Below are 72,089 nucleotides of genomic sequence, written 5' to 3'. Positions count from 1 at the left end.
TCCCCCACATTAGGTGCAGTACAGTTCCCCCACATTAGGTGCAGTTTAGTTCCCCCCACATTAGGTGCAGTACAGTTCCCCCACATTAGGTGCAGTATAGTTCCCCCACATTAGGTGCAGTTTAGTTCCCCCCACATTAGGTGCAGTACAGTTCCCCCACATTAGGTGCAGTATAGTTCCCCCCCACATTAGGTGCAGTATAGTTCCCCCCACATTAGGTGCAGTACAGTTCCCCCACATTAGGTGCAGTATAGTTCCCCCACATTAGGTGCAGTATAGTTCCCCCACATTAGGTGCAGTATAGTTCCCCCACATTAGGTGCAGTATAGTTCCCCCCACATTAGGTGCAGTATAGTTCCCCCACATTAGGTGCAGTATAGTTCCCCCACATTAGGCGCAGTATAGTTCCCCCACATTAGGCGCAGTATAGTTCCCCCACATTAGGTGCAGTACAGTTCCCCCACATTAGGTGCAGTACAGTTCCCCCACATTAGGTGCAGTACAGTTCCCCCACATTTGGTGCACTACAGTTCCCCCACATTAGGTGCAGTATAGTTCCCCCACTTTAGGTGCATTATAGTTCCCCCACATTAGGTGCAATACAGTTCCCCCACATTAGGTGCAGTATAGTTCCCCCCACATTAGGTGCAGTATAGTTCCCCCACATTAGGTGCAGTATAGTTCCCCCACATTAGGTGCAGTATAGTTCCCCCACATTAGGTGCAATACAGTTCCCCCACATTAGGTGCAGTACAGTTCCCCCACATTTGGTGCACTACAGTTTCCCCACATTAGGTGCAGTACAGTTCCCCCACATTAGGTGCAGTACAGTTCCCCCACATTAGGTGCAGTATAGTTCCCCCACTTTAGGTGCAGTATAGTTCCCCCACATTAGGTGCAATACAGTTCCCCCACATTTGGTGCACTACAGTTTCCCCACATTAGGTGCAGTACAGTTCCCCCCACATTAGGTGCAGTATAGTTCCCCACATTAGGTGCAGTATAGTTCCCCACATTAGGTGCAGTATAGTTCCCCCACATTAGGTGCAGTATAGTTCCCCCACATTAGGTGCAGTACAGTTCCCCCACATTAGGTGCAGTATAGTTCCCCCACATTAGGTGCAGTTTAGTTCCCCACATTAGGTGCAGTATAGTTCCCCCACATTAGGTGCAGTATAGTTCCCCCCACATTAGGTGCAGTATAGTTCCCCACATTAGGTGCAGTATAGTGCCCCCACATTAGGTGCAGTATAGTTCCCCCACATTAGGTGCAGTACAGTTCCCCCACATTAGGTGCAGTATAGTTCCCCCACATTAGGTGCAGTTTAGTTCCCCCCACATTAGGTGCAGTACAGTTCCCCCACATTAGGTGCAGTATAGTTCTCCCACATTAGGTGCAGTATAGTTCTCCCACATTAGGTGCAGTACAGTTCCCCCACATTAGGTGCAGTACAGTTCCCCCACATTAGGTGCAGTACAGTTCCCCCACATTAGGTGCAGTACAGTTCCCCCACATTAGGTGCAGTACAGTTCCCCCACATTAGGTGCAGTATAGTTCCCCCACATTAGGTGCAGTATAGTTCCCCCACATTAGGTGCAGTACAGTTCCCCCACATTAGGTGCAGTATAGTTCCCCCACATTAGGTGCAGTTTAGTTCCCCCCACATTAGGTGCAGTACAGTTCCCCCACATTAGGTGCAGTATAGTTCCCCCACATTAGGTGCAGTTTAGTTCCCCCACATTAGGTGCAGTATAGTTCCCCCCCACATTAGGTGCAGTATAGTTCCCCCCACATTAGGTGCAGTACAGTTCCCCCACATTAGGTGCAGTATAGTTCCCCCCACATTAGGTGCAGTATAGTTCCCCCACATTAGGTGTAGTACAGTTCCCCCACATTAGGTGCAGTACAGTTCCCCCACATTAGGTGCAGTACAGTTCCCCCACATTAGGTGCAGTACAGTTCCCCCACATTAGGTGCAGTATAGTTCCCCCACATTAGGTGCAGTATAGTTCCCCCACATTAGGTGCAGTATAGTTCCCCCACATTAGGTGCAGTTTAGTTCCCCCCACATTAGGTGCAGTACAGTTCCCCCACATTAGGTGCAGTATAGTTCCCCCACATTAGGTGCAGTTTAGTTCCCCCCACATTAGGTGCAGTACAGTTCCCCCACATTAGGTGCAGTACAGTTCCCCCCCACATTAGGTGCAGTATAGTTCCCCCCACATTAGGTGCAGTACAGTTCCCCCACATTAGGTGCAGTATAGTTCCCCCACATTAGGTGCAGTATAGTTCCCCCACATTAGGTGCAGTATAGTTCCCCCACATTAGGTGCAGTATAGTTCCCCCACATTAGGTGCAGTATAGTTCCCCCACATTAGGTGCAGTATAGTTCCCCACATTAGGTGCAGTATAGTTCCCCCACATTAGGTGCAGTATAGTTCCCCCACATTAGGTGCAGTACAGTTCCCCCACATTAGGTGCAGTATAGTTCCCCCACATTAGGTGCAGTTTAGTTCTCCTCACATTAGGTGCAGTATAGTTCCCCCACATTAGGTGCAGTATAGTTCCCCCACATTAGGTGCAGTATAGTTCCCCCCACATTAGGTGCAGTATAGTTCCCCACATTAGGTGCAGTATAGTTCCCCCACATTAGGTGCAGTATAGTTCCCCCACATTAGGTGCAGTACAGTTCCCCCACATTAGGTGCAGTATAGTTCCCCCACATTAGGTGCAGTTTAGTTCCCCCCACATTAGGTGCAGTACAGTTCCCCCACATTAGGTGCAGTATAGTTCTCCCACATTAGGTGCAGTATAGTTCTCCCACATTAGGTGCAGTACAGTTCCCCCACATTAGGTGCAGTACAGTTCCCCCACATTAGGTGCAGTACAGTTCCCCCACATTAGGTGCAGTACAGTTCCCCCACATTAGGTGCAGTACAGTTCCCCCACATTAGGTGCAGTATAGTTCCCCCCACATTAGGTGCAGTATAGTTCCCCCACATTAGGTGCAGTACAGTTCCCCCACATTAGGTGCAGTATAGTTCCCCCACATTAGGTGCAGTTTAGTTCCCCCCACATTAGGTGCAGTACAGTTCCCCCACATTAGGTGCAGTATAGTTCCCCCACATTAGGTGCAGTTTAGTTCCCCCACATTAGGTGCAGTATAGTTCCCCCCCACATTAGGTGCAGTATAGTTCCCCCCACATTAGGTGCAGTACAGTTCCCCCACATTAGGTGCAGTATAGTTCCCCCCACATTAGGTGCAGTATAGTTCCCCCACATTAGGTGCAGTACAGTTCCCCCACATTAGGTGCAGTACAGTTCCCCCACATTAGGTGCAGTACAGTTCCCCCACATTAGGTGCAGTACAGTTCCCCCACATTAGGTGCAGTATAGTTCCCCCACATTAGGTGCAGTATAGTTCCCCCACATTAGGTGCAGTACAGTTCCCCCCACATTAGGTGCAGTACAGTTCCCCCACATTAGGTGCAGTTTAGTTCCCCCCACATTAGGTGCAGTACAGTTCCCCCACATTAGGTGCAGTATAGTTCCCCCACATTAGGTGCAGTTTAGTTCCCCCCACATTAGGTGCAGTACAGTTCCCCCACATTAGGTGCAGTATAGTTCCCCCCCACATTAGGTGCAGTATAGTTCCCCCCACATTAGGTGCAGTACAGTTCCCCCACATTAGGTGCAGTATAGTTCCCCCACATTAGGTGCAGTATAGTTCCCCCACATTAGGTGCAGTATAGTTCCCCCACATTAGGTGCAGTATAGTTCCCCCCACATTAGGTGCAGTATAGTTCCCCCACATTAGGTGCAGTATAGTTCCCCCACATTAGGCGCAGTATAGTTCCCCCACATTAGGCGCAGTATAGTTCCCCCACATTAGGTGCAGTACAGTTCCCCCACATTAGGTGCAGTACAGTTCCCCCACATTAGGTGCAGTACAGTTCCCCCACATTTGGTGCACTACAGTTCCCCCACATTAGGTGCAGTATAGTTCCCCCACTTTAGGTGCATTATAGTTCCCCCACATTAGGTGCAATACAGTTCCCCCACATTAGGTGCAGTATAGTTCCCCCCACATTAGGTGCAGTATAGTTCCCCCACATTAGGTGCAGTATAGTTCCCCCACATTAGGTGCAGTATAGTTCCCCCACATTAGGTGCAATACAGTTCCCCCACATTAGGTGCAGTACAGTTCCCCCACATTTGGTGCACTACAGTTTCCCCACATTAGGTGCAGTACAGTTCCCCCACATTAGGTGCAGTACAGTTCCCCCACATTAGGTGCAGTATAGTTCCCCCACTTTAGGTGCAGTATAGTTCCCCCACATTAGGTGCAATACAGTTCCCCCACATTTGGTGCACTACAGTTTCCCCACATTAGGTGCAGTACAGTTCCCCCCACATTAGGTGCAGTATAGTTCCCCACATTAGGTGCAGTATAGTTCCCCACATTAGGTGCAGTATAGTTCCCCCACATTAGGTGCAGTATAGTTCCCCCACATTAGGTGCAGTACAGTTCCCCCACATTAGGTGCAGTATAGTTCCCCCACATTAGGTGCAGTTTAGTTCCCCACATTAGGTGCAGTATAGTTCCCCCACATTAGGTGCAGTATAGTTCCCCCCACATTAGGTGCAGTATAGTTCCCCACATTAGGTGCAGTATAGTGCCCCCACATTAGGTGCAGTATAGTTCCCCCACATTAGGTGCAGTACAGTTCCCCCACATTAGGTGCAGTATAGTTCCCCCCACATTAGGTGCAGTTTAGTTCCCCCCACATTAGGTGCAGTACAGTTCCCCCACATTAGGTGCAGTATAGTTCTCCCACATTAGGTGCAGTATAGTTCTCCCACATTAGGTGCAGTACAGTTCCCCCACATTAGGTGCAGTACAGTTCCCCCACATTAGGTGCAGTACAGTTCCCCCACATTAGGTGCAGTACAGTTCCCCCACATTAGGTGCAGTACAGTTCCCCCACATTAGGTGCAGTATAGTTCCCCCACATTAGGTGCAGTATAGTTCCCCCACATTAGGTGCAGTACAGTTCCCCCACATTAGGTGCAGTATAGTTCCCCCACATTAGGTGCAGTTTAGTTCCCCCACATTAGGTGCAGTACAGTTCCCCCACATTAGGTGCAGTATAGTTCCCCCACATTAGGTGCAGTTTAGTTCCCCCACATTAGGTGCAGTATAGTTCCCCCCACATTAGGTGCAGTATAGTTCCCCCCACATTAGGTGCAGTACAGTTCCCCCACATTAGGTGCAGTATAGTTCCCCCCACATTAGGTGCAGTATAGTTCCCCCACATTAGGTGTAGTACAGTTCCCCCACATTAGGTGCAGTACAGTTCCCCCACATTAGGTGCAGTACAGTTCCCCCACATTAGGTGCAGTACAGTTCCCCCACATTAGGTGCAGTATAGTTCCCCCACATTAGGTGCAGTATAGTTCCCCCACATTAGGTGCAGTATAGTTCCCCCACATTAGGTGCAGTTTAGTTCCCCCCACATTAGGTGCAGTACAGTTCCCCCACATTAGGTGCAGTATAGTTCCCCCACATTAGGTGCAGTTTAGTTCCCCCCACATTAGGTGCAGTACAGTTCCCCCACATTAGGTGCAGTACAGTTCCCCCCCACATTAGGTGCAGTATAGTTCCCCCCACATTAGGTGCAGTACAGTTCCCCCACATTAGGTGCAGTATAGTTCCCCCACATTAGGTGCAGTATAGTTCCCCCACATTAGGTGCAGTATAGTTCCCCCCACATTAGGTGCAGTATAGTTCCCCCACATTAGGTGCAGTATAGTTCCCCCACATTAGGCGCAGTATAGTTCCACCACATTAGGTGCAGTACAGTTCCCCCACATTAGGTGCAGTACAGTTCCCCCACATTAGGTGCAGTACAGTTCCCCCACATTTGGTGCACTACAGTTCCCCCACATTAGGTGCAGTATAGTTCCCCCACTTTAGGTGCATTATAGTTCCCCCACATTAGGTGCAATACAGTTCCCCCACATTAGGTGCAGTATAGTTCCCCCCACATTAGGTGCAGTATAGTTCCCCCACATTAGGTGCAGTATAGTTCCCCCACATTAGGTGCAGTATAGTTCCCCCACATTAGGTGCAATACAGTTCCCCCACATTAGGTGCAGTACAGTTCCCCCACATTTGGTGCACTACAGTTTCCCCACATTAGGTGCAGTACAGTTCCCCCACATTAGGTGCAGTACAGTTCCCCCACATTAGGTGCAGTATAGTTCCCCCACTTTAGGTGCAGTATAGTTCCCCCACATTAGGTGCAATACAGTTCCCCCACATTTGGTGCACTACAGTTTCCCCACATTAGGTGCAGTACAGTTCCCCCCACATTAGGTGCAGTATAGTTCCCCACATTAGGTGCAGTATAGTTCCCCACATTAGGTGCAGTATAGTTCCCCCACATTAGGTGCAGTATAGTTCCCCCACATTAGGTGCAGTACAGTTCCCCCACATTAGGTGCAGTATAGTTCCCCCACATTAGGTGCAGTTTAGTTCCCCACATTAGGTGCAGTATAGTTCCCCCACATTAGGTGCAGTATAGTTCCCCCCACATTAGGTGCAGTATAGTTCCCCACATTAGGTGCAGTATAGTTCCCCCACATTAGGTGCAGTATAGTTCCCCCACATTAGGTGCAGTACAGTTCCCCCACATTAGGTGCAGTATAGTTCCCCCACATTAGGTGCAGTTTAGTTCCCCCCACATTAGGTGCAGTACAGTTCCCCCACATTAGGTGCAGTATAGTTCTCCCACATTAGGTGCAGTATAGTTCTCCCACATTAGGTGCAGTACAGTTCCCCCACATTAGGTGCAGTACAGTTCCCCCACATTAGGTGCAGTACAGTTCCCCCACATTAGGTGCAGTACAGTTCCCCCACATTAGGTGCAGTACAGTTCCCCCACATTAGGTGCAGTATAGTTCCCCCACATTAGGTGCAGTATAGTTCCCCCACATTAGGTGCAGTACAGTTCCCCCACATTAGGTGCAGTATAGTTCCCCCACATTAGGTGCAGTTTAGTTCCCCCCACATTAGGTGCAGTACAGTTCCCCCACATTAGGTGCAGTATAGTTCCCCCACATTAGGTGCAGTTTAGTTCCCCCACATTAGGTGCAGTATAGTTCCCCCCCACATTAGGTGCAGTATAGTTCCCCCCACATTAGGTGCAGTACAGTTCCCCCACATTAGGTGCAGTATAGTTCCCCCCACATAAGGTGCAGTATAGTTCCCCCACATTAGGTGCAGTACAGTTCCCCCACATTAGGTGCAGTACAGTTCCCCCACATTAGGTGCAGTACAGTTCCCCCACATTAGGTGCAGTACAGTTCCCCCACATTAGGTGCAGTATAGTTCCCCCACATTAGGTGCAGTATAGTTCCCCCACATTAGGTGCAGTATAGTTCCCCCACATTAGGTGCAGTTTAGTTCCCCCCACATTAGGTGCAGTACAGTTCCCCCACATTAGGTGCAGTATAGTTCCCCCACATTAGGTGCAGTTTAGTTCCCCCCACATTAGGTGCAGTACAGTTCCCCCACATTAGGTGCAGTATAGTTCCCCCCACATTAGGTGCAGTATAGTTCCCCCCACATTAGGTGCAGTACAGTTCCCCCACATTAGGTGCAGTATAGTTCCCCCACATTAGGTGCAGTATAGTTCCCCCACATTAGGTGCAGTATAGTTCCCCCCACATTAGGTGCAGTATAGTTCCCCCACATTAGGTGCAGTATAGTTCCCCCACATTAGGCGCAGTATAGTTCCCCCACATTAGGCGCAGTATAGTTCCACCACATTAGGTGCAGTACAGTTCCCCCACATTAGGTGCAGTACAGTTCCCCCACATTTGGTGCACTACAGTTCCCCCACATTAGGTGCAGTATAGTTCCCCCACTTTAGGTGCATTATAGTTCCCCCACATTAGGTGCAATACAGTTCCCCCACATTAGGTGCAGTATAGTTCCCCCCACATTAGGTGCAGTATAGTTCCCCCACATTAGGTGCAGTATAGTTCCCCCACATTAGGTGCAGTATAGTTCCCCCACATTAGGTGCAATACAGTTCCCCCACATTTGGTGCACTACAGTTTCCCCACATTAGGTGCAGTACAGTTCCCCCACATTAGGTGCAGTACAGTTCCCCCACATTAGGTGCAGTATAGTTCCCCCACTTTAGGTGCAGTATAGTTCCCCCACATTAGGTGCAATACAGTTCCCCCACATTTGGTGCACTACAGTTCCCCCACATTTGGTGCACTACAGTTTCCCCACATTAGGTGCAGTACAGTTCCCCCCACATTAGGTGCAGTATAGTTCCCCACATTAGGTGCAGTACAGTTCCCCCACATTTGGTGCACTACAGTTTCCCCACATTAGGTGCAGTACAGTTCCCCCCACATTAGGTGCAGTACAGTTCCCCACATTAGGTGCAGTACAGTTCCCCCACATTAGGTGCAGTACAGTTCCCCCACATTAGGTGCAGTATAGTTCCCCCACATTAGGTGCAGTATAGTTCCCCCACATTAGGTGCAGTATAGTTCCCCCACATTAGGTGCAGTATAGTTCCCCCACATTAGGTGCAGTATAGTTCCCCCACATTAGGTGCAGTATAGTTCCCCCACATTAGGTGCAGTATAGTTCCCCCACATTAGGTGCAGTATAGTTCCCCCACATTAGGTGCAGTACAGTTCCCCCACATTAGGTGCAGTACAGTTCCCCCACATTAGGTGCAGTTCAGTTCTCCCACATTAGGTGCACTACAGTTCCCCCACATTAGGTGCACTACAGTTCCCCCACATTAGGTGCACTACAGTTCCCCCACATTAGGTGCACTACAGTTCCCCCACATTAGGTGCACTACAGTTCCCCCACATTAGGTGCACTACAGTTCCCCCACATTAGGTGCACTACAGTTCCCCCACATTAGGTGCACTACAGTTCCCCCACATTAGGTGCACTACAGTTCCCCCACATTAGGTGCACTACAGTTCCCCCACATTAGGTGCAGTATAGTTACCCTCACATTAGGTGCAGTACAGTTCCCCCACATTAGGTGCAGTACAGTCCCCCCACATTAGGTGCAGTACAGTCCCCCTACATTAGGTGCAGTACAGTTCCCCCACATTAGGTGCAGTACAGTTCCCCCACATTAGGTGCAGTATAGTTCCCCCACATTAGGTGCACTATAGTTCCCCCACATTAGGTGCACTATAGTTCCCCCACATTAGGTGCAGTACAGTTCCCCCACATTAGGTGCAGTACAGTTCCCCCACATTAGGTGCAGTACAGTTCCCCCACATTAGGTGCAGTATAGTTCCCCCCACATTAGGTGCAGTATAGTTCCCCCACATTAGGTGTAGTACAGTTCCCCCACATTAGGTGCAGTACAGTTCCCCCACATTAGGTGCAGTACAGTTCCCCCACATTAGGTGCAGTACAGTTCCCCCACATTAGGTGCAGTATAGTTCCCCCACATTAGGTGCAGTATAGTTCCCCCACATTAGGTGCAGTACAGTTCCCCCACATTAGGTGCAGTATAGTTCCCCCACATTAGGTGCAGTTTAGTTCCCCCCACATTAGGTGCAGTACAGTTCCCCCACATTAGGTGCAGTATAGTTCCCCCACATTAGGTGCAGTTTAGTTCCCCCCACATTAGGTGCAGTACAGTTCCCCCACATTAGGTGCAGTATAGTTCCCCCCCACATTAGGTGCAGTATAGTTCCCCCCACATTAGGTGCAGTACAGTTCCCCCACATTAGGTGCAGTATAGTTCCCCCACATTAGGTGCAGTATAGTTCCCCCACATTAGGTGCAGTATAGTTCCCCCACATTAGGTGCAGTATAGTTCCCCCCACATTAGGTGCAGTATAGTTCCCCCACATTAGGTGCAGTATAGTTCCCCCACATTAGGCGCAGTATAGTTCCCCCACATTAGGCGCAGTATAGTTCCCCCACATTAGGTGCAGTACAGTTCCCCCACATTAGGTGCAGTACAGTTCCCCCACATTAGGTGCAGTACAGTTCCCCCACATTTGGTGCACTACAGTTCCCCCACATTAGGTGCAGTATAGTTCCCCCACTTTAGGTGCATTATAGTTCCCCCACATTAGGTGCAATACAGTTCCCCCACATTAGGTGCAGTATAGTTCCCCCCACATTAGGTGCAGTATAGTTCCCCCACATTAGGTGCAGTATAGTTCCCCCACATTAGGTGCAGTATAGTTCCCCCACATTAGGTGCAATACAGTTCCCCCACATTAGGTGCAGTACAGTTCCCCCACATTTGGTGCACTACAGTTTCCCCACATTAGGTGCAGTACAGTTCCCCCACATTAGGTGCAGTACAGTTCCCCCACATTAGGTGCAGTATAGTTCCCCCACTTTAGGTGCAGTATAGTTCCCCCACATTAGGTGCAATACAGTTCCCCCACATTTGGTGCACTACAGTTTCCCCACATTAGGTGCAGTACAGTTCCCCCCACATTAGGTGCAGTATAGTTCCCCACATTAGGTGCAGTACAGTTCCCCCACATTTGGTGCACTACAGTTTCCCCACATTAGGTGCAGTACAGTTCCCCCCACATTAGGTGCAGTATAGTTCCCCACATTAGGTGCAGTACAGTTCCCCCACATTAGGTGCAGTACAGTTCCCCCACATTAGGTGCAGTATAGTTCCCCCACATTAGGTGCAGTATAGTTCCCCCACATTAGGTGCAGTATAGTTCCCCCACATTAGGTGCAGTATAGTTCCCCCACATTAGGTGCAGTATAGTTCCCCCACATTAGGTGCAGTATAGTTCCCCCACATTAGGTGCAGTATAGTTCCCCCACATTAGGTGCAGTATAGTTCCCCCACATTAGGTGCAGTACAGTTCCCCCACATTAGGTGCAGTACAGTTCCCCCACATTAGGTGCAGTACAGTTCCCCCACATTAGGTGCAGTTCAGTTCTCCCACATTAGGTGCACTACAGTTCCCCCACATTAGGTGCACTACAGTTCCCCCACATTAGGTGCACTACAGTTCCCCCACATTAGGTGCACTACAGTTCCCCCACATTAGGTGCACTACAGTTCCCCCACATTAGGTGCACTACAGTTCCCCCACATTAGGTGCACTACAGTTCCCCCACATTAGGTGCACTACAGTTCCCCCACATTAGGTGCAGTATAGTTACCCTCACATTAGGTGCAGTACAGTTCCCCCACATTAGGTGCAGTACAGTCCCCCCACATTAGGTGCAGTACAGTCCCCCTACATTAGGTGCAGTACAGTTCCCCCACATTAGGTGCAGTACAGTTCCCCCACATTAGGTGCAGTATAGTTCCCCCACATTAGGTGCACTATAGTTCCCCCACATTAGGTGCACTATAGTTCCCCCACATTAGGTGCAGTACAGTTCCCCCACATTAGGTGCAGTACAGTTCCCCCACATTAGGTGCAGTATAGTTCCCCCACATTAGGTGCAGTATAGTTCCCCCACATTAGGTGCAGTATAGTTCCCCCACATTAGGTGCAGTATAGTTCCCCCACATTAGGTGCAGTATAGTTCCCCCACATTAGGTGCAGTACAGTTCCCCCACATTAGGTGCAGTACAGTTCCCCCACATTAGGTGCAGTATAGTTCCCCCCACATTAGGTGCAGTATAGTTCCCCCACATTAGGTGCAGTATAGTTCCCCCACAGACATAAAGCCTTCAATCATATACTGTGTATGCCTGTGTACTGCCCCACTTCAGTGTTCCGACCACTGCTCCTCCGGTCCGGGATCACAATCTACTGTTTGGCCTACAGGTCCCGGGACCGGAGGAGCGGTGGTTGGAACACTGAAGATGACATGAGGAGGAGGTTTGTTACAGTGTGTCACCCCAGTAGTAAGGAGATTACATGAGGAGGAGGTTTGTTACAGTGTGTCACCCCAGTAGTAAGGAGATTACATGAGGAGGAGGTTATTTAGTGTGTCACCCCAGTAGTAAGGAGATTACATGAGGAGGAGGTTTGTTACAGTGTGTCACCCCAGTAGTAAGGAGATTACATGAGGAGGAGGTTTGTTACAGTGTGTCACCCCAGTAGTAAGGAGATTACATGAGGAGGAGGTTTGTTACAGTGTGTCACCCCAGTAGTAAGGAGACTACATGGGGAGGAGGTTTGTTACAGTGTGTCACCCCAGTAGTAAGGAGATTACATGAGGAGGAGGTGGTTTGTTACAGTGTGTCACCCCAGTAGTAAGGAGATTACATGAAGAGGAGGTTTGTTACAGTGTGTCACCCCAGTAGTAAGATGATTACATGAGGAGGAGGTTTGTTACAGTGTGTCACCCCAGTAGTAAGGAGATTACATGAGGAGGAGGTTTGGTACAGTGTGTCACCCCAGTAGTAAGATGATTACATGAGGAGGAGGTTTGTTACAGTGTGTCACCCCAGTAGTAAGGAGATTACATGAAGAGGAGGTTTGTTACAGTGTGTCACCCCAGTAGTAAGATGATTACATGAGGAGGAGGTTTGTTACAGTGTGTCACCCCAGTAGTAAGGAGATTACATGAGGAGGAGGTTTGGTACAGTGTGTCGCCCCAGTTGTAAGGCGGGGCGGGGTCAAGGGGCAGCAAAATTAGCTTTCGCCTAGGGTCGTTAATACCCTGGCACCAGCCCTGTAGTAGATTGCCTAAGCCGGGGCCTTCCGGTTCTGGTCCAGTGGTTCCTTAACACACAAATTTTTTTCCAGATAACTCAACGATGGGAGACGCCGGAGATCGATCACATGGCGACAACGTTTGATACCAAAATAAACTGATTCCGCTCCTTCTGCAAGAAAGACAGTCCTGTGGGGGGTAGACACTCTGTCCATCCCACGGGGGTCCCGACTGGCTACATATACCAATCTCCATGATACTCAGGGTATGGATGACAATCCGGCAGGACCAGATCTCGGGAATCACCATCATCCCATTCAGGCCAAAGAGAATCGGGAATCGAGGGACCTTCTGGTGACTTCCCCTAATCGAGAACCTAGTGTATCAGGACCCAGGTTTCTGCCTAGATCTGAGTAGTCCGACAGCCTGGAGATTGACAGGTCCCTAAGAGAAGCTAGAGCGCCCCATGTGGCAGTCTTGAGTACTGTCATAAAAAAAATAAGGCAAAAAGCTCCGCCCCCTCCACGTTGTCTCTCCAGAAGTCTTGGCCAAGGTGCACAGGGCTCAGCTGCCGTAAGCGCGATGATAACAGTCAAAAGATTTTCTTCGTAGAGGAGAAAACCAGCAGGACCGGAGTGATGATTTTCTGCTCTACGAGGAAAATCTTTCTACAGTACATTTGCGCACTCCAGGGCGGAGTCAACAAACAAAGCTTATATTAGAATATATTGGATTTTCCATCAATGTTGTGCAGCCGCCGATCCTCCTATTTCTGCCTCGACCTTTCAGACTAAGGCTATGTTCACACGGCAGAATGTCCGCAGCAGCAGAGTCCCATTGACTTTGACTGTTTACGCCGATCTAATGAGGAGGTTCCAAGAGAATCAGACTGAGCATCCTGAGACCAGTCCCTGAGTGGGACCTATCTGTAGTTATTAGGAGTTATCCTTCCCTTAAGAACTGTGAATCTGTGGAACATTCTACCTAAGGAACTGGCCACAGCAGAGAAAGGTGAAGGATTTACTACAGGCTTAGATACATTCACTACAGGCTTAGATACATTTTAAGAACAAAATAACATTAATGTGCATGTAGAAATACTCTTCTCTTTATCCACCCATGCCCCCTCCCCTTCATCCTCTCATACCCCTCCATCCACCCATACCCCTCCCCTTCCTCCTCTCATACCCCTCCATCCACCCATACCCCTCCCCTTCCTCCTCTCATACCCTTCCATTCACCCATACCCCTCCCCTTCATCCTCTCATACCCCTTCATCCTCCCATACCCCTTTATCTGCTCATACTTCATCCACCCTTACACCTCCCCTCCATCCACCCATACTCCTTCCCTCAATCCGCCCATACCCCTTCCCATTCAGTCTCCCGTACCTCTTTATCCACCCATACCCCTCCCCTTCCGCCCGTACCACTCCCCTCCATCCGCCTGTACCCCTTCCCATTCATTCCCCGTACCCCTTTATCTGCCCTTACCCCTCCCCTTTATCCGCCCTTACCCTTCCCCTCCATCTGCTCATACCTCATCCGCCCATACCCTTACACCTCCCCTCCATCCACCCATACTCCTTCCCTGCATCCAGTCGTACCCCTCCTCTTCATCCACCAGTACCCCTTCCCTGAATCCACCCATACTCCTCCTCTGCATCCACCTATACCCCTCCCCTTCATCAACCCCTATTCCTCACCCTCATCCACCTATACCCCTCCCCTTCTTTCACCCATACCCTTACACCTCCCCTCCATCTGCTCATACCCCTCCTCTTCATCCACCCATACCCCTCCCCTAAATCTGCTCATACCTCTCTCCTTTATCCACCCATACTCCTTCCCTGCATCCGCCCGTACCCCTTCCCTGATACCACCCATACCCCTCCTCTTCATCCACCCGTACCCCTCCCCTTCATCCACCTATACCCTCTCCATCCTCCATTTAAGACATCTGTGGCCCCTCACTTCTCCAGCCATCCCCACCCTCTACAGCAGCAGAAACCATCCAATAATACTGCTGCCGTACTGCTACTAATACTTTGCCTGCTGTTGCCCCAGCTGGGACTCCGCGCGTTGTCCGGAATGGGACCCAGCCTCGCTCAGTGAAAAGCGTGTTTCGTCTACTGCTATCCAGCACGCGCTAAATTCCTTTCAATGGAGCGCGTGCCTTCTACAGAACCGGGCCTGTTCAAGAGATCATGGGGGGGTTCCAGCGATTGGCCCCCCGTGATCAGCTACTTCTTATTATAATTTCATTTGGGCTGCAGTACCCCTTTAAGGCTCAGTTCTCATTGCCGTTGGACATTGCATTTCCGTTCTAACGATGGGAGTTTAGCGGGGGGGGGGGGGGGGTTTATTTTTTATTGTCTAAACTCCAGTAAACTCCAGAATCCTCATAAGCCCCCTATTTAAGTCAATGGGGCCTGTTAGAGTCCGTTGAGCTCCAACCCGTTTTGGGCCATTTGGCGAGGAAAAAAAAAGCCAAACAGACCTGGAACGGGGCGGAAGACAACGGCAATATGAACTTAGGATAAGGGACAGAACCAGGATTAAAACCACAGAAGAAAAATTACTTTATTTGTTATAGTTTTTTTTATTCAATTCTATCATCTTTATCTTTTTACATGGTACAAATCAAGATAAAAATAAAAAAATCACAAAAAAGTGTCCTCGCTTTTACATTCTGTCCATTTAGATCAGTGGTCTTAAACTGAGGCCCTGAGTCCACCGATCTAGATAGTGAGTCAGTCTTTGGATAAATTATTAGGGTCATACAGAACGGATCTGTAGCGTATTTTACACTGCGGATCCACCGATGACCGACCCTAGAGTGAGCCCCTTGGCTGTGCCCGTGTGTCTGCTCATAGCAGAGATCCGCTGCTACGAGCAGACACAAAGAGATCTGCACGACTGCACATGCGCACAGTTTATTACAGTCGCGCAGATCCGCGTAGCAGCGGATTGCACAGGCAGGGGGCTCACTCTAGGGTGGGTCATCGGCGGATCCGCAAAAAAAAAAAAAATACGCTGAAGATCCGTTACGTGTGACCCCCAACCTTTCGAAGCAAAGTTCATAGTGACTATTCTGTTTCACTTCTTCAGAAGTAAATAAGGACCTTCTTTTCTCAATAATTCGAGTGATCAGCAGATCCAGACTAAATGGCCGACTGTATTAAAGGGGTACTCCGGCGCTAAGACATCTTATCCCCTATGCAAAGGAACGGAGATAAGATGGCTGATCGCAGGGGTGCTGCCGCTGGGGACCCCCGTGATCTTGCACGCAGCACCCTGTTACAATCAGTCCCCGGAGCGTCTTCGCTCCGGGTCTGATGACTGGCAATCACGGGGCCGGAGCATTGTGGCATCACACTCCGCCCCCTCATTGCAAGCCTATGGGAGGGGGCGTGACAGCTGTCACTCCCCCTCCCATAGGCTTGTATTGAGGGGGTGGAGAGTGACGTCACACGGGGGCGGAGCCGTGGCGTCACAACGCTCCAACCCGTGATCGCCAGTCATCAGACCCGGAGCGAACGCGCGCTGGGGACTGATGGTAATGGTGTGCTGCGTGCAAGATCACAGGGGTCCCCAGCGGCGGCATAGGGGATAAGATCCTTTGGATAGGGGATAAGATGTCTTAGCGCCGGAGTACCCCTTTAATATTTGTTTTTCCTCTTATAACAAGTATTTTTTCTTTTCTACGTTGATTATTTGATAAGGTCCATAGTTCGTTTTCCTTAAAGGGGTATTCCAGAAAAACTTTTTTTTAATATATCAACTGGCTCCAGAAAGTTAAACAGATTTGTAAATTACTTCTATTAAAAAATCTTAATCCTTTCAGTACTTATGAGCTTCTGAAGTTAAGGTTGTTCTTTTCTGTCTAAGTGCTCTCTGATGTCACGTGTCTCGGGAAACGCCCAGTTTAGAAGCAAATCCCCATAGCAAACCTCTTCTAAACTGGGCGTTTCCCGAGACACGTGTCATCAGAGAGCACTTAGACAGAAAAGAACAACCTTAACTTCAGAAGCTCATAAGTACTGAAAGGATTAAGATTTTTTTAATAGAAGTAATTTACAGATCTGTTTAACTTTCTGAAGCCTGTTGATATATAAAAAAAATTTTTTTTCCTGGAATACCCCTTGAACACAATATTAACGTAAAAAAGGTCTTCTGCTGTGTGACTTCTCTGATGACTCCTTAGTTTGACACAAGTAACTTGGAACGTGACTAGGACTTGTTTCCCGTGTGAGTTCTGGCGTGTCTAACAAGCTTTGATTTACTTGGGAACCATTCCCCACATTCTGAACATGGATACGGCTTCTCTCCTGTGTGAGTTCTCAGGTGCATAACAAGCTTGGATTTACTTGAGAAACATTTCCCACATTCTGAACATGAATGTGGCTTCTCTCCTGAGTGAAATCTCTCATGTTTAACAAGACTAGATTTATCTGAGAAACATTTTGCACATTTTGGACATGAGTACGGCTTTTCTCCTGTGTGAGTTCTCTCATGTACAACAAGATGCCATTTACTTCTAAAACATTTTTCACATTCTGAACAGGAAAATGGCTTCTCCCCTGTGTGACATCTCACATGGCTAACAAGCTTTGATTTACTTCTAAAACATTTCTCACACTCCGAACAGGAAAATGGCTTCTCCCCTGTGTGACCTCTCACATGGATAACAAGTCGGGATTTATCTGAGAAACATTTCTCACATTCTGAACAGGAAAATGGCATCTCTCCTGTGTGAGTTCTTTCATGTCTAACAAGATTTTGTTTATTTCTAAAACATTTTTCACATTCTGAACATGTATACGGCTTTTCTCCTGTGTGAATTCTCTCATGTACAACAAGGTGTGGTTTACTTCGAAAACATTTCCCACATTCTGAACATGAATATGGCTTTTCTCCTGTGTGAATTCTCTCATGCTTAACAAGATCTGAATTATATCGAAAGCATTTCCCACATTCTGAACATGAATATGGCTTTTCTCCTGTGTGAATTCTCTCATGCTTAACAAGAGCTAAATTATATCGAAAGAATTTCCCACATTCTGAACATGAATGTGGCTTTTCACCTTTGTGACGTCTCTCGTGTATTAAAAGATCAGATTTACTTGAGAAACATTTTACACATTGCAAACATGTATATGGTTTTTCTCCTGTGTGAATTCTCTCATGATTAACAAGTACCGATTTACTTGAAAAACCTTTCCCACATTTTATACATAAATATGGCTTCACTCCTGTATGACGTCTCCTATGTTTTGCAAGATCAGATGTATTTGAGAAATATTTTCCACATTCTGAACATGGATATGGCTTTTCTCCTGTGTGACTTCTCACATGTCTAACAAGAAGTCCTTTACTCGTGTAAGCTTTCTCACATTCTGAACATGAATATGGCTTCTCTCCTGTGTGAAGTTTCTCATGCATAACAAGACGTGATTTACATGAAAAACATTTTCCACACTGTGAACATGAATACGGCTTATCTCCTGTGTGCATTGTCATATGCATAAGAAGATCAGCTCTTCTTGGGAAACATTTCCCACATTCTGAACATAAATACGGCTTCTCTCCGCTGTGACGTCTCACATATTTGACAAGTTTTGATTCACTATACAAAGATTTTTCACATTCTGAAAATGAATATGGCATCTCTCCTGTGTGACTTCCCACATGTTTACCAAGATCAGCTTTCCTCGAGAAACATTTCCCACATTCTGAACATGAATATGGCTTCTCTCCTGTGTGAATCCTCTCATGATAAACAAGATCAGCTTTCCTCGAGAAACATTTGCCACATTCTGAACACGAATACGGCTTCTCTCCTGTGTGATTTCTCTCATGTACAACAAGACGTGATTTATACTGAAAGCATTTCCCACATTCTGAACATGAATGTGGCTTCTTTTCTGTTTGACTTCTGTTAGTAAACTCTTTTCCACATTCATCATATTGAATCCTTACTTCCCCTTCCTGCTCTGTCCTTGTGGTAACAATGTGTGGTTGGTCAGGAGAAGGTTCCTGATGATCAGGTGGATTATTATAGGATAGATCTGGATGGACATTAGGGGTAAGGAGGTCTTCTCCTGAGGAGCGCTCCATCATATCTTCATCTTCTCCTTTATCATTCAGGGATAACATGAAGTTTCCCTCAGAATTCTTACTGGGATTTTCTGTAAATTATAAAAATTGATAATTTTTTTTCCAAGCTACTAAGTAGAAACATTTCAAACATTTTCTATTGGGCTGAAAACACACATGCAATTCGTAGAGCCAGCAGACGCTTCTGCGTTTCAGACCATTAAGGTCACATGACCACATTGGTCACATGACCACATTTACATACCCGGGAGGGCTAATACTGGGCATTACCGATTGTGGCGATTGTGTGTATTAACCCTTTAGATGCGGCAATCAAAGTTGATGGCCCGTCTAAAATGTGTAAAAAAAAAAAAAAAACATTCCCCCCCCGGTGTCGCGATCTGCTAGGACGCAAGCAGAGGGGTCCCTTACCTGCGTCCGGCGCATCCGATCGGCGATTGATTGCTCCAAGCCTGAGATCCAGGCTTGAGCAAACGACCGCCGATAACACTGATCAATGCAATGCTATGGCATAGCATTGATCAGTGTCTGCAATCAGTGTAATGCATGTTATAGTCCCCTATGGGAGCTATAACACTGCAAAAAAAGAAAAAAAGTGTTAAAAAAAAGTTAATAAATGTGATTTGACCCCTTCCTTAAAAAAAAGTTTAATCACTCCCCTTTTTCCCATAAAAAGAAAAAAACACATCATGTAAATAAAAATAAACATATGTGGTATCGCCGCGTGCATAAATGTCTGAACTATTAAATGTATCATTAATTAAACCGCACGGTCAATGGCGTACGCGCAAAAAAATTCCGAAGTGCAAAATAGTGCATTTTTGGTCACTTTTTAGATCATAAAAAAAATGAATAAAAAGCGATCAATAAGTCCGATCAAAGCAATCATGGTACAGATAAAAACTACAGATCACGGCGCAAGAAATTTGCCATGATACCGCCCCGTATGCGGAATAATAAAGTCATAGGGGTCAGAAGATGACAATTTTAAACGTATACATTTTCCTGCATGTAGTTATGATTTTTTCCAGAAGTGCGACAAAATCACCTATATAAGTCGGGGATCATTATAATCGTATGGACCTACAGAATAATGATAAGGTGTCATTTTTACCGAAAAATGTACTGCGTAGAAACGGAAACTTTTTTTAAAAAATTTTGTTGCACAATGATTTTTTTTTGTTGGGGGGGGGTTTTCGCCATAGATTTTTAGGTTAAATGACTGATGTCGTTACAAAGTAGAATTGGTGGTGCAAAAAAAAAAATAATAAAGCCGCCATATGGGTCTGTAGGTGCAAAACTGAAAGGGTTATGATTTTTTAAAGGTAAGAAGGAAAGAGCAAAGACGGAAAAACCCTGAGTCCCCAAGGGGTTAATAAAGAAATACTAAATAAAATACATACATATAAATACTATGTACAAAGTTATGAGCACAATTTCCATATAACGCCCACATAAATATTTTAGCCTTATGAAGCCAAAATTAACTCAAGGAGCTGATCACGGGGGTCCGACCATTGGGACCGTGCTGTCATTCATTTCTATGGGAGCCGAATACAGCACTCGATCCTCAGCACTCCAATAGAAATGAACAGAGCGTGTGCAGTCTACCGGCAGACGACACGCGCTACTCACAGAGAGTCGGTCTTGTTTCGGAAATCATGGGAAGTCCCAGCAGTCGGACCCCCGCGATCAGTTACTTATCCTCTTTCGTGGGGCTAGGTAATGTTACTTTTGGCTGCAGTATCCCTTTATGGCTAAGTTCACATTGCAATTCCGTCATAATGATGGGAGTTTAGTGGGGAAAAAATGTTTTTTTTGCTTTGCTAACTTTCGGTAAAATACCGAATCCTCGACGGCCCCTATTCAAGTCAATGGGATCCATCAGGACCCAGTGGTGACCCATCGGAGTCAGCTGTGCTCCGACCCGTTTTGGGTCTGTATGGCAAGGAAAAAAAAAAAAAAGAGCCGAATGGATTTAGAACGGGACGGAAGACAACGGCGAACTTAACCTGTCTGGCTGTTCCACCCCTTAGATGCCATAGTCAATATCGGTTGCGGCATCTAAGTGATTAAACAGATGGAGGAGGATCGGTTAATTACTGTTCGGCCTAACAGATTATCTGTCAATTTATCACCAACGCTTCACCACAAGAGAATTAAATGTGCGATCAGACAAAGTCCCTTAGCGTGATTTACAAAATTAATTAAAGACCTTAACACCTTAAGGACACAGCGTTTTTCCGTTTTTTGCACTTTCGTTTTTTCCTCCCCACCTTCTAAAAATCATAACGCTTTCAATTTTGCACCTACAGACACATATGAGGGCTTGTTTTTTTTTGCGCCACCAATTTTACTTTGTAATGAAATCAATCATTTTACCACCCAATCTACGGCAATACAAGAAAAAACATTTGTGGGACACAATTGAAAAAAAAAAAACACAACACAATTTTGTCAATTTTGGAGGCTTCCGTTTCTACGCAGTACATTTTTCGGTAAAAATGACCCCTTCTCTTTAGACTGTAGGTCCATACGATTAAAATGATTCCCTACTTATATAGGTTTGATTTTTGCTTTACTTCTGGTAAAAATCATACCGTATATACTCGAGTATAAGCCGAGGCCCCTAATTTCACCCCAAAAGCCCAGGAAAAGTTATTGACTCGACTATAAGCCTAGGGTGGGAAATACATCATCCCCCCTATCATCATCGCCCCCATCATCATCCCCCTCGTCATCATCAACCCCCCCCCCCTTCATCATCATCACCTGTCAATCAGTGGTCTTCAACCTGCGGACCTCCAGATGTTGCAAAACTACAACATGCTGGGAGTTGTAGTTTTGAAACATCTGGAGGTCCACAGGTTGAAGACCACTGCGGGCCTTCATCATCATCCAGACCCCCCTTTAGTTTTCTACTCGCCTCCCCTCGGTGGGAAGGAAGGTTGAGCTGTTCCGGGCCATCTATGCTGCAGGGACCGTCCGGTGGGAAGGGTTAGTCGTTTCGGGCTGTCCATTTTCACCGGGAGGCCCTCTTCTCTGCTCCGGGCCGGCCCCGGACTAGTGACGCTGCCTTGACGACGACGCACAGGGACATTCGTGCACAGGGAGGTCTGCTGCTCACGGACGTCCCAGTGCGTCGTCGTCAAGACAACGTCACTAGTCCGGGGCCGGCCCGGAGCAGAGAATAGGGCCTCCCGGTGAAAATGGACAGCCCGAAACGACTAACCCTCCCCACCGGACGGTCCCTGCAGCATTGATGGCCCGGACCAGCTCAACCTAACGTCCTGCCGAGGGGAGGTGAGTAGAAAACTAAAGGGGGGTCCGGATAATGACGAAGGCCGCAGTGGTCTTCAACCTGCAGACCTCCAAATGTTTCAAAACTACAACACCCAGCATGCCCGGATAGCCGATGGCAACATCTGGAGGTCCGCAGGTTGAAGACCACTGAGAAGGGATTGACAGGCGGAGAGTTCACTCGAGTATAAGCCGTGGGGGCGTTTTCAGCACGAAAAATCGGCTTATACTCGAGTATATACGGTAACTACATGCACCAAAACTAATATGTTGCTTGGAGCAATCAAGTGCCGATTGGACATCCGGGAGAAAGGTAAGAAGACTCCTTCTGTCCTCTCAGCTGTTTGGGACGCCATGATTTCACCGCGGCGGTCCCGAAAAACCCACTGAGCTATCCGGCGATACTCTTCTCCCGTTTAGAAGCCGCAATCAACTTTGATCTAAGGCTGCATTCACACCTCGTTTTCAGCCTATGGGTGCCGGATCCAGGGGAAAACCAGGCGCTCCCGAACCGTACCCCAGCCGGACCGGCACTGGAATCCATTTACTTTAATGAGCCGACCTTAGTCAAACGGTGACTCCTTTTTTACCCGTATCTGGTTTTGTGACCGGACCTAAAACTGTTGTATACTGTAAATGGATTTCAGCGCCGGTCCGGCTGGGATACGGGAGCGGACAGTTTTTTCTTCCCCCAGCCGGATCCGGCAACCGTAGGCTGAAAACGAGGTGTGAATGTAGCCTTAAGGGTTAATACCGGACATCAGCCAGATCGGCAATGTACGGTATTAGGCACAGGTCCTGGTTGATGATCGCAACCGGGACCTGCCGGGTATGAAGCTTCACATAACGGGAGCCGGCCATGATGATAAATATACGCTCGTGGTCGTTAAGAGGTTAAAGGGGTACTCCACAGGAAAATATTTTTTTCTATAATCAACTGGTGCCAGAAAGTTAAACAGATTTGTAAATTACTTCTATTAAAAAATCTAAATCCTTCCAGTACTTATCAGCTGCTGTATGCTCCACAGGAAGCTCTTTTCTTTTTTAATTTCCTTTCTGTCTGACCACAGGAGCAAATCTCTCCTGCTCTGGACAGTTCCTGACATGCAGGGATTCTTGCCGCCCCATGCAAAAGCTAATTTGCTGTCCCTTGACTCCGCTCATTGGCTCCGCTATTTTCAAATTACCTACCTTACTACTGGGGTGACACACTGTAACAAACCTCCTCCTCATGTAATCTCCTTACTACTGGGGTGACACACTGTAACAAACCTCCTCCTCATGTAATCTCCTTACTACTGGGGTGACACACTGTAACAAACCTCCTCCTCATGTAATCTCCTTACTACTGGGGTGACACACTGTAACAAACCTCCTCCTCATGTAATCTCCTTACTACTGGGGTGACACACTGTAACAAACCTCCTCCTCATGTAATCTCCTTACTACTGGGTGACACACTGTAACAAACCTCCTCCTCATGTAATCTCCTTACTACTGGGGTGACACACTGTAACAAACCTCCTCCTTATGTAATCTCCTTACTGCTGGGGTGACACACTGTAACAAACCTCCTCCTCATGTAATCTCCTTACTACTGGGGTGACACACTGTAACAAACCTCCTCCTCATGTAATCTCCTTACTACTGGGGTGACACACTGTAACAAACCTCCTCCTCATGTAATCTCCTTACTACTGGGGTGACACACTGTAACAAACCTCCTCCTCATGTAATCTCCTTACTACTGGGGTGACACACTGTAACAAACCTCCTCCTCATGTAACCTCCTTACTACTGGGGTGACACACTGTAACAAACCTCCTCCTCATTTAATCTCCTTACTACTGGGGTGACACACTGTAACAAATCCCCTCCTCATGTAATCTCCTTACTACTGGGGTGACACACTGTAACAATCCTCCTCCTCATGTAATCTCCTTACTACTGGGGTGACACACTGTAACAATCCTCCTCCTCATGTAATCTCCTTACTACTGGGGTGACACACTGTAACAAACCTCCTCCCCATGTAATCTCCTTACTACTGGGGTGACACACTGTAACAATCCTCCTCCTCATGTAATCTCCTTACTACTGGGGTGACACACTGTAACAAACCTCCTCCCCATGTAATCTCCTTACTACTGTGGTGACATGTGACCTTCACTTCAGCTCAGCCCCGCCTCCTTCACAGCATCACACAGGTCCTTCAGTCATCATTTCTTCTAATCTGCTCAGCTCCACCCCTAACATGTGACAGGTCACATGATGTTGACATCATCACAGGTCCTATACCACCAGCATTTAGAAAGCTGTGTGGGGAGAAGGAGGGGGTAATGTGATAGAGGAGCGCAACGCCGCCAGAGTTGTCTTAAGGTTACGGTCACCAGTCAGTGACTGTGAAGTTGTTTAGGGGAACACTGACTGCCGTACAATGCTCTGTGAGTGAGGGACACACATAGCGCTCCAGCCTGGCAACGTTTACTGCTGGGTACCTGTGAGTGACAATATAAGCGCACGGGGTATGGGGGGCGCTCCAGGCACGTATTGAGCAGGGGGGGGGGGGGGGTGCAGTGGGAAGCCCGGCCCCTCAAAAGTGCGCCATAGGTGGCCGCCTACTTAGCCTATAGGAAAAACCGGCCCTGCTGACATGGACAGAGGTGTCAGCAGAGAGCACTGTGGTCAGACAGAAAAGACCAACTCAACTTCAGCCGCTGATAAGTACTGGAAGGATTAACAAAATAGGTATGTTTAAAATTGCTCTATTTTGACCACCTATAACTTTCTCATTTTTCGGTATAAGGGGGGGTGGTATTACATACCTGAGACAACACCTCCTGGAATTATTACATACCTGGGACAACACCTCCTGGAATTATTACATATCTGGGACAACACCTCCTGGAATTATTACATACCTGGGACAACACCTCCTGGAATTATTACATACCTGGGACAACACCTCCTGGAATTATTACATACCTGGGACAACACCTCCTGGAATTATCACATACCTGGGACAACACCTCCTGGAATTATTACATACCTGGGGTAACACCTCCTGGAATTTCCTCCTTCACTTCCCTCATACACGGGTGATGGCCGCTCATCCTCTCTTCTTCATCCTCCACTTTATTATTAGTCAGATCTCCCCCCTGATGTGACATATAGAACAATTCACTACAATACAGCAGACAGGAGGAGCAACAGAGACCCCCAAAATCTACCCCCACATCTAAGACTGCAGGACCCCCCTATAGAGATATAGGATCAGCCTCATCTACCTGATACTTCTCTGGGACATTTCCCTCTGGACAGTCCTGGGAATACAGAGGGCGGGGACACCTCTCGGGTGGATTTCTATCAATGACTCCATCTGTAGGGAACACACAGTGATGAATAGATTATTCCATGTGATGATCAGATGATGGGTGTAGTAGTATTTAGGAGACCCTCCACCAATAAAAGTCTCCCCCTCCTTACACTGCTGATCGGCCCCGAAATCCGTCTCCTCTTCTGGTTCCTCTTTAATCTCAGCCTTAATATCCATCAGATTTTTGTTCTAAAAGAAACATAAAAAAAAACACATTATTTTTGGTTTCAGTCATATTTTCGAGACACTTTAGCTTCCTCTACCTGATGGTTCTCTGGGACATTTCCCTCTGGACAGTCCTGGGAATACAGAGGGCGGGGACACCTCTCGGGTGGATTTCTATCAATGACTCCATCTGTAGGGAACACACAAGGACAGTACAGATTATTTATGTGATGATCAGATGTGTGGCAATGCACATCTCCTCTCCTTACACTGATGATCAGCTGTGAAATCCATCTCCTCTTTTGCTTCAACATTAATATCCATCAGATTTTCACCCTAAAAAAAAAATTCAATAAAAAAATAACCTTGGGTTTAATCACTTTCTGGTAATATTTTGGATTGACTCTAGCAGACTACAGTAGGACCATCTACCTGATGGATCTCTGGGACATGTTTCTCTCCACTCAAATATTGTGTAACGACCCAGCAGTGTCACCTCTCTAATCATCACCAGACTCCTCCATTACTGTATAATGTCCCAGCAGTGTCACCTCTCTAATCATCACCAGACCCCTCCATTACTGTATAATGTCCCAGCAGAGTCACCTCTCCAGTCATCACCAGACCCCTCCATTACTGTATAATGTCCCAGCAGTGTCACCTCTCCAGTCATCACCAGACCCCTCCATTACTATATAATGTCCCAGCAGTGTCACCTCTCTAATCATCACCAGACCCCTCCATTACTGTATAATGTCCCAGCAGTGTCACCTCTCTAATCATCACCAGACCCCTCCATTACTGTATAATGTCCCAGCAGTGTCACCTCTCTAATCATCACCAGACCCCTCCATTACTGTATAATGTCCCAGCAGTGTCACCTCTCTAATCATCACCAGACCCCTCCATTACTGTATAATGTCCCAGCAGTGTCACCTCTCCAGTCATCACCAGACCCCTCCATTACTGTATAATGTCCCAGCAGTGTCACCTCTCTATCACCAGACCCCTCCATTACTGTATAATGTCCCAGCAGTGTCACCTCTAGTCATCACCAGACTTCTCCATTACTGTATAATGTCCCAGCAGTGTCACCTCTCTATCACCAGACCCCTCCATTACTGTATAATGTCCCAGCATTGTCACCTCTCCAGTCTTCACCAGACCCCTCCATTACTGTATAATGTCCCAGCAGTGTTACCTCTCCAGTCATCACCAGACCCCTCCATTACTGTATAATGTCCCAGCAGTGTCACCTCTCCAGTCATCACCAGACCTCTCCATTACTGTATAATGTCCCAGCAGTGTCACCTCTCCAGTCATCACCAGACCCCTCCATTACTGTATAATGTCCCAGCAGTGTCACCTCTCTAATCATCACCAGACCCCTCCATTACTGTATAATGTCCCAGCAGTGTCACCTCTCTATCACCAGACCCCTCCATTACTGTATAATGTCCCAGCAGTGTCACCTCTCTAGTCATCACCAGACCCCTCCATTACTGTATAATGTCCCAGCAGTGTCACCTCTCCAGTCATCACCAGACCCCTCCATTACTGTATAATGTCCCAGCAGTGTCACCTCTCCAGTCATCACCAGACCCCTCCATTACTGTATAATGTCCCAGCAGTGTCACCTCTCTAGTCATCACCAGACCCCTCCATTACTGTATAATGTCCCAGCAGTGTCACCTCTCCAGTCATCACCAGACCCCTCCATTACTGTATAATGTCCCAGTAGTGTCACCTCTCTAATCATCACCAGACCCCTCCATTACTGTATAATGTCCCAGCAGTGTCACCTCTCCAGTCATCACCAGACCCCTCCATTACTGTATAATGTCCCAGCAGTGTCACCTCTCCAGTCCTCACCAGACCCCTCCATTACTGTATAATGTCCCAGCAGTGTCACCTCTCTAATCATCACCAGACCCCTCCATTACTGTATAATGTCCCAGCAGTGTCACCTCTCCAGTCATCACCAGACCCCTCCATTACTGTATAATGTCCCAGCAGTGTCACCTCTCTAATCATCACCAGACCCCTCCATTACTGTATAATGTCCCAGCAGTGTCACCTCTCCAGTCATCACCAGACCCCTCCATTACTATATAATGTCCCAGCAGTGTCACCTCTCTAATCATCACCAGACCCCTCCATTACTGTATAATGTCCCAGCAGTGTCACCTCTCTAATCATCACCAGACCCCTCCATTACTGTATAATGTCCCAGCAGTGTCACCTCTCTAATCATCACCAGACCCCTCCATTACTGTATAATGTCCCAGCAGTGTCACCTCTCTAATCATCACCAGACCCCTCCATTACTGTATAATGTCCCAGCAGTGTCACCTCTCCAGTCATCACCAGACCCCTCCATTACTGTATAATGTCCCAGCAGTGTCACCTCTCTATCACCAGACCCCTCCATTACTGTATAATGTCCCAGCAGTGTCACCTCTCCAGTCATCACCAGACCCCTCCATTACTGTATAATGTCCCAGCAGTGTCACCTCTCTATCACCAGACCCCTCCATTACTGTATAATGTCCCAGCAGTGTCACCTCTCTAGTCATCACCAGACCCCTCCATTACTGTATAATGTCCCAGCAGTGTCACCTCTCCAGTCATCACCAGACCCCTCCATTACTGTATAATGTCCCAGCAGTGTCACCTCTCTATCACCAGACCCCTCCATTACTGTATAATGTCCCAGCAGTGTCACCTCTCCAGTCATCACCAGACCCCTCCATTACTGTATAATGTCCCAGCAGTGTCACCTCTCTATCACCAGACCCCTCCATTACTGTATAATGTCCCAGCAGTGTCACCTCTCTAGTCATCACCAGACCCCTCCATTACTGTATAATGTCCCAGCAGTGTCACCTCTCCAGTCATCACCAGACCCCTCCATTACTGTATAATGTCCCAGCAGTGTCACCTCTCCAGTCATCACCAGACCCCTCCATTACTGTATAATGTCCCAGCAGTGTCACCTCTCTAGTCATCACCAGACCCCTCCATTACTGTATAATGTCCCAGCAGTGTCACCTCTCCAGTCATCACCAGACCCCTCCATTACTGTATAATGTCCCAGTAGTGTCACCTCTCTAATCATCACCAGACCCCTCCATTACTGTATAATGTCCCAGCAGTGTCACCTCTCCAGTCATCACCAGACACCTCCATTACTGTATAATGTCCCAGCAGTGTCACCTCTCCAGTCCTCACCAGACCCCTCCATTACTGTATAATGTCCCAGCAGTGTCACCTCTCTAATCATCACCAGACCCCTCCATTACTGTATAATGTCCCAGCAGTGTCACCTCTCCAGTCATCACCAGACCCCTCCATTACTGTATAATGTCCCAGCAGTGTCACCTCTCTAATCATCACCAGACCCCTCCATTACTGTATAATGTCCCAGCAGTGTCACCTCTCTAGTCATCACCAAACCCCTCCATTACTGTATAATGTCCCAGCAGTGTCACCTCTCTAATCATCACCAGACCCCTCCATTACTGTATAATGTCCCAGCAGTGTCACCTCTCCAGTCATCACCAGACCCCTCCATTACTGTATAATGTCCCAGCAGTGTCACCTCTCCAGTCATCACCAGACCCCTCCATTACTGTATAATATCCCAGCAGTGTCACCTCTCTAATCATCACCAGACCCCTCCATTACTGTATAATGTCCCAGCAGTGTCACCTCTCCAGTCATCACCAGACCCCTCCATTACTGTATAATGTCCCAGCAGGGTCACCTCTCCAGTCCTCACCAGACCCTCCATTACTGTATAATGTCCCAGCAGTGTCACCTCTCCAGTCATCACCAGACCCCTCCATTACTGTATAATGTCCCAGCAGTGTCACCTCTCCAGTCATCACGAGACCCCTCCATTACTGTATAATGTCCCAGCAGTGTCACCTCTCCAGTCATCACCAGACCCCTCCATTACTGTATAATGTCCCAGCAGTGTCACCTCTCCAGTCATCACCAGACCGCTCCATTACTGTATAATGTCCCAGCAGGGTCACCTCTCCAGTCATCACCAGACCCCTCCATTACTGTATAATGTCCCAGCAGGGTCACCTCTCCAGTCATCACCAGACCCCTCCATTACTGTTTAATGTCCCAGCAGTGTCACCTGTCCAGTCATCACCAGACCCCTCCATTACTGTATAATGTCCCAGCAGTGTCACCTGTCCAGTCATCACCAGACCCCTCCATTACTGTATAATGTCCCAGCAGTGTCACCTGTCCAGTCATCACCAGACCCCTCCATTACTGTATAATGTCCTAGCAGTGTCACCTCTCCAGTCATCACCAGACCCCTCCATTACTGTATAATGTCCCAGCAGTGTCACCTCTCCAGTCATCACCAGACCCCTCCATTACTGCATAATGTCCCAGCAGTGTCACCTCTCCAGTCATCACCAGACCCCTCCATTACTGTATAATGTCCCAGCAGTGTCACCTCTCCAGTCATCACCAGACCCCTCCATTACTGTATAATGTCCCAGCAGTGTCACCTCTCCAATCATCACCAGACCCCTCCATTACTGTATAATGTCCCAGCAGTGTCACCTCTCCAGTCATCATCAGACCCCTCCATTACTGTATAATGTCCCAGCAGTGTCACCTCTCCAGTCATCACCAGACCCCTCCATTACTATATAATGTCCCAGCAGTGTCACCTCTCCAGTCATCACCAGACCCCTCCATTACTGTATAATGTCCCAGCAGTGTCACCTCTCTTTTTTTTTTAAACTGTTTTTATTGCAATGTAAGTGCTCAACACGATAAATACATACGAAAAGTATCAAAAGCTGGCGGTGAGAAATACAGGTATCATCCGACACCGTGCCGGAAAAAGGATGATCATTCATCAGCATGACACGAGCAGTTACATCAGCAATGAATCAACTAAAACACAGAAAACATTAAAACCAACCACCGTTTGGTGGGAACTCAAGAACTATGGAAAGGGAAACAAAGACAAACACAAAGACAAGACACTACAAACGCAAAAACATCACACAAATCCGTCCAGGTCAGGGAGGAAGGGGGAAGAGGAAGAGGGAGATGAGAAGGAGAGAGAGAAAAGAGGAAAAAAAAAAAAAAAAAAAAAAAAAAAAAAAAGGGGGGGGGGGAAAGAGAAAGTAAGGGGGAAAGGAGAAAGAGAAACAAAGAAGGGGGGAAATATCAGCCTAGGTCAGACGAGAAAAGAGAAATCAAGTAGCCGGGGAAGAAGACTGTGATAGAATGAGGTCTCTTGCTGCCAAGAACCTGGATACCGTGTATTGAGCATGGGGGGAGGCACACCAGGACGCCCATATTTTATAGAACTTGGCAGGGTTCTTACGATGTTTGTAAACCAGATACTCATAGTTCACTGAGGTGTTCACGAGGGCCTTCCAACCAGCAACCGTGGGAGTCCTAGAGTCCATCCAACGCAATGCTATGGCCTTGCGTGCAAGGAAGAGGACCTCCCTGAGGAAGATGATCTCAGTTGGCGACCACAGTTCCTCATCAAAAAGACCCAAAAGACAGTGCCTCGGGAGCATCGGCACCGGTCGTCGAGTTAAGGAAGTAAGAAACTGTATCACCTCGGACCAGAATGATGCTATATAATGGCAGGACCACATCATGTGCATAAAGTCAGAGTCAGGATGTCCACAACGGTGGCAAGATGAGTCTGGGCGCCTACCCATTTTAGTCAAGCGTATCGGGGTGAGGTACGACTGGTGGAACATGTACAGCTGAATCAGTCTGTTGTTGATAGAAGGTGAGACGTACAGATGTGAGGAGAGGGCATCATCCCACTCCTCATCAGTCATGTCAGCTACACAGCTCCTCCAGCGCGCCTCGACCGACAGCGGCTCCCCCCCCATCTTAGCATTCAAAAGGGCAGTATATAGAGCCGATATAAGTCCCCGGGGCCCCTGAGTGGTGAACACCCCAATAACCGGGAAGTGAGAGAATGGAGCACTAGACCCAGGGAATTGTACTTGGAAGGCGTGTCTGAGCTGGAGGTATCGGTAAAATGATCGTCTGGGGACAGATTTAACGTCAATAAAGTACTGGAAGTCCCTAAAGGCACTACCATCATAGACATCACCAACGGAGATCACACCATAGGACCTCCAAAAGTGCGGATCCAGTTGGTCAGAGAAGTGCGGCAACGTAGGATCATGCCACAGTTGTCTATCCAGCAGGTTGTCCGTAAAGGCAAATAAACGTTTAGCATAGGTCCAGAGTTTCAGGGCCAGTCTATGCAAAGGAAGCCAAGGGCCCCCAGACCAACCCTACCCTCCAAGACGGGCCACAGGTGAGAGAGGTGTAGACTGTGGGCAAGGTGATGCTCACTATTGGGGAGGGGCTGCAAGGAAACCCAGTGTCTAAGATACCTGAGCTGGCCAGCCATGTAGTATAGCTGTAGATCGGGTAGTGACATACCTCCCTGAGTTCTAGGTCGTTGCAATGTGGTCAGTTTCAGCTTGGATCTATTAGAGCCCCAAATAAACGGGGGAAAGAGAGAATGCAGCTGCCTAAAAAAGGAGACTGGTACTATGGCTGACGCATGCTCTAACAGATAAAGACACTTGGGGAGGACCACCATTTTGATGAGATTAATGCGGCCCGCAACAGAAAGGGGCAGGGCAGCCCAGGTCCGGAATTTGGCACGGACATAGGATAGAAGAGGTAGAATGTTCGTCTGGTGATCCTCCCCAAACCGCCTGTTGATAATGATGCCTAAATATTTGAACTGATCTACAACCCGTAGGCCATGTAAACAATTCCCTACCGGAGAATCTCTGATGGGCATATACACCGACTTGCTCCAATTGATCCTAAGACCCGAGTAAACCCCAAAGTTGTCAATAAGGCTAATCCCCAAAGCCAGAGTGCACGCAGGATCAGACATGAATAAGATCATGTCGTCAGCATACAGGCCTACCCTATCCTCCCTCGAGCCAATGCTTATACCAGCGTATCCCGGATGCTGACGGATCCGGAGGGCCAAAGGTTCAATAGCAATAGCAAATAATAGGGGAGAGATAGGGCACCCCTGTCGCGTGCCCCTGCCCAGGGAAAAATAAGGAGAAAGAGCACCGTTGATGGACATACGCGCCCTTGGGGATCTATATAAAAGGGAAATCCATTTTATAAAGTTAGGTCCGAATCCAAATCTCCGAAGAGTTTCCAGCAGGAAGGACCACTCAACGGAGTCAAAAGCCTTAGCCGTGTCTAAAGAGGCCAGCGCCCAATCCCTCCCCAGTGTCACCTCTCCAGTCATCACCAGACCCCTCCATTACTGTATAATGTCCCAGCAGTGTCACCTCTCCAGTCATCACCAGACCCCTCCATTATTGTATAATGTCCCAGCAGTGTCACCTCTCTAATCATCACCAGACCCCTCCATTACTGTATAATGTCCCAGCAGTGTCACCTCTCTAATCATCACCAGACCCCTCCATTACTGTATAATGTCCCAGCAGTGTCACCTCTCCAGTCATCACCAGACCCCTCCATTACTGTATAATGTCCCTGCAGTGTCACCTCTCTAATCATCACCAGACCCCTCCATTACTGTATAATGTCCCAGCAGTGTCACCTCTCCAGTCATCACCAGACCCCTCCATTACTGTATAATGTCCCAGCAGTGTCACCTCTCTAATCATCACCAGACCCCTCCATTACTGTATAATGTCCCAGCAGTGTCACCTCTACAGTCACCACCAGACCCCTCCATTACTGTATAATGTCCCAGCAGAGTCACCTCTCCAGTCATCACCAGACCCCTCCATTACTGTATAATGTCCCAGCAGTGTCACCTCTACAGTCACCACCAGACCCCTCCATTACTGTATAATGTCCCAGCAGGGTCACCTCTCCAGTCATCACCAGACCCCTCCATTACTGTATAATGTCCCAGCAGTGTCTCCTCTCATCACCAGACCCCTCCATTACTGTATAATATCCCAGCAGTGTCACCTCTCCAGTCATCACCAGACCCCTCCATTACTGTATAATGTCCCAGCAGTGTCACCTCTCCAGTCATCACCAGACCCCTCTATTACTGTATAATGTCCCAGCAGTGTCACCTCTCCAGTCATCACCAGACCCCTCCATTACTGTATAATGTCCCAGCAGTGTCACCTCTCCAGTCATCACCAGACCCCTCCATTACTGTATAATGTCCCAGCAGTCACCTCTCCAGTCATCACCAGACCCCTCCATTACTGTATAATGTCCCAGCAGGGTCACCTCTCCAGTCATCACCAGACCCCTCCATTACTGTATAATGTCCCAGCAGTGTCACCTCTCTAATCATCACCAGACCCCTCCATTACTGTATAATGTCCCAGCAGTGTCACCTCTCCAGTCATCACCAGACCCCTCCATTACTATATAATGTCCCAGCAGTGTCACCTCTCTAATCATCACCAGACCCCTCCATTACTGTATAATGTCCCAGCAGTGTCACCTCTCCAGTCATCACCAGACCCCTCCATTACTGTATAATGTCCCAGCAGTGTCACCTATCTAATCATCACCAGACCCCTCCATTACTGTATTATGTCCCAGCAGTGTCACCTATCTAATCATCACCAGACCCCGTGTATTCTTATGTTTTCCTGTGACTTGTTCCTTGTTTGTTTTGTAGACTATTATGGTCTGGACTGTGGAGCCTTTTGGGTGACTCCCTGTAGGTCTAGGGGAGATGTTTGCAGCCATTAGGCTCCTCACCTCCCAGTAACCCCGGGTCCCATTGGAGATGTGCCAACCAGTAGATAAATGGGGGACCCTGGGTCATGCTGGGAGTAAGGTTCCCCCTTTAGCTTTTAAGAAGAGGAGACATTAATCCTGGACCCTTGCAGGTGCCTTCTGGCTCAGAAGAGATGTGACCAGTGATGGATGCGCCGCCTCAGCAATAATAATAAAATGTCTTCTCCACTATTATGTAAGAGAACAAAGAAGGATTTACCTCAGGACTGAGGAGCAGAGATCAGAACAGTGACTGCGACCAGGACCTGACCTGTACCTGCTGCATGGGGGAGTGTACGACCTGTGATGATGTCACAATCATGTGACCAGTACATGTGGGGGCGGAGCTCAGCAGGATAGGCGAGAATGTGGCTGAAGGACCTGTGAGGTGGGGCTGAGCTAGAGTGGAGGTCACATGTTTCCTGTAGAGAGTGGAGCTCCACTCTGCATCTAGATCCACTTAGAATATTCAGGATGTAAGGGTGGTCATGTGATAGCAGTGGGCGGGGCTCGGAAGTGGCGGGAACTTATCCCTTGTCCTCACTCCTCTTGTCTCCTCCTCCTCATAGATTGTAAGCTCTTGTGATCAGGATCCTCACTCTTCTTGTCTCCTCCTCCTCATAGATTGTAAGCTCTTGTGATCAGGATCCTCACTCCTCTTGTCTCCTCCTCATAGATTGTAAGCTCTTGTGATCAGGATCCTCACTCCTCTTGTCTCCTCCTCATAGATTGTAAGCTCTTGTGATCAGGATCCTCACTCCTCTTGTCTCCTCCTCATAGATTGTAAGCTCTTGTGATCAGGATCCTCACTCCTCTTGTCTCCTCCTCATAGATTGTAAGCTCTTGTGATCAGGATCCTCACTCCTCTTGTCTCCTCCTCCTCATAGATTGTAAGCTCTTGTGATCAGGATCCTCACTCCTCTTGTCTCCTCCTCATAGATTGTAAGCTCTTGTGATCAGGATCCTCACTCCTCTTGTCTCCTCCTCATAGATTGTAAGCTCTTGTGATCAGGATCCTCACTCCTCTTGTCTCCTCATAGATTGTAAGCTCTTGTGATCAGGATCCTCACTCCTCTTGTCTCCTCCTCATAGATTGTAAGCTCTTGTGATCAGGATCCTCACTCCTCTTGTCTCCTCCTCATAGATTGTAAGCTCTTGTGATCAGGATCCTCACTCCTCTTGTCTCCTCCTCCTCATAGATTGTAAGCTCTTGTGATCAGGATCCTCACTCCTCTTGTCTCCTCCTCCTCATAGATTGTAAGCTCTTGTGATCAGGATCCTCACTCCTCTTGTCTCTTCCTCATAGATTGTAAGCTCTTGTGATCAGGATCCTCACTCCTCTTGTCTCCTCATAGATTGTAAGCTCTTATGATCAGGATCCTCACTCCTCTTGTCTCCTCATAGATTGTAAGCTCTTGTGATCAGGATCCTCACTCCTCTTGTCTCCTCATAGATTGTAAGCTCTTGTGATCAGGATCCTCACTCCTCTTGTCTCCTCCTCCTCATAGATTGTAAGCTCTTGTGATCAGGATCCTCACTCCTCTTGTCTCTTCCTCATAGATTGTAAGCTCTTGTGATCAGGATCCTCGCTCCTCTTGTCTCCTCCTCATAGATTGTAAGCTCTTGTGATCAGGATCCTCACTCCTCTTGTCTCCTCCTCATAGATTGTAAGCTCTTGTGATCAGGATCCTCACTCCTCTTGTCTCCTCCTCCTCATAGATTGTAAGCTCTTGTGATCAGGATCCTCGCTCCTCTTGTCTCCTCCTCATAGATTGTAAGCTCTTGTGATCAGGATCCTCACTCCTCTTGTCTCCTCCTCCTCATAGATTGTAAGCTCTTGTGATCAGGATCCTCACTCCTCTTGTCTCCTCATAGATTGTAAGCTCTTGTGATCAGGATCCTCGCTCCTCTTGTCTCCTCCTCATAGATTGTAAGCTCTTGTGATCAGGATCCTCACTCCTCTTGTCTCCTCCTCATAGATTGTAAGCTCTTGTGATCAGGATCCTCACTCCTCTTGTCTCCTCCTCATAGATTGTAAGCTCTTGTGATCAGGATCCTCACTCCTCTTGTCTCCTCATAGATTGTAAGCTCTTGTGATCAGGATCCTCACTCCTCTTGTCTCCTCCTCCTCATAGATTGTAAGCTCTTGTGATCAGGATCCTCACTCCTCTCGTCTCCTCATAGATTGTAAGCTCTTGTGATCAGGATCCTCACTCCTCTTGTCTCCTCATAGATTGTAAGCTCTTGTGATCAGGATCCTCACTCCTCTTGTCTCCTCATAGATTGTAAGCTCTTGTGATCAGGATCCTCACTCCTCTTGTCTCCTCATAGATTGTAAGCTCTTGTGATCAGGATCCTCACTCCTCTTGTCTCCTCATAGATTGTAAGCTCTTGTGATCAGGATCCTCACTCCTCTTGTCTCCTCCTCCTCATAGATTGTAAGCTCTTGTGATCAGGATCCTCACTCCTCTTGTCTCCTCCTCCTCATAGATTGTAAGCTCTTGTGATCAGGATCCTCACTCCTCTTGTCTCCTCCTCATAGATTGTAAGCTCTTGTGATCAGGATCCTCACTCCTCTTGTCTCCTCCTCATAGATTGTAAGCTCTTGTGATCAGGATCCTCACTCCTCTTGTCTCCTCTTGTCTCCTCATAGATTGTAAGCTCTTGTGATCAGGATCCTCACTCCTCTTGTCTCCTCCTCATAGATTGTAAGCTCTTGTGATCAGGATCCTCACTCCTCTTGTCTCCTCCTCCTCATAGATTGTAAGCTCTTGTGATCAGGATCCTCACTCCTCTTGTCTCCTCATAGATTGTAAGCTCTTGTGATCAGGATCCTCACTCCTCTTGTCTCTTCCTCATAGATTGTAAGCTCTTGTGATCAGGATCCTCACTCCTCTTGTCTCCTCATAGATTGTAAGCTCTTGTGATCAGGATCCTCACTCCTCTTGTCTCCTCATAGATTGTAAGCTCTTGTGATCAGGATCCTCACTCCTCTTGTCTCCTCATAGATTGTAAGCTCTTGTGATCAGGATCCTCACTCCTCTTGTCTCCTCATAGATTGTAAGCTCTTGTGATCAGGATCCTCGCTCCTCTTGTCTCCTCCTCATAGATTGTAAGCTCTTGTGATCAGGATCCTCACTCCTCTTGTCTCCTCATAGATTGTAAGCTCTTGTGATCAGGATCCTCACTCCTCTTGTCTCCTCATAGATTGTAAGCTCTTGTGATCAGGATCCTCACTCCTCTTGTCTCCTCCTCATAGATTGTAAGCTCTTGTGATCAGGATCCTCACTCCTCTTGTCTCCTCCTCATAGATTGTAAGCTCTTGTGATCAGGATCCTCACTCCTCTTGTCTCCTCATAGATTGTAAGCTCTTGTGATCAGGATCCTCGCTCCTCTTGTCTCCTCCTCATAGATTGTAAGCTCTTGTGATCAGGATCCTCGCTCCTCGTCTCCTCCTCCTCATAGATTGTAAGCTCTTGTGATCAGGATCCTCTCTCCTCTTGTCTCCTCATAGATTGTAAGCTCTTGTGATCAGGATCCTCGCTCCTCTTGTCTCCTCCTCATAGATTGTAAGCTCTTGTGATCAGGATCCTCACTCCTCTTGTCTCCTCCTCCTCATAGATTGTAAGCTCTTGTGATCAGGATCCTCACTCCTCTTGTCTCCTCCTCATAGATTGTAAGCTCTTGTGATCAGGATCCTCACTCCTCTTGTCTCCTCCTCATAGATTGTAAGCTCTTGTGATCAGGATCCTCACTCCTCTTGTCTCCTCCTCATAGATTGTAAGCTCTTGTGATCAGGATCCTCACTCCTCTTGTCTCCTCATAGATTGTAAGCTCTTGTGATCAGGATCCTCACTCCTCTTGTCTCCTCCTCCTCATAGATTGTAAGCTCTTGTGATCAGGATCCTCACTCCTCTTGTCTCCTCCTCCTCATAGATTGTAAGCTCTTGTGATCAGGATCCTCACTCCTCTTGTCTCCTCCTCATAGATTGTAAGCTCTTGTGATCAGGATTCTCACTCCTCTCGTCTCCTCCTCATAGATTGTAAGCTCTTGTGATCAGGATCCTCGCTCCTCTTGTCTCCTCATAGATTGTAAGCTCTTGTGAACAGGATCCTCACTCCTCTTGTCTCCTCCTCATAGATTGTAAGCTCTTGTGATCAGGATTCTCACTCCTCTTGTCTCCTCCTCATAGATTGTAAGCTCTTGTGATCAGGATCCTCACTCCTCTTGTCTCCTCATAGATTGTAAGCTCTTGTGATCAGGATCCTCACTCCTCTTGTCTCCTCCTCATAGATTGTAAGCTCTTGTGATCAGGATCCTCACTCCTCTTGTCTCCTCCTCATAGATTGTAAGCTCTTGTGATCAGGATCCTCACTCCTCTTGTCTCCTCCTCATAGATTGTAAGCTCTTGTGATCAGGATCCTCACTCCTCTTGTCTCCTCCTCATAGATTGTAAGCTCTTGTGATCAGGATCCTCACTCCTCTTGTCTCCTCCTCCTCATAGATTGTAAGCTCTTGTGATCAGGATCCTCACTCCTCTTGTCTCCTCCTCCTCATAGATTGTAAGCTCTTGTGATCAGGATCCTCACTCCTCTTGTCTCCTCCTCCTCATAGATTGTAAGCTCTTGTGATCAGGATCCTCACTCCTCTTGTCTCCTCCTCCTCATAGATTGTAAGCTCTTGTGATCAGGATCCTCACTCCTCTTGTCTCCTCCTCCTCATAGATTGTAAGCTCTTGTGATCAGGATCCTCACTCCTCTTGTCTCCTCCTCATAGATTGTAAGCTCTTGTGATCAGGATCCTCACTCCTCTTGTCTCCTCACAGATTGTAAGCTCTTGTGATCAGGATCCTCACTCCTCTTGTCTCCTCCTCATAGATTGTAAGCTCTTGTGATCCGGATCCTCACTCCTCTTGTCTCCTCATAGATTGTAAGCTCTTGTGATCAGGATCCTCACTCCTCTTGTCTCCTCCTCCTCATAGATTGTAAGCTCTTGTGATCAGGGTCCTCACTCCTCTTGTCTCCTCCTCATAGATTGTAAGCTCTTGTGATCAGGATCCTCACTCCTCTTGTCTCCTCCTCCTCATAGATTGTAAGCTCTTGTGATCAGGATCCTCACTCCTCTTGTCTCCTTGTAATCTGCTTTATGAACCCAGATTTGACCTGAATTTCAGTGTTCTCTCGGCTCGTAGAACTTTCTAACTTTGCCTGGTTCGGTTTGTGTAATCCTGTCTGTGCGCTATAATAACACAGGGGAGGAGCTATATGTGGTGTTTTTGCATCCACAGGAGAGGTATTGGAGCAGAGAGAGGATGTCAGGGTAGCCCAGCATACCTTGCAGCTATCACAGTAACTTACTGGTTTGTTAATCAGCTCGCCTACTGGGGAACGCCCCTTCCCGGTCTGTGAATCTGAGACTGAGCAGAAAATACAGACAAATATCAAGGTAGAAAACTAACAAATAATAAAAACAAAGGCCGGGGGTGGTTTATCATGATGGGGGCCGTGACCGGGGAGGATTATAACAAGATCATGAGAGGTTCTCTTTAACCCCTTTACTCTCGGGCCATTTTTCATTCTTGCACTTTTGTTTTTTCCTCCTTAACCCTCTAAGTCATAACACTTTACATTTTTCACCTACAGACCCATATGAGGGCTTGTTTCTTTTTTCACCACCAATTTCACTTTGTAATGACATCAATCTATTCATCACAAAATCTACAGCGAAACCAGAAAAAAAATAGTGGTACAAAATTGACAAAAAAAAACTGCCATTTTGTAACTTTTGGAGGCATCCAATTTTACACAGTGCACTTTACAATAAAAATGACATCATAATCTTTATTCTGTAGGTCTATTCGGTTACAAGGATACCCGATTTATATAGGTTTTATTTTATTTTACTACGCAAAAAAAATGTATCCTCTGACCCCTATAACTTAAATTTTTCCATATATATATACACACACACACACACCGTATTTTTCGCCGTATAAGACGCACTTTTTCTTCCCCAAAACGGGGGGGGGGAAGTTGGTGCGCATTATACGGCGAATACACCCCTATCGCGGCGGTCCCTGCACCCATCAACGGCCGGGACCCGCGGCTAATACAGGACATCACCGATCGCGGTGATGTCCTGTATTAACCCTTCAGACGTGGCGTTCAAAGCTGACCCCCGCGTCTGAAACGAAAGTGACACTAACCGGGCTGCTCAGTCGGGCTGTTCAGGACCGCCGCGGTGAAATTGCGGCGTCACGAACAGCTTACAGGACATCGGGAGGGACCTTACCTGCCTTCTCGGTGTCTGCTCCGTGCAGGGATCCCCGGCATGGCGGCGCTCTCCTTCGTCGTCATCACGTTGTCGTGCACGCCATCCCGTCATCCAATAAGAGCGACGTGATGACGGAAAGCGTGGATCCCGGGGAAGAGGACGTCCGGAGCATCGGGGACATCCTGGGGACGCGGCGACAGTGATGGAGCGACATCCAGGGCAGCGGTGACGGGTCCGGAGCGGCGGGAACATGTGAGTATTACCTCCTATACCAGTGGTCTTCAACCTGCGGACCTCCAGATGTTGCAAAACTACAACTCCCAGCATGCCCGGACAGCCCATGGCTGTCCGGGCATGCTGGGAGTTGTAGTTTTGCAACATCTGGAGGTCCGCAGGTTGAAGATCACTGTTGGGTGCAGAATCTCTTTTTTCTATATTTTGCACCTTTAAAATTGGGTGCGTCTTATATGCCGGTGCGTCCTATAGGGCGAAAAATACGGTATATGGAAAAATTAAAGTTATAGGGGTCAGAAGATGACTATTAGAGATGAGCGAACTTACAGTAAATTCGATTCGTCACGAACTTCTCAGCTCGGCAGTAGATGACTTTTCCTGCATAAATTAGTTCAGCTTTCCGGTGCTCCCGTGGGCTGGAAAAGGTGGATACAGTATTAGGAGACTCTTTCCTAGGACTGTATCCACCTTTTCCAGCCCACCGGAGCACCTGAAGGCTGAACTAATTTATGCAGGAAAAGTCATCAACTGCCGAGCCGAGAAGTTCGTGACGAATCGAATTTACTGTAAGTTCGCTCATCTCTAATGACTATATTAACCCCTTAAGGACCAAGGACGTACCGGTACGTCCTTGGTCCTGCTCTTCCGATATAACGCGGGGTTACACAGTAACCCCGCGTCATATCATGGCGGGCCCGGCGTCATAGTGAAGCCGGGACCCGCCTCTTAATAGCGCGCAGCGCCGATCGCGGCGCCGCGCTCTATTAACCCTTTAGCCGCGCGCTCAAAGCTGAGCCGCGCGGCTAAAAGTGAAAGTGAAAGTTCCCGGCTAGCTCAGTCGGGCTGTTCGGGATAGCCGCGGCTAATCGCGGCATCCCGAACAGCTGACAGGACAGCAGGAGGGCCCCTTCCTGCCTCCTCGCTGTCCGATCGCCGAATGACTGCTCAGTGCCTGAGATCCAGGCATGAGCAGTCATCCGGCAGAATCGTTGATCACTGGTTTCTTATGAGAAACCAGTGATCAATGATGATCAGTGTGTGCAGTGTTATAGGTCCCTATGGGATAACAATGATCAGTGTGTGCAGTGTTATAGGTCCCTATGGGATAACAATGATCAGTATAAGAGATCAGTGTGTGCAGTGTTATAGGTCCCTATGGGATAACAATGATCAGTATAAGAGATCAGTGTGTGCAGTGTTATAGGTCCCTATGGGATAATAATGATCAGTATAAGAGATCAGTGTGTGCAGTGTTATAGGTCCCTATGGGATAACAATGATCAGTGTGTCCCTATGGGACCTATAACACTGCAAAAAAAAAGTGAATAAAGATCATTTAACTCCTCCCCTATTAAAAGTTTGAATCACCCCCCTTTTCCAATAAAAAAAAAAAACACAGTGTAAATAAAAATAAACATATGTGGTATCACCGCGTGCGGAAATGTCCGAATTATAAAAATATATCATTAATTAAACCGCACGGTCAATGGCGTGCGCGCAAAAAAATTCCAAAGTCCAAAATAGTGCATTTTTGGTCACTTTTTATATCATTTAAAAATGAATAAAAAGTGATCAATAAGTCCTATCAATGCAAAAATGGTACCGTTAAAAACTTCAGATCACGGCGCAAAAAATGAGCCCTCATACCGCCCCATACACGGAAAAATAAAAAAGTTATAGGGGTCAGAAGATGACAATTTTAAACGTATTAATTTTCCTGCATGTAGTTATGATTTTTTCCAGAAGTACAACAAAATCACCTATATAAGTAGGGGATCATTTTAACCGTATGGACCTACAGAATAAATATCAGGTGTCATTTTTACCGAAAAATGTACTACGTAGAAACGGAAGCCCCCAAAAGTTACAAAACAGCGTTTTTTCTTCAATTTTGTCGCACAATGATTTTTTTTCCCGCTTCACCATAGATTTTTGGGCAAAATGACTGACGTCATTACAAAGTAGAATTGGTGGCGCAAAAAATAAGCCATCATATGGATTTTTAGGTGTAAATTTGAAAGAGTTATGATTTTTTAAAGGCAAGGAACAAAAAACGAAAATGCAAAAACGGAAAAACCTCCGGTCCTTAAGGGGTTAAACATGCTAATTTTGGTGCAGGTAGTTATACATTTTTTTTTGAGTAGTAAAATAAAATAAATATATATATATAGATAGATGTATGGGCTCATTTTTTGCGCTGTGATGTGAAGTTTTTATCTGGACCATTTTTATTTTGATGGCACCTTTTTGAGTGCGTTTTATTGTTTCTTTTTCTAGCATATGAAGTGACCAAAAATACGCATTTCTGGACTTTGGAATTTTTTTTACACTCGCGCCTTTGACTGTGCGGTTTAAGTAACATTATATTGTAATAGTTTGGACATTTACGCACATGGCAATACAGCACATGTTGTTTAGAATTTTATTTTTTTTATGGGAAAAGGGGGTAATTTAAATTTATTAGCGAAGGGGTTAACCCCTTACGGACGCAGCTCATTTTTACCTTAAGGACACAGCCTTTTATTGCAAATTTGACCACTGTCACTTTATATATTAATAACTCTGGGCTACTTGTATCTTTCATTCTGATTCAGAGATTGTTTTATATTCTACTTTAAAGGGGTACTCCGCCCCTAGACATCTTATCCCTTATCCAAAGGACAGGGGATAAGATGTCAGTACACCGCGGTCCCACTGCTGGGGATCCCCGCTGCGGCACCGCGCTATCATTACAGCACAGAGCGAGTTCGCTCTGTGCGTAATGACGGGCGATACGGGGGACGGAACAGCATGACATCATGGCGCCGCCCCTCGTGACATCACGGCCCGTCCCCTTAATGAAAGTCTATAGGAGGGGGCGTGACGACCGCCACGCCCCCTCCCATAGACTTGTATGGAAAGGGGCGGGCCGTGACGTCACGAGGGGCGGAGCCGTGACGTAACGATGCTCCGGCCTCTGTACTGCCCATCATTACGCACAGAGCGAGCAGCAGCGGGACCGCGGTGTACTGACATCTTATCCCCTGTCCTTTGGATAGGGGATAAGATGTCTAGGGGCGGAATACCCCTTTAACATAGTGGTAAATTTTTGTCATTACTTGCATCCTTTCTTGGTTAAAAATCCCAAAACTTCATGTTGTTAATTTAGCATTTTTCTAACCTTCCAACTCTCTGCTTGTAAGGAAAATAGACATTCCAAATAAATTATATATTGATTCACATATACAATATGTCTACTTTGTGTTGACATCATAAAGTTGATGTTTTTACTTTTTGAAGACATTAGAGGGCTTCAAAGTACAGCAGCAATTTTCAAAATTTTTACGAAAATTTCTAAATCTGAATTTTTCATGGACCAGTTCAGTTTGAAGTGGATTTGAGGGGCCTTTCTCGGAGAAATACCCCATAAATGACATTAGAGAAACTACTCCTCTCAAAGTATTCCAAATGACATTCAGAAAGTTTAACACTTCGTGTAGCAGCAAAGTGGAAGAGAAAAATTAAATCTGCATTTTTTTTTTTTTACACTAACATGTTCTTGTAGCCCCATTTTTTTTTCATTTTTAAAAGTGGTATAAGGAGAAAAAGCCCACAAATTTGTAACCCAATTTCTCTCGAGTATGGAAATACCTCATATGTTGACGTAAAGTGCTCTGCGGGCGCACAACATTGCTCAAGAGGGAAAGAGCAACTGTGGGATTTTTTTAAAACAAATTTTGCTGTTATGGTTTTTGGGGGCCTATTTGGGAAACTACACCCCTCAAGGAACGTAATAAGGGGTACAGTGAGCCTTAACACCCCACAGGTATTGGACGACTGCTTTGAAGTTGGACATGAAAATGGAAAATTAGATTTTTAACAAATGATGGTGTTACTCCAAATTTTTCTTTTTCACAAGGGGTAATAGGAGAAAATGCCCCCCAAAATTTAAAACCCCATTTCTTTTGAGTATGGAAATACCCCATATGTGGACGTGAAGTGTTCTGCTGGCACACTACAATGCTCAGAAGAGAAGAAGCAAAATTTGGCTTTTTTAAAGAGAATTTTGCTGAAATGTTTTTTGTTTTTTTTTGGGGGGGGGGGGGGGGGGGGCATGTTGCATTTAGCATGTCCCCATGGTGCCAGAACAGCAAAAAAAAAAACTACTCATGGCATACTATTTTGGAAACTACACCCCTCAAGGAACATAACAATGGGTACAGTGAGCCTTATCACCTCACAGGTGTTTGAAGGGTTTGCGTTGAACTTGGACGAGAAAATGAAAAATTGGATTTTTAACACTAAAATGATAGTGTTAGTACATTTTTTTTATTTTCACATGGTGTAATAGGAGAAAATGGACCACAAAATTTGAAGCCCAATTTCTCCCGAGTAAGAAAATGCCCCATATGTGGATGTTAAGTGCTCTGCTGGCGCACTACAGATCTCAGAACAGAAGGAGCGCCATTGGACTTTTGGAGAGAGAATTTTGCTGAAATTGAAGTCAGGGGCCATGTGCATTTACAAACCTCCCATGGTACCAGAACAGCAGAAACACCAATTTTTGGTTAAAGTGGGTCAGAAAAATGAAAAATCTGAATTTTTTTTTTAACTAAAATGCTGGTGTAACCCCTAATTTTTCATTTTCACTAAGGGTACACAGAGAAAAAGCCCCCCAAGATTTGTAACATTTCTTCTGAATACAGCAGTACCCTATATGTTATTATAAACTGCTGTGTGGCCACACAAGAAGGGAGGGAGCCCCATTTGTAGGGGTGACGTTTTCAGGCACCATGTTGTATTAGAAGAACCCATTGGGGTTTCAATGCAGTAGAAATCCCCCAGAAGTGACCCCGTTTTAAAAACTGCAACCCCTATGGTATCTAGCTAGAGACAGGGTGAGTAGTTTGGGCTCACGTTTTGTCGCTGCGATTAGTGCAAAACGGGTGACAAAAGTTTTTTTTTTTGCACAAATGTGTACATAAAGTGAGTAAATGCACACCAATATTTATTGCGCAATTTATCCTATGTTCACAAAAGAAACTATGCCATGATCTCGACCACATGGTGGGTGCAAAGGAAAGGTGCACCCTGGCTTTTAGGACAGAGAGTAAATTTTGATTGAAAAACTTATAGGCCCCACTCTACGTCTACCAAAAATCTGAGCTGGCAGAATGACGTAACCCACCAGAAGTACCAAATGGTTTAATCTACATCCCAAGTTTTAGGGAGGAATTGTTGAAATCTATCTTTAGTATTCAATTTCTTAATTAAAAAAAATTATTAGGCTAAAAAAGGAGGCAATTTGTGCGCCTAACTTTGTATTTAACTTTCCATATGACTATATGTCATTCTATCAAAGCTGCATCCCAAAAAATGCAGTAAACATTGAGATCATTGGTGTAAAAACTATTGTATTCTGGCCAAGGGTATTGTATGAAAGTATGGAGGGAAAAAAAGTATCCAGGTATCCAAATATTCATAAGTTGCAGTTTTGAGCATCTGCACAGGATAAAAGAACAGCTGCAGGGATATGTAATGTAACTTTTTCAAAGGGATTGATTGTACAACTTCTCTTTAGCTTCATCTATACCTATATAAGATACAAATAAGCCAATTGACACCGTCACACCATAACAGATCCCTGCACGGCAAGGTAGGAACCGAAATGTGCGCAAAACAACCAGTCACCAGTAGAATATATAAAGGGATAGTTTCCAAAATGTCTCTAGATACAGAAAAGTAAGTTTCGGATTGGGCTGTTGGAGGCTATCTTCCCAAAGCCTTAGCTGCTGGGGCCCTTCGGTTCTCAACACTTCTCCCCAGAACTCAACATACATTATTCTACACAACAGTGTTACTTTTACATATTGTACTCTGTCTCTATATGTGCTTTTACCTATATCTCAGGGGAACCCTCTGGCTAGTAGAGTACCCTATACACATGGATAGGAGAGAGAAAATTTGACATATATATGCATACATTGAAGACTGGTGGACTGGGACTACGAATGATGTTTCACAGTTTCCAAAATGTGTCTAGGTACAGAAAAAATCACTATCCCCCAAAAATTCCAGCATTGTTAGAAGTTTTATCATTGTTATAAGATAAGAGGTCCAGTGAGTAAAATTGTTAACAGCAGCATAATAAAGTTCAGAAAGTGGCTAGAGGTCCAATCACTTATCAAGAAACTCATGGGAGTGGTTGTCCCATTGCTTCCGGAGATCTATTTACTAAACCTCCCTCCTGATCAATTCCCTAGTAGTCGAATTAAGTTGTTTTTGTCCGTCCTGACTGCTTCTAAATGCTTGAAAGCTCGTTGGTGGAAACAATCCGACGTTCCCTCTCTACAGATATTGATAGACAGGATCAACGATGTTAGGAGGATGGATCGCCGCCCCCCCCCCCCCGCAGCGTGATCGCAGGTGGCGATCCACTATAGAGGTAGCCGGAGAGCTTACCTCTGTTCCCTGCTGTCCCGGCTCTGTCATTGATAGATCCTGGCTGGACCAGACTATATCAATGGATCACAGAGCACACAGATCAATGGAGTTCAATAGAATCTATTCATCTGTCTGAGGAATCTAATGATTCCTCCTGTAAGTCTAATAAAGTGTAAAAAAAAGTTTTAATAAAAGTTTCAAATACACACATTAACCCCTTCCATGTTAAAAGTTCAAATCACCCCCTTTTCCTATATAAAAATATGCAAACATATTTGGTATCACTTCGTGCGTAATTGTACGAACTATTAAAACATAACATTATGTATCCCGTACGGTAAATGTAAAAAAATACCAAACCACAGATTTGCAATTTTTATAATATCCCAGAAAAAAAAGTTAAAAAGCGATTAAAAAGTCAGATCAATACCAGAATGGTACCGATACAAAAAACAGATTATGGCGCAAAAAAATAGCCCTCATACAGCCTGGTATGCGGAAAAAAGCTTCAGGGGTCAAAAAATGGCAATTAAATTTTTTTTTTTTTTTTTTTTTAAAGTTCTGAACTTTTTTTTTAATTAGTAAAACATGACAAACTATACAAATCTGGTATTGCTGTAATCAGGCTGGTCTAAAGTATAAAACTAACATGTTATCTCAACCACAAGGTAAATGGCGCAGAAAAGAAAAACCACCAAATCTGCAAAATTATCTTTTACTATTTCACTTCACCTAAAATATATATTTTTTTGGGTTCAGAGAATATGTTATTGAGAAATTAAAAGGTGTCATTATAGTAGGTAGTTATGGCTTTTTTTAGGGCGAGGAGGAAAAAAATGAGAGCATAAAAGCGAAAATTGGCCTGGACAAGTGGATCGTCAGGAGGGACAAGTAGATTTTGTGCCATTTTAGTCCCGTGGACAAGTAGTTTTTTAAAATAAAATTTCCACACCCCTGCTCTCACCAGTTCGCCGCCTCCTGCTGTACACTGGCTACTACAACTCCCACCAGTCTGCCAATTCCTGCTGGCTACTACGACTCTCACCAGTCCGCCACCTCCTGCTGTACACTGGCTACTACAACTCCCACCAGTCTGCCAATTCCTGCTGGCTACTACGACTCTCACCAGTCCGCCACCTCCTGCTGTACGCTGGATACAACTCCCACCAGTCTGTCAATTCCTGCTGGCTACTACGACTCTCACCAGTTCGCCACCTCCTGCTGTACACTGGCTACTACAACTCCCACCAGTCTGCCAATTCCTGCTGGCTACTACGACTCTCACCAGTCCGCCACCTCCTGCTGTACGCTGGATACAACTCCCACCAGTCGACCACTTCTTACTGTACTTTGGCTACTACAACTACCAGTCTCCCACTCTTGCTTCTACCAGATAGGTCTACAAATATACTTCTCCCTAAAATGGTTTCAGCAGCTACGTCTTTTCTGTTGCCTTTGTCCCAACCCCATACAACCTACTAAATTTGTTCAAAGCTGTATGTAAGGCATTATTGGCTGACCTGAGGTCATGTGATCCTCCTACTTGCAAGGTATTCGGGGCCACCATGACATCACGTGTCTCCTTTTTTTCGATAGTCTCCCATGGTACCAACACTGTATGTTCTTCATTCCTTCTTCTTTCACATGGAGTTGATGCCATGTTACCAATGCCCTTTGATATTAATGTTATTAAGTTTTGGATTTGGCAGTCACGTGCGGACACACACAGGGCTACGGCAGCAGTAGGAGCTCACCTTGCCGTAACTCTGTGTGTGCCGGCAGTGCAACTGTAGCGTCGCGCAAATACACCCTGACAGCAAAATTAACAAACTGCTTGATTATTTTACTTTTGAAAATTTAAAACAAAAAAGGTCCAAAATGATCTCACACTTCTCCCAGACCCCCTCTCTAATTGCCCCCTCCCCACACCCCTAAACTTGGTGAAAAAAAAAAGACAGGGGGTTGTTTGCTCGAACGGGTCAGTACAGGGACTTAAAGCCACAAAAGGAAAAAACTTTAATGTGTTTATAGTTTTTTTTATTCAATTCTATAACTTTTATCTTGATATACCGCATGAATTAAGATCAAATATTAATATGTTCACGTTACGAAAAATACAAAACCGTACATGGGGAGGTCCTAACTTTTTAAAATAAATTTGCATATAGTATTTATCTCATTCTAAACAAGAAGTTTGTTTCTTTTCTATTTGAATTATTTGTTGAGGTTCATTTGTTTTCCTTAAAATTTTTTCTCACAATGAGATCATTAAAAAACATCTTTTCTCCTATGCGACTACTCTGATGATTTCTTAATTTAATAGGAATAATAAAACATTTCCCACATTCTGAACATAAATACATCTCTCCTGTGTGACTCCATCCTTGTTTTACAAGACTGAATTTAGCCGAGTAACATTTCTTTCATGTCGAAGAGTTTTTTCATGTCGAAGAAGCTTTGATTTACTTAAGAAACATTTCCTACATTGTAAACACGAATACGGCTTCTCTCCTGTGTGAGTTCTCTCGTGTACAATAACTTCTGATCTACTTTTGAAACATTTCCCACATTCTGAACATGAATACGGCTTCTCTCCGGTGTGACTCCTCCAATGTTTTACAAGTCCCGATTTACTTTTGAAACATTTTCCACATTCTGAGCATGAATACGGCTTCTCTCCGGTGTGACTCCTCTGATGATTTCTGAGATCTGACCGACTTGAGAAACATTTTCCACACTCTGAACATAAATACGGCTTCTCTCCTGTGTGACTTCTTCCATGTTGTATAAGTTCCGATTTACTTGAATAACATTTCTCACATTCTGAACATGAATAAGGCTTCTCTCCTGTGTGACGCCTCACATGTTTAACAAGTTCTGATTTACTAGAGAAACGTTTCCCACATTCTGAACATGAATACGGCTTCTCCCCTGTGTGACTTCTCATATGTATATTAAGATTTGATTTATTTGTACAACATTTCCCACATTCTGAACATGAATATGGTTGCTCTCCTGTGTGACTTCTGACATGTACAACAAGTTCTGGTTTACTTGAGAAACATTTTCCACATTCTGAACATAAATATGGCTTTTCTCCTGTGTGAATTCTCATATGTTTAACAAAATATGATTTGTCTGAAAAGCATTTGGCACATTCTGTACATGAATATAACTTCTCCCCTGTGTGAATTCTCTTGTGTTTAACAAAATATGATTTATCTATGAAGCATTTCCCACATTCTGTACATGAATATAACTTCTCTCCTGTGTGAATTCTCTTATGTTTAACAAGATATGATTTATCCATAAAGCATTTCCCACATTCTGTACACGAATAAGGCTTCTCTCCTGTGTGACTTCTCTCATGTCTAACAAGTTCTGTTTTCCTTGAAAAGCATTTCCCGCATTCTGAACATGAATATGGCTTCTCTCCTGTGTGAATTTTCTCATGTAAAGCAAGAGTTGATTGACGTGTAAAACATTTGCCACATTCTAAACATGAATATGGCTTTTCTGCAGTGTGAATTTTAGCATGTGCAAGAAGATTGGATATAACTGAAAAACATTTGCCACATTCTGAACAAAAATGCAGTTTATCACCTGTGTGATACCGCTCATGCCTAACAAGACTTTGTTTATTTGTAAAACTTTTACCACATTCTGAACATGAAAACGGCTTCTCTCCTGTGTGAGTTCTCATGTGTGTGACAAGACGAGATTTATTTCTAAAACATTTCCCGCATTCTGAACAGGAATACGGCTTCTCTCCTTTGTGACTTCTCTCATGTTTAAAAAGAGTTGATTTATAGGTAAAACTTTGCCCACATTCTGAACATGAATATGGCTTCTCGGTTTTGTGAATTCCCCCATGTATAAACAGATGTAATTGACTTGAAAAACATCTCCCACATTCTGAACACGAATATGGCTTTTCTCCAGGTGTGGTATCAATGTGTGGTTGGTCAGGAGAAGGTTCCTCATGATCAGGTGGATTATTATAGGATAGATCTGGATGGACATTAGGGGTAAGGAGGTCTTCTCCTGAGGAGCGCTCCGTGATCTCTTCATCTTCTCCTTTATCATTCAGGGATAACATGAAGTTTCCCTCAGAATTCTTACTCGGATTTTCTGTTTGAAGTATAAATTGACATTACAAAAAGTAGAGAATTGCTTAACATTTCTATTTGGCTGTAAGCACACGTGCGTTTTGAGTACATTTTGTTTTTTTGTGTGTATCTGAGTGCTCTGGCCTTCATCGATCAGGAGAACAAGTCGAAAGGTGTCCATGTCAGGTGTCAAGACACATTTCCAACGTAAGTATATGGAGCGTCTCGATCATGTGACACAGAGCAAGGAGGGGAGTACGCGGCCTTCTCCCGACTAGTTATCCCGATCAGTGGAAGTTTGAACACTCAGACCAACGCCCATAAAAACTTTGGACACGTCGCTAGGACACATTAAATGTTTTTTAGTGACACATATTTTGTGAAGCATATTTTGTTTTTATTGGTTCTGGCCACTGGGTCAAATATTTAGCTGTCCTGTCTATGATGATAAGGAGAAAACAGCTGGAAAATTATCTGTACAGCATTACAGTGAAATGTGACACCAGTAGATAGAGAAGACAATAGGAGCTCAGCCTCCCACCCCCGCCTTTGGAATCACCTCTGCACAGGTCACAGATTATACTTACAAGCCTGCCCCAAGCAAAGAATAGAGCCTGGAGATCATCATTGTTTGGGTTTGCAGTAAAGCATATCACTAAATGCTATTAACCCCTTAAAGGAGGTACTCAACCCCTAGACATCTTATCCCTATCCTGTCACTGGGACCCCCCCCAATAACCCCCAATGGCATTATTACAACACCTCCTGGAATTGTTACATACCTGGGACAACACCTCCTGGAATTATTACATACCTGGGACAACACCTCCTGGAATTATTACATACCTGGGACAACACCTCCTGGAATTATTACATACCTGGGATAACACCTCCTGGAATTATTACATACCCGAGACAACACCTCCTGGAATTTCCTCCTTCACTTCCCTCATACACGGGTGATGGCCCCTCGTCCTCTCTTCTTCATCCTCCACTTTATTATTAGTCAGATCTCCCCCCTGATGTGACATATAGAACAATTCACTACAATACAGCAGACAGGAGGAGCAACAGAGACCCCCAAAATCTATCCCCACATCTATGACTGCAGGACCCCCCTATAGAGATATAGTATCAGCATCATCTACCTGATGCTTCTCTGGGACATTTCCCTCTGGACAGTCCTGGGAATACAGAGGGCGGGGACACCTCTCGGGTGGATTTCTATCAATAACTCCATCTTTAGGGAACACACAAGGAATGAATACATCAGTGCTGGATACATTTCAATGTTAATAGGTAGTGAGAGTGATATCTATGTCTCCTCTTACCTTGTGATGTGAGGGGCCGGTGATCCTCCATCATGACTATGTCCTGGTACAGATCCTTGTGTCCTTCTACATACTCCCACTCCTCCATGGAGAAATAGACCGCCACATCCTGACACCTTATAGGAACCTGACACACAATGATACCATCATCAGCAGACCCCTCCATTACTGTATAATGTCCCAGCAGTGTCACCTCTCTAATCATCACCAGACCCCTCCATTACTGTATAATGTCCCAGCAGTGTCACCTCTCTAATCATCACCAGACCCCTCCATTACTGTATAATGTCCCAGCAGTGTCACCTCTCTAATCATCACCAGACCCCTCCATTGCTATATAATGTCCCAGCAGTGTCACCTCTCTAATCACCAGACCCCTCGATTACTGTATAATGCCCCAGCAGTGTCACCTCTCCAGTCATCACCAGACCCCTCCATTACTGTATAATGTCCCAGCAGTGTCACCTCTCCAGTCATCACCAGACCCCTCTATTACTGTATAATGTCCCAGCAGTGTCACCTCTCCAGTCATTACCAGACCCCTCCATTACTGTATAATGTCCCAGCAGTGTCACCTCTCCAGTCATCACAAGACCCCTCCATTACTGTATAATGTTCCAGCAGGGTCACCTCTCCAGTCAGCAGCTCAGTGATCCTGTGGGTGAGTTCTAGGATCTTCTCCTCATGTATCAGTGAGAGAAGTGGAGGCTCCATGATGGGGCCCCGGGCACTGCTCCGTCCTCCTGACTCATGGAGATGGCAGCTGGGGGCCACACACTCCCCCCATGTCTTCTTCACTATGGTGTAATCCTGTGTATGGAAAGAGACAATGAGGGGACTGACCCCAGTATTCCACCCTCACTACAAAGAGGAGATTGTGCCCCCTGTATAGAACTCTAGTGAGCACATCTGGAATACTGGGGTCAGTTCTAGAGACCTCACCTACAAAGAGACATCCAGAACATAGAGCGGGGCCAAAGATGGGAACAACTATGGTGGAAATGTAGACGGGGGACAACAATGGTGGAAATGTAGATGGGGGGACAACAATGGTGGAAATGTAGATGGGGGACAACAATGGTGGAAATGTAGATGGGGGACAACAATGGTGGAAATGTAGATGGGGGACAACAATGGTGGAAATGTAGATGGGGACAACAATGGTGGAAATGTAGATGGGGACAACAATGGTGGAAATGTAGATGGGGGGACAACAATGGTGGAAATGTAGATGGGGGGACAACAATGGTGGAAATGTAGATGGGGGGACAACAATGGTGGAAATGTAGATGGGGGGACAACAATGGTGGAAATGTAGATGGGGACAACAATGGTGGAAATGTAGATGGGGGACAACAATGGTGGAAATGTAGATGGGGACAACAATGGTGGAAATGTAGATGGGGGACAACAATGGTGGAAATGTAGATGGGGGACAACAATGGTGGAAATGTAGATGGGGACAACAATGGTGGAAATGTAGATGGGGGACAACAATGGTGGAAATGTAGATGGGGACAACAATGGTGGAAATGTAGATGGGGGACAACAATGGTGGAAATGTAGATGGGGACAACAATGGTGGAAATGTAGATGGGGGACAACAATGGTGGAAATGTAGATGGGGGACAACAATGGTGGAAATGTAGATGGGGGGACAACAATGGTGGAAATGTAGATGGGGACAACAATGGTGGAAATGTAGATGGGGGACAACAATGGTGGAAATGTAGATGGGGGGACAACAATGGTGGAAATGTAGATGTGGGACAATAATGGTGGAAATGTAGATGGGGTACAACAATGGTGGAAATGTAGATGGGTCACCTCACCTCTCCGGTCAGCAGGTGGAGGATCTCCAAGGTGAAGTGTAATATTCTCTTAGTCATCTCATTCCTGTCCTTGTCCATCCTTGGGGGTCATTCAGGAGAAGAGGAGACAACTGGATCAGCTGTGGATAACACAACATACTTTACCTCACTGGTTGGGTCACATACTGATAACAAGGTAAGTGATCAATATCATACATACATACATAGTTTCCTCCCACCCCCTTTTTTCACATAACCTAATTCAAAATTATTTCCCCCATCACTGTAACCTCCTTAATCCTTAAACTCTCTAATCTCCCGAAACCCCAAGTTACAACATTGTCAGTTGTTTCTTACTTCTGTCATTTTTCCACATCTTTCCTAACCCTGGGCTCCTCACCAAATCCCATCCATCATGTCGCCATCTTGTCACCACCCAGCTCCCTCAGTATTGCAAAGTCTTAAACCCCTCCTCCTCCCAGTAAGCACCTTCATTGGTTACTTCACTACCTGGCTCCTCTCAAAGATGCCTCTTTATATGACATTCTCTTCTACTGTCCCCCCAGCCCACCCTCATAGGGACCTCAAACATCTTGACCTTCTCTAAGTCTCAGACACTCTTCTGCCACTCTCCACAATTCATTCTATAACATCACAATTACCTTTTCTCTCGATTTTTGCCGTTTTTACACATAAAAGAACGTCACAAATCAGTAGACAACCATGGCACACCAATCTGACATAACCACAGAGGCAATACCCACAGCCAAAACCTGCTCAGTGCTCTTCCCCCATAACTCATTGCTCCATCATTATCAAGGACAAGCTCTCCAACTCCTCTCCACATCATGTCTCACTACCTGTGCACTTAAAGGGGTACTCCGCTGCTCAGCGTTTTGAACAAACTGTTCCGAATGATGGCGCCGGGAGCTCGTGACGTCATAGCCCCATCGCCTCATGACGTCACCCCCACCCCCTCAATGCAAGTCTATGGGAGGGGGCATGACAGCTGACACGCCCCCTCCCATAGACTTACATTGAGGGGGCGGGTGTGACGTCATGAGGGGGTGGGGCTATGATGTCACAAGCTCCCGGCATTGGCTCCATCATTTTGAACAGTTTGTTTAAAGGGGTACTCCACCCCTAAACATCTTATCCCCTATCTAAAGGGTAGGGGATAAGAGGTCAAATCGCGGGGGTCCCCAGCTGCACACAGTGTTAGTTTAGAGCATCAGGTTCAGCGCTGGAGGCTCGTGATGTCACGGCCACGCCCCACTCCAATCCTTTGGATAGGGGGATTAGATGTCTGGGGGGGGGGGGGGGGGGAACACCCCTTTAACGTAATCCCATACCTCCTTATCACCAACCTTACTACAGTGTTCATCTGAAACCTAAAACATCTCTTCAATCACTAAACACCATCACACCCATCCTTCCACCCATCCTCTTTGTCCGGCTACCGCCCCATCTCGTGTCTCCCCATTGCCAACATGTCTACATTGAACTGTCCTCTTACCTCTCATCCAACTCACTATCTGACCACCTTCAATCTGGTTTCCATCCCCACCACACTACTGAAACCGCCCTGACCAAAATGGCCAATGATCTGCTGACTGTCAAAGCCTCAAGAACCACTTCTAGGCTGATGACGGCAAAATCCACCTCTGGTCGGACGCCATATTTCTTCTATCAAGCATCCCAGAGTATTTGTTGGCTATATTTTCCTTCCGCTTTCTAAAACTCATCATGGAGAAAATAGAATTCATTATCTTCCCCCACCCCCCGCTCCCATATCCCCACCACCCGCTCCCATATCCCCACCACCCAATCTATGAATCACAGTCAATGGCTCCACTCTCCCCCCTGTCCCACTGTCTTGGAGTCACCTTCAATTCTGCTCTAAATTTCGAACCGTAAATCGAGGCCCTCACCACTTCCTGCCTCTGCCCTCATCATCTCCCACTCGGAATATTACTGCAACAACCCAATCTGCGGCCTCCATCACTCACTCATCCCTCCCCCTCCAATCCATCCTCACCTCTGCTGCCTGACTAATCCACCTCTCCCTTCATTCCTCCTCAGCCTCTCCTCTTTGTCAGTCACCAGTTGCCCATTGGATTCAGTTGAAACTTCCACAACATCCAAGGCCGTCCCCTCCATATATCTCCTGATACCCCCCCCCCCCTCCCATAACCTCCGATCATCTCTAGACCTCGGCCTGTGCTCTCCCCTCCTCCGCACCTCACACAACCATCTCCATTACTTCTCTCGAACTTCCCCCCATACACTGGAACTCGCTATCCCGACATTCAGCTCTCGCTACAATAACCCCTCCGCCCCCCCCCGTACACCCTACAATAACCCCTCCGCCCCCCGTACACCCTACAACCCCTCCTCCCCCCGTACACCCTACAATAACCCCTCTGCCCCCCGTACACCCTACAATAACCCCTCCGCCCCCCCCGCACACCCTACAATAACCCCTCCGCCCCCCCGCACACCCTACAATAACCCCTCCGCCCCCCCCCCCGCACACCCTACAATAACCCCTCCGCCCCCCCCGCACACCCTACAATAACCCCTCCGCCCCCCCCGTACACCCCACAATAACCCCTCCGCCCTCCCCGTACACCCTACAATAACCCCTCCGCCCCCCGTACACCCTACAATAACCCCTCCGCCCCCCGTACACCCTACAACCCCTCCTCCCCCCGTACACCCTACAATAACCCCTCCGCCCCCCGTACACCCTACAATAACCCCTCCGCCCCCCCCGTACACCCTACAATAACCCCTCCGCCCCCCGTACACCCCACAATAACCCCTCCCCCCCCGTACACCCTACATTAACCCTCCGCCCCCCGCACACCCTACAATAACCCCTCCGCCCCCTGTACACCCTACAATAACCCCTCCGCCCCCCGTACACCCCACAATAACCCCTCCCCCCCCCGTACACCCTACATTAACCCTCCGCCCCCCGCACACCCTACAATAACCCCATCTCTGCTCTTGTGTAAATCATCTATATAACCCCTCATCATATGGGCAGCGCCCTGGAACTGAGAGTAATATAAAAATAATAATGTAACAAATTTCACCTCATGTAACAACTTTACCTTATTATATCCTATTATAGGAGCAGAGAACAGGACCTGATCTGTAACTACTGGATGGGGGAGCTGTAGGACCTGTGATGATGTCACAATCATGTGACCAGTACATGTGGGGGCGGAGCTCAGCAGGATAGAAGAGATTGCGGATGAAGGACCTGTGAGGATGGTCATGTGACAGGAGTGGGCGGGGCTCAGCAGTATAAATCTTACTCCTTGTCTCCTCCTCCTCATAGATTGTAAGCTCTTGTGATCAGGATCCTCACTCCTCTTGTCTCCTCCTCATAGATTGTAAGCTCTTGTGATCAGGATCCTCACTCCTCTTGTCTCCTCATAGATTGTAAGTTCTTGTGATCAGGATCCTCACTCCTCTTGTCTCCTCCTCCTCATAGATTGTAAGCTCTTGTGATCAGGATCCTCACTCCTCTTGTCTCCTCCTCCTCATAGATTGTAAGCTCTTGTGATTAGGATCCTCACTCCTCTTGTCTCCTCCTCCTCATAGATTGTAAGCTCTTGTGATCAGGATCCTCACTCCTCTTGTCTCCTCCTCATAGATTGTAAGCTCTTGTGATCAGGATCCTCACTCCTCTTGTCTCCTCATAGATTGTAAGCTCTTGTGATCAGGATCCTCACTCCTCTTGTCTCCTCATAGATTGTAAGCTCTTGTGATCAGGATCCTCACTCCTCTTGTCTCCTCCTCCCCATAGATTGTAAGCTCTTGTGATCAGGATCCTCACTCCTCTTGTCTCCTCCTCATAGATTGTAAGCTCTTGTGATCAGGATCCTCACTCCTCTTGTCTCCTCCCCATAGATTGTAAGCTCTTGTGATCAGGATCCTCACTCCTCTTGTCTCCTCCTCCTCATAGATTGTAAGCTCTTGTGATCAGGATCCTCACTCCTCTTGTCTCCTCCTCATAGATTGTAAGCTCTTGTGATCAGGATCCTCACTCCTCTTGTCTCCTCCTCATAGATTGTAAGCTCTTGTGATCAGGATCCTCACTCCTCTTGTCTCCTCCTCCTCATAGATTGTAAGCTCTTGTGATCAGGATCCTCACTCCTCTTGTCTCCTCCTCCTCATAGATTGTAAGCTCTTGTGATCAGGATCCTCACTCCTCTTGTCTCCTCCTCCTCATAGATTGTAAGCTCTTGTGATCAGGATCCTCACTCCTCTTGTCTCCTCATAGATTGTAAGCTCTTGTGATCAGGATCCTCACTCCTCTTGTCTCCTCCTCATAGATTGTAAGCTCTTGTGATCAGGATCCTCGCTCCTCTTGTCTCCTCCTCCTCATAGATTGTAAGCTCTTGTGATCAGGATCCTCACTCCTCTTGTCTCCTCATAGATTGTAAGTTCTTGTGATCAGGATCCTCACTCCTCTTGTCTCCTCCTCCTCATAGATTGTAAGCTCTTGTGGCCCCTTTATGCTGGCAAGTTTTTTCCCCTTTTGCATTGATTACTTCACTGATGTCTTCCCCCCCCCCCCTTTTTTCTATTGTCCAAACCTCTCACTCCCGTCTCTAAGACTTTGTTCGTGCTGCAGTTCTCTGGAATGCCATACCCTAAACCCTTAGACTTATACCCAATATCCACAGTTTTAAACCTGCCTATAACATTTCTTAAAGGGTCTCCCTTACTATCAATATGTCTGTCCATTATAATTCGGCAGCATCTATGCACAAAAGGTTTTCTCCCGGCAGCCCTTCCAAACAAGCCATACTTTTTTAGTCTATTTCTTGTTGTGTCGTCATGAACATTTACCACACTGAGACCTGTATGGTCTGACCTTGGGGTGAATTAGCAGGGCCCGAACTCCTGGGAAGATTGTCCAATGTCTTGTACATTTTCCACTAGTGAATATTCTTTCTCACGGTAGTATAATGGTCTTCAAATTATTTAGAAACTGCATTAAAGGGGTACTCCAGGGAACTAAAACCATAGCCCATCTTTTCCCTCTCGCCAACCTATTTGTCTAAATATCACTCTTTAGCTATATATACAGCAGTTTCCCTTGCAAAAGATGCCATTATCAGATCCACCTTGTCTCTCACTGAGAGCAGCCCCCACCCTCCAGGAAGACAAAAACCATGTGGTTTCTGTCTTGTCAAGGGGTCTGGCTTTACAGCCACACCACCCCTCCCTGTGTGAGGATCTTGCTGGGAGATTAACAGCCCAGTGTCTCCTCAGAACATAACACTGCTCTTTGCCTGCTGTAGATCTTATCACTGACTTCTGCCACTCAGAGCACAGCATGATTTATTGCTGGGGGGGGGAAGGATGGTTTGAAACAAAAGACATGTATAATGGGGGATATTTATCAAAGGATTTAGACTGTTTTTTCCCATCTAAATTTGTCGCACAGAAAGTCACAGTCTAAATATGTATGACTTTTTTTTGTGACTTTCCTTTAGAGAATTTTTAGAACATGATGCATTCTAGTCTATTTTAGATGGGAAATGCATTGGTGCTGAATTTATAATAAAAAAAAAAAAAGACTTTTGGGTCAAAAGTCGCATCGGCTGAAAGTAGGCTGAAATGTCAGACTATGCTGGAGCAGGTTTAAATACAGTCTAAAGGATAGATCCTGAAGTCCGTGCGCAGAATATATCAAGAGCTGTGCACCTTTTGATTAGGCGCACAATAGACCGGCCTAACGCTCTGTAGTTTGGTCTATATTGATGTGGGACATAGACAGCTTTGATAAATCTTACAACAACACAGCATGCACACAGATAGTAAGAGCGGTTGGCTGGCAGACACTATACAGAGCCGCACTGACTGCAGGGAGTTGTAGTTTGGGCTGCAAGCAAGGAAAAAGAATATTCAGGAGACAACAGGGGCCACAGGAGCCAACAAAGTCACATGGATAACTACAGGGGACAGAAAACAGGTAGTGTGGTGGCTTTGGGGCATTTTTCTTAAATTCCCTGGAGCAACAATTACTTCCCTAAGATCACTGTTGAGGTCTTTTCTCCTGTGTTATCACACATCTGAATGCTCCAGACCAGAAAACTGCCAAAACTTCTGCTTTTATAGAGGCGCTGACACTTCATGATGATCAATTGATCAAGGGAATTTGTTTAGAAACCTGATTTTTAGACCTTTTATGGCTGTGTTCACAAGTTGTTTCACTTTCAGTACTGCGTGAATTTGGGTGCGTACGAGGTGGTTTACCACAATCTGCAACATTCTTACAGTGATTTTAGAAAAGAGCAAAAAAAAAAAAAAACCCCACTGTAGTGCCGCAAATAAATGCGGCCTGTAAACAAGTTTCTAAAACTAAGTTCCTAAGGAAATACCCTTGATTTACTGATCATTATAAATCTAAATATATAATGTGTTTTAAAAGTACAGCTTCTGGATCATTAATTTGAGGGGTGCAACCTCTCATCCATTCTTTGTTGGTAGGTCTTATAGTTCCCTACAGTGATACTAATAGTTCTCAGTGATTTCCTCCATGGAGTTTTTCTTATTCCAACATTATTATGTTGATCCAGATAATGCTGCTAATTAAAATGCACAACACTAACAACCCCAACGTTTCACCGGCCATAACCAGCTTCATCAAGGGCTGAGGTGTGTATGGGTATAAATCATCACTCGTGGTTTAAATAGCCTCCGCTTGTAGGCGTGTATTTACCTGTGGACCACCAAATACCAATCCTATTCCTCCACGTCAATTCCGCAACTCCCTCTACTTCTTGGAAAGTCTCTTATTGGTTAATTCACCTTCCGGATGGCCAATAATATGCTTAACGTGTATTATCCTATCATTCTTCCGGATTCAGAAGTTTCGTTAACCCGAACTTCCTGTCATGTTATCTCTCACATGACCAGTCACGTGAGCCACTACATCATATTGATATCCCATCTCACGTGACTGGCGCCACATGATCTGTGCTCTGTGCGCACATATTTTCTGCGCTTCTCTATGATATGCGCAGGATCCGCGCATTACGTCTGGGAATTCTCAATAGAAGTACTTGCTGCGCATGCGCATTCCGTTATTGATAGTAAACATTATACTATTTCAATTGGCCTATATGTTATCCTCTGTATCTATTAGACTTTCCTGCTTTGTAACAAACATATACCGTATATACAGTACTACTTTCTTTTCTTTAGGGGAGGATTTATAGAACTTTCTCTAGAGGAAATTTACAGTACCTGATATTATTGGTTATTTTATTATTTTGCCTGTCTATATTCTCATTGTAATTTACCTCAACTAACTAGTAAGGAGACTAATTATGAGGGGGTTATTCTATTAATGTGTATTTTCAATTATGGGATTACATTAACTTTATTATTCTCATTCTATATTTTCCTTCACTTTTCCCAATTGAATTTTAAATTGCATTATGATCTTTCTATATATATTTTTATTTTACTCATACTTTATTTTTCAGGTCTCACTTTGGGTTTTCCCCTTATTTTCAAGACCCCCCCCCCCACACACACACTTTAAGTATAATTTATTTTCTTCAATATTACCTCGGAAATTATTACCTTAACGGTTGGTACATTCTTTTTCCATCCTTAAGGTCTTTTTTTACACTAATTTTTATTAAAGATTTTCACAAAAGAAAACAGGATCACACTTAAACACAATCAAAGCATAACCCGGAACGCAGCCCCGTACATTCATGTCAGGAGCTAATGACAAGCCAAGATAGAAGCCAGGGCATGCAAAACATCTGTAGGTCATAACGACTAGCCCCAACCTCAGAGAAATCAAACTGGAGCAAATGCATGGAAGAAGAAATAAATAGTTATATACCAAAACACGTAGAGGAGAGGGCTGGTAAGCTCTCCAACATAGAAGGACAGAGGGAAGAGACAATAACAGGGACACACAAGAAACAGACAACAAAGCACAAACACAATGGTGGAGAGGGAAGGAAAAAAAGGGGAGGAAAAAGAAGGGAGAGGAATGAAGGGAGGGGGCAGGGGGGGGGGGGTGAAGAGCAAGGTGGTTGCCTGTCAGAGAAACGGTCCCACGGTTCCCAAACTGAGAGGAAGGCAGGGACAGTATTATTCAAAGAACCCGAGAGGTATTCTAGGGAGCACATTTCCCGTATACGGGAGAGTAGGTCAGATTCAGAGGGAGGAAGAGTCCTTTTCCAGCACTTGGCAACAAGTCTCTTAGCGGGCAATAATATGTGCATAGCCAGTTTAAACAGCATCTTAAGTAGAGCTGGGTGTGAGAGGTAAGAGGTATATCTGAGGGTCAGGAGGGACCGACACTCCAAGAACATCAGAGAGTAAGTGGCACACTATCTCCCAATACCCCGTGATAAGAGGGCAAGACCAAAAGACATGAAACTGCGTACCCAACATTGGGGGGGGGGGGGGGGGAGGAGATATCGGGATTCAGCCTATTCAATAACTTTAGGGTATGTTACCAACCCATAATCAGTTTGTATTGAGTTTCCTTATAGGTGGTACATATGGATGCCATGATTAAGGACTATATGGTCCGAAACGCGTCGGCGTTTCTGCTATGATTTTATTTCCCTCCTCTATTTTTGTTCACTCAATTTTAATGGCTTGAATGAAAATTTTGCATTTTATCTGTTTTTCCTGGGAGCTGGACCCTGCTCTCTTTCTTCATCCCAAGGTACATATGGATGCTTTATAGACCCGTTCCCATATTAATTTCCATAGTGGTATTAAGCGCTACCTCCCAACGAGTCATATCGGTGAGATACCTGGACTCCCTCCGGAGGTTGGAGAAGCAAAGAGTAAATATCGGAGAGAAGACCCATCGTCTGAGGTCCACCACGACACAGCCTTTCAAAGCCCGTAGGCAAGGACACCACCAGGGAACCCAGTGTGGAGGACATACAGTGTTGTAACTGTAAATAATGAAAACGCTCAGACGAGGGGAGATACCAACTGATCAAAAGGCAGGAGAGTTTGTGTCAAAGGATCAACTATGTCCGCCCAGCAAAAAAGCCTATAGACCCACTCACGCACCATAACAGAGGTTTGGCCAGGGGGAAAGCTAGGATGATAAAGAAAAGATTGAAGAGGGGAAGAGGAAGACAGCAGTTTAAATTTAACAAAACAGTAACCCCACACATATTTAGAGAATGCCATAGGGCCCAGAAGAGGGGAAAGGGAAGGGGCAGAAGCAGGAAGGGTCCAGAGGAGAGTGTTAGGGTGGGCAGGCGCTAGCCATAACTTCTCTAGCTCCATCCGGCTGTATGCATGGTAGGTAGACCACGTCGCAAGATGGCGCAAATGGGAAGCCCAATAATACTTCACTACATCCGGGAGCGCTAAGCCCCCGCCCAGCCATCATTACAGTCATCGGAAGCCGATGCCGTTTCCCATCCCAAATAAACCGAAAAATAGCCGCCTGTAGGGAGCACAAAGCCGACAGCGGAACCCGAACCGGCAGGGTTTCAAAAAAGTAGGAGCTTCGGGAGAACAGTCATTTTCACTGCGGCAATGCGACCAAAAAAGGAAATATATTGCGAGCGCCATTTTTCCATAAGGGCATGGAAAAGGGGCAAATAGTTAGTAGAATATAGTGAAGAATAGGGAGAGGAGATCCAGACCCCAAGGTATTTAATAGCCGAGGGAGACCATCGTAAAGAATAATCAGAGCGTAAAAGAGCAGAAAAGGGATGAGGGAAGGTTAAGAGTAGAGATGAGCGAACTTACAGTAAATTCGATTCGTCACCAACTTCGGCTCGGCAGTTGATGACTTTTCCTGCATAAATTAGTTCAGCTTTCAGGTACTCCAGTGGGCTGGAAAAGGTGGATACAGGCCTAAGGAATGTATCCACCTTTTCCAGCCCACCGGAGCACCTGAAGGCTGAACTAATTTACGCAGGATAAGCTATCAACTGCCGAGCCGAGAAGTTCGTGACGAATTGAATTTACTGTAAGTTCGCTCATCTCTAGTTAAGGGGAAGGGCCTCTGACTTAGAGAGATTAACCTTGTAGCCAGAAAGCACCCCATAGTCGTGCAGAGCTTTGTAGAGAGAAGGGAGAGACAGTAGAGGACGTGAAAGTGTAAGAAAAACATCGTCAGCAAATAAACAAACCTTAAATTCCTTATTGTGTAAGGATATACCAGTAATGTCCGGATCCCCCCGGATCATAGCACATCGGACATTCCGGTCCGCTCCCGAAAGAGAAGGTAAGCCACAAGGCCGCCGCTCTCTCTCCCCCGGGTCAGATGGCAACTGGGAAGGGAGCGAGTAGAGATTAGTGTGATAGTCGACAAAAATACGAGAGATATCAGTGGGATGGTAATGGAGAACCCCAGAAGGATCCTTTTAAAGCAAAGGGGGATTGAGCAGCAACCCGGTCACGTAAACGTCTCGCGAGCATAGTGTGAGCCTTATTGCATTTTTCGTAGAAGTGCTGCTAGGCATAAAGCAATTGCCTCTCAACTCTATGAAGAGCCAGGTCGCTCAGTCGTGCCCGAGCCGCCACCAAGCCTCTCAATGTCTAAACAGAAGGAGAAGACAGCAGGAGAGCCTCCAGACGAGCAATCTCTAATCGAAGTTCCCATTAGCGAGTCAGAGCATCGCGCTTGAGTCTGGCGCCCAAAGCTATGCAATGGCCGGGGACCACAGATTTGTGAGCTTCCCAAAGGATAGCCTGAGAGGACACTGAACCTTCATTAGTGGCAAAGTAGTCAGTAATACACTGCTGAATCGACTCCCGGGAAGGTAGAGTTTTAAGGAAAGAGTCGTTCATTCTCCAATGACAAGACCTCAGAGAGGAAGGGGTAGAGGAAAAATAGAGAACAGGACAGTGGTCAGACCAGGAGATAGGATCCAGAGCAGCGTCAGAGAGCATGTGCACCGTCGGAAGATTCCCGAAAAAATAGTCAATATGTGTATGTAACTTGTGAGGGTGCAGGTAAAAACTGAAAGAGCGCTCCGAGAGACATCAGATCCCAGTACATCATTTTAGGAGTTGGTAGGTCCAGAGCTGTGCAGAACGCCTGGAGGTCAGAAAAAGAGTGAAGAACAGCAGAGCGTCCCTCTCTACGTGCCTGCAGACCGAATGGAAAAGTCCAGCGGTAGGGCACATGGTGGGATCGAAGGACTTCCAGGAGAGGGTGAAGCAAGCGTCTCTTTTCTGAGAGTAAGCCAAGACAGATCTTGGTAAAGCTGGATTGGAGCCCCATCAAAGTCGAAGTTGCGCAGAGATCTAGCTTTAGTCATGATGGCCTCCTTGACCTGGAAATCGTGGACACAGCAGATAACATCCCAAGAAGTGCCCGTGACAGATTTGGGGCATAGTGCTCTGTGAGCTCTGTCCAATTTAATCTTATGGGACGGCGGTTAACAGAGAATCCTGTTAAAGATGGCCTCCAAGGTGCCGAAGAGGTCCTCTTCCCGGGTATCCTCTGGCAGCCCCCTCACTCTGATGTTTTTGCGCCTTCCCCTGTTGTCAAGATCCTCTACATGTGCGTGGAGATCACCCAGAAAGTCCTTCTGGGAAGCAATAGTGGAGTGGAGTTGAGCAATATAGGCCCGTGTTTGATCATGAGCATCCTCCAAGTCATCCACACGGCCCGAGACATGCTAAAGATCCCGGCAAATTTCGGAGATCTCTGCCCGGCAGGTCTCCTTGAACTCAGTGATAAGAGAGCGAAAATCCTCCTTTGAAGGAATTTGGGAAAGCAACTGGCTTAATTCCGGAATAACGGCAGACAGCAGGGAAACCTTGGAGCAGAGTATGCCAGAGCCAGGGAGAGCGTCCCAAGGGGGTGGCCGAGGCAAGTGGCCAGGGATCCCAGGAGGCTACTGGCGTGGAGATCCTGCAGACATCTGAGCGGAATAGCGGAGCCTCTGTGGCCTAAGAGAGCAAGTAGGCGTGTAGCAGTCCGCCAGGGGAGCTCCAAGATGGCCAGGGGGAGACCGTGGAAATGAAGAGGCATACCCCTTTAAAGATCTTAGAGAACCCATATGATGGAAAAAAATACAGAATTCGGGAATTTATAAACTGTGGGAGTAGAAACGTGATCTATGAAGCAAAATGTGAATGCCCACTTATATATGTGGGTAAAACCACGCAGGAGCCGAGGAGGAGAGCGGGAAAACATCTAAGCACCATTGGAACAAAAGCTGACACTCCACTGTCTAGACATGTGAGGCAAAAACATGGAGGAAATATGGACTCTCTAAAATTTTGGAGAATTTGTAAAATAAAGTTGGGCCCTAGGAGAGGAGATGTAGACAACCTCCTTCAAAAGGAGGAGACTAAATGGACCTACAGGTTACACAGTAGATCCCCTAATGGATTGAATGAAGGAATTGTCTCATTCGGCCTTTCTGCATTGATTGGTAAACAATAAGAATAAAAGAATAGAAACATTATGACAGGTATATTTATATGGGACAAAATATTGATGTGTCTTTCAGATCTCGTGGATGAAAATAATGATGGAAAAAGGATTGTACCAACCATTAAGGCAATCATTTCTGAGGCAATATTAAAGCGAATAAATTATACTTAAAGGGGTTTTCCAGGCAAAAACTTTTTTCTATATATCAACTGGCTCCGGAAAGTTAAACAGATTTGTAAATTACTTCTATTAAAAAATCTTAATCCTTCCAATAGTTATTAGCTTCTGAAGTTTTCTAACTGCTCAATGATGATGTCACGTCCCGGGAGCTGTGCATGATGGGAGAATATTCCTTGCATGATGGGAAAATATCCCCATAGGAGCTGGACAGCTAATAACTATTGGAAGGATTAAGATTTTTTAATAGAAGTAATTTACAAATCTGTTTAACTTTCCGGAGCCAGTGTATATATAAAAAAAGGTTTTGCCTGGATAACCCTTTAACGTTTAACCTCTTCAGGACATAGGGCGTATGGATACGCCCTGCATCCCGAGTCCTTAAGGACGCAGGGCGTATCCATACGCCCGTGGGAATTCCGGCCCCCACCACTAGCCGGTTGGGGACCGGAGCCGGATGCCTGCTGAAATCGTTCAGCAGGCATCCCGGCATATCGCCCAGGGAGGTCATTATGCCCCCCCATGTCGGCGATGGCCGCAGATCGCTGGACAATTCAGTCCAGCGATCTGCGGCGATTCCGGGTCAATCGGGTCTCCAGTGACCCGGTGACCCGGAATTACTGGCTGTTCGGGGCCGTCTCTGACGGCCCCGAACAGCCAGAGCCTGCAGGGGTGAGGTGGCTCTGGTGCCACCTCACGATCGCCCTGATTCGTCGGCCGGATTACCGGCCGACCAATCAGGGCGCCTGCTGCGGGTGTCACTCCCGCACCCGCTCGGCCCCTCTTCCGGAGGACGTGAGCGGGTGCGGGACGTGCACCCCGGGTGCTGGGGACGCCGATCCCCGGCGTCCCTGCTGGGATCGGGGCCCCAGGAGCGGCGGCGGCGGCGGGACTGACCTGCAGCGTCTGGATCGTTGGAGGTGAGTGACAGCCTCCTGCTGTTGCTTAGCAACAGCTCCAAGCATGCAAAAAGGGCATGCTGGGAGCTGTAGTTATGCAACAGCAGGAGGCAGACCACCACAACTCCCAGCATTCCCTTATGGGCATGCTGGGACTTATGGTTTTGCAACAGCTGGAGGCACATTTTTTCTATGGAAAAGTGTACCTTCAGCTGTTGTATAACTACAACTCCCAGCTTGCACAATCAGCTAAAGTGCATGCTAGGAGTTGTAGTGGTGCATCTGCTGGTTGCATAACTACAACTCCCAGCATGCCCGTTGGCTGTCGGTGACTGCTGAGAGTTGTAGTTTTGCAACAGCTGAAGGCACACTGGTTGTGAGTTTTTTTTACCTAACTCAGTGTTTCACGACCGGTGTGCCTCCAGCTGTTGCAAACTACAACTCTCAGCAGTCACCGTACACCATGCACCGTACATGCTGGGAGTTGTAGTTTTGCAACAGCTGGAGGCACACTGGTTGTGAAACATTGAGTTAGGTCACAAACTCAGTGATACATAACCAGTGTGCCTACAGTTGTTGCAAAACTACAACTCTCAGCAGTCACCGACAGCCAACGGGCATGATGGGAGTTGTAGTTATGCAACAGCTGGATGCCCCCCCCCCCCCCAATGTGAACGTACAGGGTACACTCACATGGGCGGAGGTTTACAGTAAGTATCTGGCTGCAAGTTTGAGCTGCCGCAAACTTTCTGCTGCAGCTCAAACTGCCAGTGAGAAACTACTGTGAACCCCCGCCCGTGTGACTGTACCCTAAAAACACTACACTACACTACCACAAAATTAAATAAAATTTAATAAAAAGTAAAAATCACTACATATACACATACCCCTACACAGCCCCCCTCCCCAATAAAAATGAAAAACGTCTGGTACGCCACTGTTTCCAAAACGGAGCCTCCAGCTGTTGCAAAACAACTCCCAGTATTGTCGGACAGCCGTTGACTGTCCAGGCATGCTGGGAGTTTTGCAACAGCTGGAGGCACCCTGTTTGGGAATCACTGGCGTAGAATACCCCTATGTCCACCCCTATGCAAGTCCCTAATTTAGGCCTCAAATGCGCATGGCGCTCTCACTTAGGAGCCCTGTCGTATTTCAAGGCAACAGTTTAGGGCCACATATGGGGTATCACCGTACTCGGGAGAAATTGTGTTACAAATTTTGGGGGGTATTTTCTGCTTTTACCCTTTTTAAAAAATGTAAAGTTTTTGGGAAAACAAGCATTTTAGGTTAAAATTTTTTTTTTTTTTTTACATATGCAAAAGTCGTGAAACACCTGTGGGGTATAAAGGTTCACTTAACCCCTTGTTACGTTCCCCGAGGGGTCTAGTTTCCAAAATATAATGCCATGTGGTTTTTTTTTTTGCTGTCCTGGCACCATAGGGGCTTCCTAAATGCGGCATGCCCCCAGAGCAAAATTTGCTTTCAAAAAGCCAAATGTGACTCCTTCTCTTCCGAGACCTGTAGTGCGCCAGCAGAGCACTTTTCACCCCCATAGGAGCTGTTTTCTGAATCAGGAGAAATTGGGCTTCAAATTTTTAGGGGTATTTTCTGCTATTACCCTTTTTAAAAATTAAAAATTTTTGGGAAAACAAGCATTTTAGGTAAAAATATTTTTTTTTTTTTACATTTGCAAAAGTCGTAAAACACCTGTGGGGTATTAAGGTTCACTTTATCCCATGTTACATTCCCCGAGGGGTCTAGTTTCCAAAATGGTATGCCATGTGGTTTTTTTTTGCTGTTCTGGCACCATAGGGGCTTCCTAAATGCGACATGCCCCCCAAAAACCATTTCCGAAAAACGTACTCTCCAAAATCCCCTTGTCGCTCCTTCCCTTCTGAGCCCTCTACTGCGCCCGCCGAACACTTTACATAGACATATGAGGTATGTGCTTACTCGAGAGAAATTGGGCTACAAATATAAGTAAAAATTTTCTCCTTTTACCCCTTGTAAAAATTCAAAAATTGGGTCTACAAGAACATGTGAGTGTAAAAAATGAAGATTGTGAATTTTCTCCTTCACTTTGCTGCTATTCCTGTGAAACACCTAAAGGGTTAAAACACTTACTGAATGTCATTTTGAATACTTTGGGGGGTTTAGTTTTTATAATGGGGTCATTTATGGGGTATTTCTAATATGAAGACCCTTCAAATCCACTTCAAACCTGAACTGGTCCCTGAAAAATACTGAGTTTGAAAATTTTGTGAAAAATCGGAAAATTGCTGCTGAACTTTGAAGCCTCTGATGTCTCCAAAAGTAAAAACTCATCAATTTTATGATGCAAACATAAAGTGGACATATTGTATATGTGAACCCAAAAAAATATATTCGTAATATCCATTTTCCTTACAAGCAGAAAGCTTCAAAGTTAGAAAAATGCAAAATTTTCAAATTTTTCATCAAATTTACGGATTTTTCACCAAGAAAGGATGCAAGTATCGACAAAAATTTACCACTACGTTAAAGTAGAATATGTCACGAAAAAACAATCTCGGAATCAGAATGATAACTAAAAGTATTCCAGAGTTATTAATGTTTAAAATTACAGTGGTCAGATGTGCAAAAAACGCTCCGGTCCTTAAGGCCAAAATGGGCTCCGTCCTGAAGGGGTTAAATGTGTGTGTGTGTATGGGGGGGGGGGGGGGGGGGGCTTGAAAATAAGGGGGAAACCCGAAAAGAAACCTAAAAATGTAAATAATAATAAAGTATGAGTAAAATAAAATTATTTATATATACCTATACCGTATTTTTCGCCGTATAAGACGCACTTTTTCTTCCACAAAACTGGGGGGGAAAAGTCGGTGCGTCTTATACGGCGAATACACCCCTATCGCGGCGGTCCCTGCGGCCATCAACGGCCGGGACCCGCGGTTAATACAGGACATCACCGATCGTGGTGATGCCCTGTATTAACCCTTCAGACGCGGCGATCAAAGCTGACCGCCGCGTCTTGAGAGAAAGTGACACTAACCCGGCTGTTCAGCGATTTCACCGCGGCGTCCCGAACAGCCCGACTGAATAGCCAGGTTAGTGCTTACAGGACACCGGGAGGAACCTTACCTGCCTCCTCGGTGTCTTCTCCATTCAGGGATCCCCTGTATGGCCGGCGCTCTCCTTCCTCGTCATCACGTACGTGCGTCGGCGTGCGTAACGACGTGATGGCGGCGACGGAGAGCGAGGATACCCGGCCGGCAGCAGAGACATTCTGGAGCGACGGGGACGCGGCGACAGCGATGGAGCGACATCCAGGGCAGCGGTGACGGGTCCGGAGCGGCGGGGACACGTGAGTATTATCTCCTATGCAGTGGTCTTCAAACTGCGGACCTCCAGGTGTTGCAAAACTACAACTCCCAGCATGCCCGGACAGCCAACGGCTGTCCGGGCATGCTGGGAGTTGTAGTTTTTCAACATCTGGAGGTCCGCAGGTTGAAGACCACTATTGGGTTCAAAATCTTTATTTTTTTAGATTTTGCACCTTTGCGTCTTATACGCCGGTGCGTCCTATATCGCGAAAAATACGGTATATATTATATATATATATATATAAATAAATAAAATCATAATACAATTTAACATCCAACTGGGAAAAGTGAAGGAAAATAAAGAATGAGAATAATAAAGTTAATGTAATACCATAATTGAAAATACACATGAATAGGAGAATAACCCCCTCATAATTAGTCTCCTTACTAGTTAGTTGAGGTAAATTACAATGAGAATATAGACAGGTAAAATAATAAAATAACCAATAATATCAGGTACTGTAAATTTCCTCTAAAGAAAGTTCTATAAATCCTCCACTAAAGAAAAGAAAGTAGTACCGTGTATATACGGTATATGTTTATTACAAAGCAGGAAAGTCTAATAGATACAGAGGATAACATATAGGCCAATTGAAATAGTATAATGTTCACTATCAATAACGGAATGTGCATGCGCAGCAAGTA

General features: G+C 46.2%; 2 protein-coding genes across 8 annotated transcripts in view; both read right to left on the bottom strand.

Annotated features, from left to right (window-relative positions):
• Positions 1-16,780: 16,780 nt before the first annotated feature.
• LOC130279499 (zinc finger protein 260-like) lies at positions 16,781-57,778 on the bottom strand. Of its 5 annotated transcripts, XM_056528712.1 has the most exons (9): positions 57,702-57,778; positions 54,604-54,722; positions 53,402-53,581; positions 52,772-52,898; positions 25,724-25,815; positions 25,571-25,649; positions 25,372-25,463; positions 25,134-25,242; positions 16,781-18,855 (listed from the first exon to the last, which is right to left on the bottom strand). In XM_056528712.1, the coding sequence occupies exons 2-9, from the start codon at positions 54,679-54,681 to the stop codon at positions 16,898-16,900; spliced, it is 2,715 nt and encodes a 904-aa protein (XP_056384687.1). In that variant the 5' UTR covers positions 54,682-54,722; positions 57,702-57,778; the 3' UTR covers positions 16,781-16,897. The 5 variants fall into 5 exon arrangements, with proteins under 5 accessions (XP_056384687.1, XP_056384692.1, XP_056384707.1 ...); XM_056528717.1 differs by lacking the exon at positions 53,402-53,581; XM_056528732.1 differs by lacking the exons at positions 52,772-52,898; positions 53,402-53,581; positions 54,604-54,722; positions 57,702-57,778 and adding exons at positions 25,895-25,961; positions 34,621-34,808.
• Positions 57,779-72,011: 14,233 nt separating this feature from the next.
• Positions 72,012-72,089, bottom strand: part of LOC130284758 (oocyte zinc finger protein XlCOF8.4-like) — an 18,560-nt gene continuing 18,482 nt past the window's right edge. For all 3 annotated transcript variants that reach the window (XM_056535511.1, XM_056535682.1, XM_056535596.1), the window contains one exon: positions 72,012-72,089. This exon is cut by the window's right edge and continues 2,116 nt beyond it. The gene's annotated coding sequence lies outside the window, so the exon portion shown is untranslated.

The sequence above is a fragment of the Hyla sarda genome, chromosome 1 (assembly GCF_029499605.1).
Source record: "Hyla sarda isolate aHylSar1 chromosome 1, aHylSar1.hap1, whole genome shotgun sequence".
NCBI classification, from domain to species: Eukaryota; Metazoa; Chordata; class Amphibia; order Anura; family Hylidae; genus Hyla; species Hyla sarda.
Note: the sequence above shows the minus strand (reverse complement) of the source record. Positions and strands in the feature narration are given on the sequence as shown.

Coding starts and splice junctions, on each gene's coding strand:
- LOC130279499 (XM_056528712.1), bottom strand. CDS start 54,681: ATGGACAAGGACAGGAATGAGATGACTAAGAGAATATTACACTTCACC. Junction 25,464..25,570: donor TTTCGGGGCCGATCAGCAGT/GTAAGGAGGGGG, acceptor TGTTCCCTACAG/ATGGAGTCATTGATAGAAAT. Junction 25,243..25,371: donor ATGTCCCAGAGAAGTATCAG/GTAGATGAGGCT, acceptor ATGTCACATCAG/GGGGGAGATCTGACTAATAA.